Here is a 72089-nt window from a genome sequence, read left to right on the forward strand (position 1 = left end):
CATTGTTCCACCGTACCAAGTTTACTCCTAAAACCCAACTGGCAGCGATGGATAATAGAGTTCTCGTCGGCCCAAGTACTGATTTTATTAAAAAGAACCCTTCCAAGGACCTTCAGGGTGTTATCAACCAAAGATATTGGTCGATAACACCCCGGGTCCATCCTATCACCTTTTTTAAAGATGGGTACGATGGTACTATTGGACCATGTCGAGGGGATGGATTTCTTACTCAGCTTATTAAAAAGGTTACAGAGTAAGGGGGCCCAAAAACAGGTATTAGATTTTATCTGGTCAATGGACAAGCCATCTGGGCCAGGAGCCTTGTTGCTAGCACTATTGGCAATAGCTCCTCCACCTGCTCTAATGTTATAACTATGGTGCTATCGGGGAAAATATCCTCAGTTAGGTCTCCGACCACAGCATAGAGCTTAGAAAAATGATAAACTGCAATATCACAGGTGATTCATGGGTTAATCGGAGTAATATTACTACCCAGGGCTCTCAAGTTCTTTACTTCTCTCCAGAACCCTGTCGGGTCTTTTAGAGCAGCAGTTTTAGTCAGATTATCCCAGTGGCTTATTAACAACTCCTCAGATCTAGCTTTTAATGTATGTTTATATTTAAGACGTAATGATCTGACAAGGGACACGTCTCGGGGTTTAGCTTCCAGGGCCCTTCTGAGCTCTCTGTTGGCCCTCGAGCAATCGGTGTTAAACCATCTGGGATTATTTATGTTGTTCTCTCTTAGGGGTTTGGAGATTGCCCTTTTTATAACTGCACATAAATCACAGAAAGACTTGATTATATCAAGGCCACCGAATGTTAAGCAATTAGAGATCAGTAAAGGGTGATTACTAATCACATTAGCTAGAATCTCTTGATTATCAATCCCCCTCCATACAATCCTAAGCCTATCTGTAGATACGGTAATATTTGAGGCCCCAACCTCATGTGGGCCTACAGGTTTTTTAATGGATTTGAAATGAATTACTATTGGCAAGTAGTCACTATATAAATTACTAACAACCTCAGATTTAAATAACACATCACTGAGGAGGGAAGAGGTGAACACATAGTCAATAGTTGTTGAGCTACCGCGGCCAATGTAAGTAGGGACCGGTGCCTTTTCCTCAGCAATTCCACTGTAGCCCCATTACATCATCTAAATCCCTGCTACATAATAGATCCAATAATTCAATTCCTCTTCTACAGGGCGGGGATATAGAATGAATGTGAGCATTAAAATCTCCGCCTACACAAATGCCATCAAATTGGCCATACTTTTCTCCATTCGCAATATCATCAATAAAATTAAACAATTCTATAAAAGTAGGGTTAGGGTGGTTAACGAAATCATTATTATAAAAATTTATAAAACAAATCTTTAACCTTGCAACATATTTCACAGCTTTCAAATGTTTACTAACCACATACAGCGGTTCAATTTTCACGTCCTTGGAGATTTTAGCCCAGATAGATAGACCACCACTGGGTCGCCCCATGGAAGGGGATGGTACAGTGAGGTTATGACAAAAAAAGCCCTCCAATAATTGAATACATGTACACCATGTTTCTTGCAACATTACCACATCAAAATTACTTATCCAAGTAACCCATTCCTTAATTTTCATCTTGCCTAGAAGTCCAGCGATGTTCCAACTAATGATACTCAAAGTATCAGTCGGTGAGATGGTAGAGGAAAAAGGAAGGGCGATGGGAAGATCGGGGCATATTACATGTGGAGGTACTAATCTGCCTGGGCATGGCTTGTGGCTACATGCAAAATTTGCCTTTTCTAGAGGGACAGTACTAGTAACCTCATCAGATATATTAAAAAATGTTGGTGGTAGTCAATCTAGACTTCCTAAATCAGATAGGGCAGAAAATCTATTAGATAGGGGAAAGATAGTAGGGGCCGTTTGGAATGGTCTATGAGGGGGCCTATAGAAATAACCCAGTGGAAGAAGGGATATTACAGTAGACAGACTGACATGAGTGTTATGATTGTCCATAAAAAATCTAACTGAGTTTGGGTGTCTAAAATTAATGACTATACAGTCCCCACTAATATTTTTATGTTGTGGACCCACCCAACTCACCCGACGGGCTGATATAATCTCATTTGAGATGTCCCATCTTGCCCCTTTGTGTTTGGTCAACCAATCGATGCATTTGTTGTGTAATTGTACCCATGATTCCCTCTGACCTTCTTTAAGGGCAGGGGCGCCTGCTAAAACTAAAACGTATGGGCAGGCTTCTGGGGGTAAGTGAAGTGGCGGCCCCTGATTATTAGTGGATCTATTTCTTACAGGTGCACCTCCACTATTACTTACGCCATCCAATGTGATGCCTGTCCTGGCTAGTGGGGTAGCAATAGCCTTAGCATTTAGACACAGTTTTGCCCGTTGCTGTTCCTGCTACTTTAGAGGGTTCATAAGTTGGACCAATGTTCCGTACGAGTGGGGTATTGGCTGGGCTGCTGGCTGAGCTACTGTTAGAGGGAACAATTTTAGAGATAGTTGGGCCTTTGATGTTACTAGACCCAGAGTCAGAGTCAGCAGTAACAGCCAGACCACCCTCCCTCAGGCCGTTACATAGTAAATCCAAGTCCTTCATAAATTTCTCCCCCTGAAGAGCATCTAAACTAATAATGCCTTTCCTTTTAGTTTCCTCTTTTTTTACAAGGTTTTCGATTTTATCTAATCTCTTAAAAATAGTATTAAATTGTTTTGCTATTTGGATTTCAACTTGTTTAAAAATGGTGTCTACGATGGTCTCGATCAGGTTGCCATTGGGTTTAGGTAGGGTATTTCGATCGGGGAACTCAGTCTGTGTACAGACAGAATTTTAAATTCCCTCGGGGGGGCACCAAAGAATCCCCACGGGTGCCTTTGTCCAAAGCTGAAGGCTGTGGTCTACAGGCAGGGGCAGGGAGTCTCTCGGTGCCTTTGTCCAATGGTAATAGTGGGGGCGATAGATCCTCGGTGTCAATTGGTGTTACTATTTCACAATATTTGTCTTTATTCCACATGCTCTGTGGGGTGGGTTGATTTCTACAGCGGCTTAATTGTTTCCTTTTATTTGCAGTACTTTTGGCAGGGCCTCTTTTGCGCTTTTCCCCTGCTGGTTTATTAGTAGATGACGTTATGTCTGTTTCAAGTTCCACTAAAGAGTAAATGACAGGAACAATCGGCAAACTGGTGGCTCCAATAGTATTGGCTGATGTGTCGACTTGAACAGTTGGTTTTATAACAGTTACAGTAGGGGAAAGTGGGGTGTCGTGATTAAAGGTAGCCCTTGGGGATTGAAGGCATAGAGGAATAGTAGTAGATAACCCGGTGGACATCCTTCTTTCAGTGTCTGCTATCTCATTGGTGACCATGGTGAGAGCATTGGCCAATAGTTTATCAATTGATATGGGCAACTCAATAGAGACGGCGGGGGCTACAGGTGCAATCGTGTTCATACGTTTCCCCATAGTATGCTTAAATACCTTCGCAGCCTGATGTGGAATAAGGAGTGGCCCGCCCAACCGCTGATTACCACTGAGGGCCACAGAGGGCCCGTCCTTTGCCCGGGCTTTCCCCGCGCGCGACTCGTGGGGCGAGTGGGCGGTCTCTCCTTTATTCTCGCCTCCGGGCGCTCACTGCGCATTACGGGCGCGCCACCCCAGAGGCTGCTGGGGGCTGTGGTCTGCAGGCAGGGGCAGGGAGTCTCTCGGTGCTCCCGCTCTGCCTGTTGCTGCTGCTGCCGCAGTTTCCCTCACGGCTCTCTGCCCAATGGCACCACCACCGACCTGTGGTCAGTCTATTTGCGTGCTCCCACAAGGATATATGGTTTGGGATGTCCATTCTACAACTCAACAAAATCTCTGTTTTCTGATTCCCCTTTTCTCAAGTGTCAGAAACCGGGAATCAGGATTTCGAAAATTATCCTTCTGTGTGGCTGAGGACATCTGCTGCCTTCCTGCCTGTTACCCTATTTTCAGATACGTAGTGGTCTTTTATGACCAGTTCCTTATATTTACTTTAGACTTCAAGTGGAAAAGATGAGGTTCCTGTCTCTACTGTTGAATTATTTGCATTGTCCTTTGGTACTCAAATGGAAGTAAATCCCTTTTGATGTAGCGCTTAAAGGTTTTGAAATTTGTAGGGGTGCATTATACTCACCGTTAGCTGGCACCTGCATATAATCAATGTATACCTAGATGTGTCATGTGAAATGTATTAAGAAATGTATCAGCTATATCGCAACATAGAAATGTTTGAGATGTGAAATGTAATGTGAATGTATTCAGTAAAAGGTATGACGATCAGTTTTCGTTCAATGCAATGTACTAGGTTAAACATGTGACATGATTTAGAATTGTTCGTGTCGGTCGCTTACTCATGTATATGAAAGTAAAAGCACTAATGCTTAGAATGTGATTTAATAGTGTGTTTAACCGAGTAGAGGCCTGAATGTCCATATATATTGTTGAGAAGATAGGCCTGGTATTTTCTTATGTTAGCCGAATGCGGTAGGCCGCAATGATTTATTCTAGTAGATGTTTTGGGCTGCAGTAAATTGTAAAGTTAAAAGATGCGAAGTATTTCTCCATCCCATGATCTCACCACAGGTGCAAGGACAGTTTGTTTGTTAGTAGAAAAGGTCTTTGTCTAAGAATTGAATTATGGAGGAAGCCAGACATGGGAGTACTTTGGAATGTGCCAATCGCAACTCCTAGCGCGGACGGTGTCTGGGACTCAAGGCCAAGCTGATGGACGAGGGAATGGACAGCGCTGAATGGAAAAGTACTGGAAGAAGACCTGGTCGAGGAGGTGTGTCGGAGGGCGTATCCTATGTTTTGGGGTTTCGTACTAGGGACAGTGCCCAGAGGGTTGAGAGCAGAGTAGAGAGAGCAGAGGAGCAGAGAGAAGAGGTGGGCGAGAAGCTAGAAGGAACATGGTAGATCAAGCTCTCTAAGTGAAGACTTCTTAGGGAGTTTCACTTCTGACACCTTTTCGCGATTTCTTGGGTCTTAAGGAAATGCTAAGTAGGGATGTCATCTAGCATAGAGTAGGGACAGAGATGCTCAGGATTAAGGATTCCTAATATCGTCATCGGCTTGAATGTTATCTACCTCATGCTTTTAGAATTTGTACTCTTGATAATCTTTAGTCGAATGCGGATTCTTCGTAGAGTAGCATTTGTGTTAGTGCCTATTTACCTGTTGTGCTTGGTACTGAGGTGCCTATATCTGCAGATGTTTATGTTGATAATAAAATCCCGAGAGCAATAGAAATTGAGTTTGAGTCCTTAATTATGTCAAATTGTGGAAGATACTCTCTGATAATTGTGTTTGCTCCCTCTACGCTATTGGGCAAGTAAAAAGGTTCAGTCGACCTGAGTGGGTTCTTGTAGATTAATGAAAACAAGAAATTGGGCTGGAGCACTTTCTAGGGAGGGGAGGTAAAGGGACCCGCACCAATCTATGTTGGGTCCAGTGGAAAGATTTTCATGATGGGGAAAAATTATTCTCTCTGTGGAAACAGTGCTTAATTTGAGCCGGAGCTTTCCGGTGCTGAGCACCGGCACTTAATTGGTTTCCGGTGCTCGGCACCAGCACCTAATTGTCAACACCACATTTAGGGCAGTCTGCCACAAGGTGGCACTGCTCATGTAATTTAGAGATGAGCAGTATAACAGTTGTTTAGGAAAACAATCTACATTACAAAAATTACTAATACCTGCCTCCCCAGACATTCCTTTAGCTTTGGGGACCTGGAATAATCGGAACTGTCGCATTTACAAGTGAGAAAGATGGTTAGGAGTTGTTTTGGCAGTGATGACAGGGGCGATGGGTGGTACAAGCTGCAGTGGCCTCCTGGTCAGAGCCCTGGCACTTAATATTTTACAAATTAGGCACTGTGTGGAAATAACGTGTCATTGCACTAAAATGATGGCTTTTCAGCATGCCTAACTTTATAAAACTATTAGAGGCTTTTCTGCTTTGGCAATTGTATATAATGTAAATTCCAGTAAATAGGAAATCTGCACCCATACTAGTAGGTAGACCTATGATTTTCTCTCCCAGTTACTTCTTTTCAATTGTAGAGCTAATTATTTACCCACCCTTCTACCTTGTTCTTGCACCATGAAGCAATATTAATCTAAGACAAATAGTTTATGTAGCATGTTATGTAATAACAGTAGAAAGCCATGCATTCTGAACAGCATCTTGGTCTCAAACACCGTGGTGCTGGAAGAGTACAAAATGCAATTGACTATCAACAAACATCCATCAAGAGCATTCATAAAACTAATTAACATACAATGAAAAAGATGTTTTGCAGATACAGTTGTAATTTGTTTTCCTAGGGTCATATGTAATAAAAATGAAACCGTGAAATCGGAGTGTCCAGAAAGCTATTACAAATCAAAAATCTCGGGTGGGTATGGGAAATCCCAGCTGCTCACAGGAGGTATATGGCTCTGGTATTATTACAGGCGAAAAGGCTGGTGACATGTTGTTGGGGCAGAGGAAGGTTGCCTATATATAAGTAATGGCATGACTCGGATTTGCATAAAGGTAATTTTGCTCATTGCGATATAGCAAATGCCAAGGGATACCTGGAGTCCACTTAAGACTTTCTTATTGAATACATTCTCACAAGCTGAGCGTAGATCACTTAGATGGAGCCTCCCTAGGGTTCGTTGGACACTCCGAGGGGACTAGCGAGACCAGATGCTATAGGCAACTTTGGATATTCTGGCCAGGGGAAGAAGAATATAATGTCTTTCTATACATATCTTGTGCTATAGGTTACTGACATCACTCCCCGACAGTCAGGATATGGAAGTTGACAAGTATTATAGCTAAGAAGTACAGAGCAGTCTTAGAAATTGTTTATTATCCAACACAGAATTCCACTGTATCACAAGATTATTTCATTGCACTATTCTTCGAGAAGAGGAAGTGCCTGTGGGTAACAGTGACTTGCAGCAACCAACACCTGTACAACGCCAAAAGTTACATGAAGCTTTCAGGTCACGGTGTGCATAGAGATTACAGCCCACAATTAAAAGGGTTCATAATATGCATCTGTTCACCAAATAGTAGTACAGGATAGACCGCAAAATAAAAGCGGTATTTAAGAATATGATTCAGCTTTTCAAATTTGTCTTTTTCTCGGTTTCTTTACTTCTTTGTTTTTCTATCCACTTAATTTCTGCCAGTCTACAAGTTCTTTAAGTAACATGCCCATTTATACTGTCAGTAACGCCTTATCTGGCATGATCTAGCCACAGATTACTTACCTTTGAATTTCCCAGGCATCAGACTGGATCCGGAAGATTTTACTCTGAGCAACACCCTTGAGCGCAGTTATGTGGCGTCGGTGGGTCCATGAGACTTCATCAGCATCGTCTCGGCTGTTGTGACATACGCATCACCTATTATAGGAGCCACCTTGGTGCGCATACTTCATGGCTCCAAGCTCCTGGCATGGAAAGTTGAGAAAGTAACTGAAGTGCATGGACATCGTTTTTTTTATTTTTTATCAACTAGGGCCCTGAAATGGAACAGCCCAGAACATAGAAACCTGTGAGCAGTGTGGGGAAGGATGGGCAGATCGGTACAGAATCTGCAGCTAGAGCAGGTCTCTAAAAGATAAGGCAGTAACTTGTCCATCTGATAGACACATATAGCCGCAGATTGCTTACTTTTGAATAGATACCCAAACAATACCATCCCCAGAGGAGGGACTGCAGACAAGTTTAGACAGACCAGCAAGTACTGCAGGACAGAGCAGCCAAAAAGGCTGCCCCTGAGAACTTGCCTGTCCAGGCAGTAGTGCTTGGTGAATGTGTGCAGTGATGCCCATGATTACAGCCTGACAATTGTTGAGTGTAGGAAACTGACCTTTTTAACATGGTTACCCCCAGGATAGCAGGACCCCATTACACTTTCAGTCATGTTACATCAGATAACCAAGTCCCCAGTACGAGTGTTCATTCACTAAACTATACTATTGCTTCCACAATTGTCACCACTTTAGCTCACATATGAGTCCCTAGTAAACGTTATACCCCTGTACCAAGGGCCTTATGCCTGAAAAGGGACCCCAAGGGTTGCAGCACGAATTGTGCCATCCTAAGGGAGCCCTCACCAGGCATAAGGACACTGCCACTGCAGCCTGTGTCATGGTGCAGAGAAAAGTGAAGAGTTGACATGGCACACATCCCTGTAAAAACTAGTGAGAATAGGAGTTGTGTCTGCTCTCAGCCAATGCCACCCCTAAGGTGTCCTGAGCTGAAGTGTACCCCCTGGTTCAAATTCCTCCATCTTGTTTTGAGTGTAAGTACTATTCTAGGGTTAGGGTGTGTCCACTTCCCAAAGTAAGAGGTTATAGAGAGGGTGTTGGCTACGATCTGTCACTCCCCTGTAACGCCCTTAAATTCAGTATTTAGGGGTCACCCCTGAACCCAAGCACTCAGACCCTGAAGACCCAAGAAGAAATAGACATGGAAGAGCAGCAAAAGCAGAGAGGAATGAAGAGAACCCCTGACTTGGCCCCAGCCCCTCCAGCTGTCTGCAGACCTCATTGAAAACTGCAACAAAGTCGACTTGTCCTGCAGTCCAACAACCTCATGACATCAAAAGACACACCTGCACCCATCAGCCTGGGCCTTGGTGAAGTGGACCAAAGATATACTCATCTCTCCGAGCATCGCAACTTACCTCTCCAGCTGTTGGTTTCCTTCAACCGCCCTCCTGGTCTGAGCCGGCAGCCCTTTTCCGATTTGACCTTTCTCCATTGATTTGTATTGGGTACATGATACTGTGTTTGCACCCTGCCCCTGTCCGCCGCTGTTTTGCTGGTGCTTCACTGTTGTTGCTATTTTGGACTGGTCTCCCAAGCTGCAGTTACTCACCTGTAAGCAGCCTCTGTTCAATATCACCATTATCCATTGATTTGTACTGGGCGTCCAATGTCGTGTTTGCATCCTGCACCAGGCCACCCCTGTGCTGCTGGTGGTGCACTGTTGGTGCTGTTTTATATCTTGCCTAGAGCTTGCTTTAACTCCCGAAGACTGGATCTGTAAGTAAATGTTATCTACCAGTTTGCTGAATGTTTTCTTCCTCCAATAGGATAACATTGTCAAGCTCAAGGATTGCACTCAGCGTCTACTTTTTGTATTGAGAAATATTTCTATTGAAAAACCTGGTTATATTTATCTAAGTATTTTTATAAATTGGCATCAGATTTAATTATTGACTGCGTGTCTCATGTATTGCCTCTGTGAGTACACTGCCCTCTGATAAGCCTAATTACTCGCCCACACTACCACCAAATTGTTAGCTACTTTAACCTCCTTTTCTATACCACACAACCCTTCACTCGTAAGTACCCCACAAAGAGTTGGTCGTTCACCTGGAACTCTTTTGTGTGGTTAAGGTAGAATGACAAAACTCTTTTTGGGTCCAGACGAGGGAGTCGCTCCTATTCTTTAGAGGGGTGTGGAGGAGAGTGGAAAGTGGGAAAGGTGAAAGATTGCCCAACATGAAATGGTGTTGCCATATTCAGTAAGAAAGAGGCTCTATTGCGAAGCACCAACTTATCAGGAAAGATGGCTGGGTAAAGAGGCTTAGATGACAGAGCCTGCATTTGTAACACCCTCCTGGCAGAAGCTATTGCCATTATACAACAAGTTATTTACCTCGGTAACAATGTATCTGGTAAAGACCTATGTTAGTTGTAGATTCCTTACGTTAGAAATTCCCCCAGGAGTCTGTCATTGGCATCGTGGCCGATGGAATGACGTTGCAGGACTACATAGATGCCGTCCATGTGCGCTGACATCAGTTCTTAACACGACTTTCCATGCCAGAAGCACAGAGCTGTGAAAGACACTGATCACTGGTAAGTCAAATCTAGAGCCCTTTAGGGGAGGCCCTAGCCCTAGAAATCAGTTTGCAGAGCCAGGGGAGGGGGGCAGTAAGGAATCTACAATTAACAAATGTCTCTACCAGATACAACTAACATACGTCTTTAACAGATACATCGTTACCAAAGGTAAGTAATTCAGTCATCTGATAGAGACAGTTAATTGTAGACTCCTTACCTTAGAATAGATACCCCAGCAATACCATCCCCCGAGGAGGGTCTGCAAACCAAGATCAAACCAGAAAGTCCTGGAGGACCGAACTGGGAAAGTACCCATCCCTCCGTCAGTAATGTCTGGTAAACTTGTGCAGGGATACCCACATTGCTGCCTGACAGATGTCAAGGACTAGAACTCCATGTGTTAGTGCAGTGGTTGCCGCCGTTTCTCTAGTTGAATGAACACACAACATGACAGGAGGCTCATTTGCATCAAAATATGCTATGCTTTGGTTAAACAGGACAACCCATCGTGTGATGGTTCATTTTTGAACAGCCCGACCTTTCCTGGCACCAATATAGCCAATGAAGAGTTGATCCTACACCCAGAAGTCTTTTGAGCTATTAAGATAAAAAGACAATGCTTGTTTTGGGTCCAGATGGTGGAGTCTCTCCTCCTCCTTGGAGGGATGTGGGGATGGTTAAAAAGTGGGCAGTGTGATAAATTGTCACACATGAAAAGGCATGACGACCTTAGGAAGGAATGAAGGCTTGGTCCGAAGTACCACTTCATCCAGATAGAAACGGGGGGCTTACAAGATAAAGCCTGCAGCTCACTCACCCTGCGAGCAGAGGTGATGGCAAAAAGAAAGGCAGTTTTGAGAGTCAGCAACCTGAGGGGACAGTTATGAAGAGGCTCGGAGGGAGCACACATAAGAAAGGTAAGAACAAGATTTAAGTGACATCGGGGAATTACAAAAGGAGATGAGTAAGGCACTTAAAGAATCTGTTAATCATGGGAGACATGAATAAAGGAGGCTGATTCAGCAGCCGAAGAAAAGCAGAGATGGCTGCAGGATATCCTTTAAGACTTCCCAAGGCAGTTTCCTGCTGAGCCAAAGAAAATAAGTCATTCGCACAACTTGAGACAGCTCATTCCAGCCTCAAACGTTAGTATTTCCTCTGCTGACATATTTCTAGCACAGGCATATAAAGAAGGCTTTGTCAGCCTTAGAGACCGTCAAAGTCGTTGATTAATTAGAAGGAGCTCCATAATGTCGTCCACATTACTACCATGGTGACAAATGATATCTACGCACAAGAGTCCACTATAAGGTACCGAGGACATTGAGATGCTATGAACTTCTTTTAACCCCTTCAACGCCACGCCCTTTCCCCCTCCTGTGCCGGGCGTTGCACTAGTGGGTGGGGTTCATGACGAGATAGTCTCGTCATGGGCACAGCGCAACCGTGCTCCATGACAAGACTATCGCGTTATGGGCACTGAAGAGGTTAATGACTAGCAAAATGATTAAATGTGAGTTTGACTTACCATGTAAATACATCAATCAAGCAGAAGGCTGATGACGTTTCTTTTTTTTTTTTGTGCGTCTCAGCAATGCAGGGAAGTTCTCTTCTGCAACACTGCCACCGCTGGTCAATCAGTATATTCTGCAGATGGAAAAGTCCACCGTTAGTCTATTATTAGAACATGACATTTTCCATACTAATGCAATGGAACAAACAACTGATTTTTATAAAGCGTTACTAAGAAGAATTATGGCTTATGTAATATTGTGAAAATCCAGACCTCTCTATAAATTAAAATCTCAGTTGCTGTTTTCAGCCTAGCATACATCTCTCAATCCTATGCCTTATTGTATCCACTCGCTACCAAACTCTAGCACCTATAGTTGGACACGGATAAAAAGATCAGGTTGCCAGAATGCAACAGCGTACCATTTTCACTGCAATTCTTTTAGGTTATGGTACACCAATAGCAATTAATTCATCTGATAAGCTGGGGTAGGAAGGCTTAGGATATCGTTAAAGGGAATAATAAAAGGTATGAATTACAGATTCTAACTTCTTCATTTTAGCACATCCCAGCCAGTGAAACAATAGTCAAGTTGAGAATATTATGATCAAACACACCTTCAAAAAAGTGTACATCTCAAATAATGCCTATTTTATCATCCCACCATCTTAGTCTTCTGCTGGGCATCCTGTCTACTCTGCTTCCCATTTGAACACTATGATAATGACATCCTACTGCTTGCTAGATAGTGGATAGACCTCATGTCAGATGACATACTTCTGTAGCTTTATGATGTCAGGGCTCCATTGGACCAATTGCTCTGAGTGAAGATGACACTCTGGAGGATTATGCATCAGCAAATATGCACTAGGGTACTACATGTAATTATGACTGAAATGCAAGTAGGCGCTGTAATGGTAAAGCACTCAGAGCCACTGAAAGCATTGAGCTACTTCTGAAATTGCGATGAAGTTGTGAGAATTGTGTTTCACAAAAAAACATCCATCTTGAGTATCAGAGTCACACGTGGAGAGTGCAGAGAAACATGTTAAATGAGCTTCCCTCCAGGAAAAAATACCTCATTCGCTCAATTTAAGACAGCTTATTCCAGCCTCAAAAGTTAGTATTTCCTCTGATGACATATTTCTAGCACAGGCATATAAGGAAGGATTTGTCAGCCTTAGAGACCGTCAAAGTCGTTGATTAATTAGAAGGAGCTCCATAATGACATCCACATTACTACCATGGTGACCGAAATTATATCTACTCAGAAGAGTCCACTATAAGGTACCGAGGACATTGAGATGATATGAACTTCTTTTAATGACTAGCAAAAGGATTACATGTGAGGTTGACTTACCATATAAATACATCAATCAAGCAGAAGGCTGATGACGTTTCTTTTTTTTTTGTGCGTCTCAGCAATGCAGGGAAGTTCTCTTCTGCAACACTGCCACCGCTGGTCAATCAGTATATTCTGCAGATGGAAAAGTCCACCGTTAGTCTATTATTAGAACATGACATTTTCCATACTAATGCAATGGAACAAACAACTGATTTTTATAAAGCGTTACTAAGAAGAATTATGGCTTAAGTAATATTGTGAAAATCCAGACCTCTATAAATTAAAATCTCAGTTGCTGTTTTCAGCCTAGCATACATCTCTCAATCCTATGCCTTATTGTATCCACTCGATACCAAACTCTAGCACCTATAGTTGGACACGGATAAAAAGATCAGGTTGCCAGAATGCAACAGCGTACCATTTTCACTGCAATTCTTTTAAGTTATGGTACACCAATAGCAATTTATTCATCTGATAAGCTGGGGTAGGAAGGCTTAGGATATCGTTAAAGGGAATAATAAAAGGTATGAATTACAGATTCTAACTTCTTCATTTTAGCACATCCCAGCCAGTGAAACAATAGTCAAGTTGAGAATATTATGATCAAACACACCTTCAAAAAAGTGTACATCTCAAATAATGCCTATTTTATCAACCCACCATCTTAGTCTTCTGCTGGGCATCCTGTCTACTCTGCTTCCCATTTGAACACTATGATAATGACATCCTACTGCTTGCTAGATAGTGGATAGACCTCATGTCAGATGACATACTTCTGTAGCTTTATGATGTCAGGGCTCCATTGGACCAATTGCTCTGAGTGAAGATGACACTCTGGAGGATTATGCATCAGCAAATATGCACTAGGGTACTACATGTAATTATGACTGAAATGCAAGTAGGCGCTGTAATGGTAAAGCACTCAGAGCCACTGAAAGCATTGAGCTACTTCTGAAATTGCGATGGAGTTGTGAGAATTGTGTCTCACAAAAAAACATCCATCTTGAGTATCAGAGTCACACGTGGAGAGTGCAGAGAAACATGTTAAATGAGCTTCCCTCCAGGAAAAAATACCTCATTCGCTCAATTTAAGACAGCTTATTCCAGCCTCAAAAGTTAGTATTTCCTCGGATGACATATTTCTAGCACAGGCATATAAAGAAGGATTTGTCAGCCTTAGAGACCGTCAAAGTCGTTGATTAATTAGAAGGAGCTCCATAATGACATCCACATTACTACCATGGTGACAGAAATTTTATCTACGCAGAAGAGTCCACTATAAGGTACCGAGGACATTGAGATGCTATGAACTTCTTTTAATGACTAGCAAAATGATTAAATGTGAGGTTGACTTACCATATAAATACATCAATCAAGCAGAAGGCTGATGACGTTTCTTTTTTTTTTTTTTGTGCGTCTCAGCAATGCAGGGAAGTTCTCTTCTGCAACACTGCCACCGCTGGTCAATCAGTATATTCTGCAGATGGAAAAGTCCACCGTTAGTCTATTATTAGAACATGACATTTTCCATACTAATGCAATGGAACAAACAACTGATTTTTATAAAGCGTTACTAAGAAGAATTATGGCTTATGTAATATTGTGAAAATCCAGACCTCTCTATAAATTAAAATCTCAGTTGCTGTTTTCAGCCTAGCATACATCTCTCAATCCTATGCCTTATTGTATCCACTCGCTACCAAACTCTAGCACCTATAGTTGGACATGGATAAAAAGATCAGGTTGCCAGAATGCAACAGCGTACCATTTTCACTGCAATTCTTTTAAGTTATGGTACACCAATAGCAATTTATTCATCTGATAAGCTGGGGTAGGAAGGCTTAGGATATCGTTAAAGGGAATAATAAAAGGTATGAATTACAGATTCTAACTTCTTCATTTTAGCACATCCCAGCCAGTGAAACAATAGTCAAGTTGAGAATATTATGATCAAACACACCTTCAAAAAAGTGTACATCTCAAATAATGCCTATTTTATCATCCCACCATCTTAGTCTTCTGCTGGGCATCCTGTCTACTCTGCTTCCCATTTGAACACTATGATAATGACATCCTACTGCTTGCTAGATAGTGGATAGACCTCATGTCAGATGACATACTTCTGTAGCTTTATGATGTCAGGGCTCCATTGGACCAATTGCTCTGAGTGAAGATGACACTCTGGAGGATTATGCATCAGCAAATATGCACTAGGGTACTACATGTAATTATGACTGAAATGCAAGTAGGCGCTGTAATGGTAAAGCACTCAGAGCCACTGAAAGCATTGAGCTACTTCTGAAATTGCGATGGAGTTGTGAGAATTATGTCTCACAAAAAAACATCCATCTTGAGTATCAGAGTCACACGTGGAGAGTGCAGAGAAACATGTTAAATGAGCTTCCCTCCAGGAAAAAATACCTCATTCGCTCAATTTAAGACAGCTTATTCCAGCCTCAAAAGTTAGTATTTCCTCGGATGACATATTTCTAGCACAGGCATATAAAGAAGGATTTGTCAGCCTTAGAGACCGTCAAAGTCGTTGATTAATTAGAAGGAGCTCCATAATGACATCCACATTACTACCATGGTGACAGAAATTTTATCTACGCAGAAGAGTCCACTATAAGGTACCGAGGACATTGAGATGCTATGAACTTCTTTTAATGACTAGCAAAATGATTAAATGTGAGGTTGACTTACCATATAAATACATCAATCAAGCAGAAGGCTGATGACGTTTCTTTTTTTTTTTTTTGTGCGTCTCAGCAATGCAGGGAAGTTCTCTTCTGCAACACTGCCACCGCTGGTCAATCAGTATATTCTGCAGATGGAAAAGTCCACCGTTAGTCTATTATTAGAACATGACATTTTCCATACTAATGCAATGGAACAAACAACTGATTTTTATAAAGCGTTACTAAGAAGAATTATGGCTTATGTAATATTGTGAAAATCCAGACCTCTCTATAAATTAAAATCTCAGTTGCTGTTTTCAGCCTAGCATACATCTCTCAATCCTATGCCTTATTGTATCCACTCGCTACCAAACTCTAGCACCTATAGTTGGACATGGATAAAAAGATCAGGTTGCCAGAATGCAACAGCGTACCATTTTCACTGCAATTCTTTTAAGTTATGGTACACCAATAGCAATTTATTCATCTGATAAGCTGGGGTAGGAAGGCTTAGGATATCGTTAAAGGGAATAATAAAAGGTATGAATTACAGATTCTAACTTCTTCATTTTAGCACATCCCAGCCAGTGAAACAATAGTCAAGTTGAGAATATTATGATCAAACACACCTTCAAAAAAGTGTACATCTCAAATAATGCCTATTTTATCAACCCACCATCTTAGTCTTCTGCTGGGCATCCTGTCTACTCTGCTTCCCATTTGAACACTATGATAATGACATCCTACTGCTTGCTAGATAGTGGATAGACCTCATGTCAGATGACATACTTCTGTAGCTTTATGATGTCAGGGCTCCATTGGACCAATTGCTCTGAGTGAAGATGACACTCTGGAGGATTATGCATCAGCAAATATGCACTAGGGTACTACATGTAATTATGACTGAAATGCAAGTAGGCGCTGTAATGGTAAAGCACTCAGAGCCACTGAAAGCATTGAGCTACTTCTGAAATTGCGATGGAGTTGTGAGAATTGTGTCTCACAAAAAAACATCCATCTTGAGTATCAGAGTCACACGTGGAGAGTGCAGAGAAACATGTTAAATGAGCTTCCCTCCAGGAAAAAATACCTCATTCGCTCAATTTAAGACAGCTTATTCCAGCCTCAAAAGTTAGTATTTCCTCTGATGACATATTTCTAGCACAGGCATATAAAGAAGGATTTGTCAGCCTTAGAGACCGTCAAAGTCGTTGATTAATTAGAAGGAGCTCCATAATGACATCCACATTACTACCATGGTGACAGAAATTTTATCTACGCAGAAGAGTCCACTATAAGGTACCGAGGACATTGAGATGCTATGAACTTCTTTTAATGACTAGCAAAAGGATTACATGTGAGGTTGACTTACCATATAAATACATCAATCAAGCAGAAGGCTGATGACGTTTCTTTTTTTTTTGTGCGTCTCAGCAATGCAGGGAAGTTCTCTTCTGCAACACTGCCACCGCTGGTCAATCAGTATATTCTGCAGATGGAAAAGTCCACCGTTAGTCTATTATTAGAACATGACATTTTCCATACTAATGCAATGGAACAAACAACTGATTTTTATAAAGCGTTACTAAGAAGAATTATGGCTTATGTAATATTGTGAAAATCCAGACCTCTCTATAAATTAAAATCTCAGTTGCTGTTTTCAGCCTAGCATACATCTCTCAATCCTATGCCTTATTGTATCCACTCGCTACCAAACTCTAGCACCTATAGTTGGACATGGATAAAAAGATCAGGTTGCCAGAATGCAACAGCGTACCATTTTCACTGCAATTCTTTTAAGTTATGGTACACCAATAGCAATTTATTCATCTGATAAGCTGGGGTAGGAAGGCTTAGGATATCGTTAAAGGGAATAATAAAAGGTATGAATTACAGATTCTAACTTCTTCATTTTAGCACATCCCAGCCAGTGAAACAATAGTCAAGTTGAGAATATTATGATCAAACACACCTTCAAAAAAGTGTACATCTCAAATAATGCCTATTTTATCATCCCACCATCTTAGTCTTCTGCTGGGCATCCTGTCTACTCTGCTTCCCATTTGAACACTATGATAATGACATCCTACTGCTTGCTAGATAGTGGATAGACCTCATGTCAGATGACATACTTCTGTAGCTTTATGATGTCAGGGCTCCATTGGACCAATTGCTCTGAGTGAAGATGACACTCTGGAGGATTATGCATCAGCAAATATGCACTAGGGTACTACATGTAATTATGACTGAAATGCAAGTAGGCGCTGTAATGGTAAAGCACTCAGAGCCACTGAAAGCATTGAGCTACTTCTGAAATTGCGATGGAGTTGTGAGAATTATGTCTCACAAAAAAACATCCATCTTGAGTATCAGAGTCACACGTGGAGAGTGCAGAGAAACATGTTAAATGAGCTTCCCTCCAGGAAAAAATACCTCATTCGCTCAATTTAAGACAGCTTATTCCAGCCTCAAAAGTTAGTATTTCCTCGGATGACATATTTCTAGCACAGGCATATAAAGAAGGATTTGTCAGCCTTAGAGACCGTCAAAGTCGTTGATTAATTAGAAGGAGCTCCATAATGACATCCACATTACTACCATGGTGACAGAAATTTTATCTACGCAGAAGAGTCCACTATAAGGTACCGAGGACATTGAGATGCTATGAACTTCTTTTAATGACTAGCAAAATGATTAAATGTGAGGTTGACTTACCATATAAATACATCAATCAAGCAGAAGGCTGATGACGTTTCTTTTTTTTTTTTTTGTGCGTCTCAGCAATGCAGGGAAGTTCTCTTCTGCAACACTGCCACCGCTGGTCAATCAGTATATTCTGCAGATGGAAAAGTCCACCGTTAGTCTATTATTAGAACATGACATTTTCCATACTAGTGCAATGGAACAAACAACTGATTTTTATAAAGCGTTACTAAGAAGAATTATGGCTTATGTAATATTGTGAAAATCCAGACCTCTATAAATTAAAATCTCAGTTGCTGTTTTCAGCCTAGCATACATCTCTCAATCCTATGCCTTATTGTATCCACTCGATACCAAACTCTAGCACCTATAGTTGGACACGGATAAAAAGATCAGGTTGCCAGAATGCAACAGCGTACCATTTTCACTGCAATTCTTTTAAGTTATGGTACACCAATAGCAATTTATTCATCTGATAAGCTGGGGTAGGAAGGCTTAGGATATCGTTAAAGGGAATAATAAAAGGTATGAATTACAGATTCTAACTTCTTCATTTTAGCACATCCCAGCCAGTGAAACAATAGTCAAGTTGAGAATATTATGATCAAACACCTTCAAAAAAGTGTACATCTCAAATAATGCCTATTTTATCAACCCACCATCTTAGTCTTCTGCTGGGCATCCTGTCTACTCTGCTTCCCATTTGAACACTATGATAATGACATCCTACTGCTTGCTAGATAGTGGATAGACCTCATGTCAGATGACATACTTCTGTAGCTTTATGATGTCAGGGCTCCATTGGACCAATTGCTCTGAGTGAAGATGACACTCTGGAGGATTATGCATCAGCAAATATGCACTAGGGTACTACATGTAATTATGACTGAAATGCAAGTAGGCGCTGTAATGGTAAAGCACTCAGAGCCACTGAAAGCATTGAGCTACTTCTGAAATTGCGATGGAGTTGTGAGAATTGTGTCTCACAAAAAAACATCCATCTTGAGTATCAGAGTCACACGTGGAGAGTGCAGAGAAACATGTTAAATGAGCTTCCCTCCAGGAAAAAATACCTCATTCGCTCAATTTAAGACAGCTTATTCCAGCCTCAAAAGTTAGTATTTCCTCTGATGACATATTTCTAGCACAGGCATATAAAGAAGGATTTGTCAGCCTTAGAGACCGTCAAAGTCGTTGATTAATTAGAAGGAGCTCCATAATGACATCCACATTACTACCATGGTGACAGAAATTTTATCTACGCAGAAGAGTCCACTATAAGGTACCGAGGACATTGAGATGCTATGAACTTCTTTTAATGACTAGCAAAATGATTAAATGTGAGGTTGACTTACCATATAAATACATCAATCAAGCAGAAGGCTGATGACGTTTCTTTTTTGTTTTTTTTTGTGCGTCTCAGCAATGCAGGGAAGTTCTCTTCTGCAACACTGCCACCGCTGGTCAATCAGTATATTCTGCAGATGGAAAAGTCCACCGTTAGTCTATTATTAGAACATGACATTTTCCATACTAATGCAATGGAACAAACAACTGATTTTTATAAAGCGTTACTAAGAAGAATTATGGCTTATGTAATATTGTGAAAATCCAGACCTCTCTATAAATTAAAATCTCAGTTGCTGTTTTCAGCCTAGCATACATCTCTCAATCCTATGCCTTATTGTATCCACTCGCTACCAAACTCTAGCACCTATAGTTGGACATGGATAAAAAGATCAGGTTGCCAGAATGCAACAGCGTACCATTTTCACTGCAATTCTTTTAAGTTATGGTACACCAATAGCAATTTATTCATCTGATAAGCTGGGGTAGGAAGGCTTAGGATATCGTTAAAGGGAATAATAAAAGGTATGAATTACAGATTCTAACTTCTTCATTTTAGCACATCCCAGCCAGTGAAACAATAGTCAAGTTGAGAATATTATGATCAAACACACCTTCAAAAAAGTGTACATCTCAAATAATGCCTATTTTATCATCCCACCATCTTAGTCTTCTGCTGGGCATCCTGTCTACTCTGCTTCCCATTTGAACACTATGATAATGACATCCTACTGCTTGCTAGATAGTGGATAGACCTCATGTCAGATGACATACTTCTGTAGCTTTATGATGTCAGGGCTCCATTGGACCAATTGCTCTGAGTGAAGATGACACTCTGGAGGATTATGCATCAGCAAATATGCACTAGGGTACTACATGTAATTATGACTGAAATGCAAGTAGGCGCTGTAATGGTAAAGCACTCAGAGCCACTGAAAGCATTGAGCTACTTCTGAAATTGCGATGGAGTTGTGAGAATTATGTCTCACAAAAAAACATCCATCTTGAGTATCAGAGTCACACGTGGAGAGTGCAGAGAAACATGTTAAATGAGCTTCCCTCCAGGAAAAAATACCTCATTCGCTCAATTTAAGACAGCTTATTCCAGCCTCAAAAGTTAGTATTTCCTCGGATGACATATTTCTAGCACAGGCATATAAAGAAGGATTTGTCAGCCTTAGAGACCGTCAAAGTCGTTGATTAATTAGAAGGAGCTCCATAATGACATCCACATTACTACCATGGTGACAGAAATTTTATCTACGCAGAAGAGTCCACTATAAGGTACCGAGGACATTGAGATGCTATGAACTTCTTTTAATGACTAGCAAAATGATTAAATGTGAGGTTGACTTACCATATAAATACATCAATCAAGCAGAAGGCTGATGACGTTTCTTTTTTTTTTTTTTGTGCGTCTCAGCAATGCAGGGAAGTTCTCTTCTGCAACACTGCCACCGCTGGTCAATCAGTATATTCTGCAGATGGAAAAGTCCACCGTTAGTCTATTATTAGAACATGACATTTTCCATACTAGTGCAATGGAACAAACAACTGATTTTTATAAAGCGTTACTAAGAAGAATTATGGCTTATGTAATATTGTGAAAATCCAGACCTCTATAAATTAAAATCTCAGTTGCTGTTTTCAGCCTAGCATACATCTCTCAATCCTATGCCTTATTGTATCCACTCGATACCAAACTCTAGCACCTATAGTTGGACACGGATAAAAAGATCAGGTTGCCAGAATGCAACAGCGTACCATTTTCACTGCAATTCTTTTAAGTTATGGTACACCAATAGCAATTTATTCATCTGATAAGCTGGGGTAGGAAGGCTTAGGATATCGTTAAAGGGAATAATAAAAGGTATGAATTACAGATTCTAACTTCTTCATTTTAGCACATCCCAGCCAGTGAAACAATAGTCAAGTTGAGAATATTATGATCAAACACCTTCAAAAAAGTGTACATCTCAAATAATGCCTATTTTATCAACCCACCATCTTAGTCTTCTGCTGGGCATCCTGTCTACTCTGCTTCCCATTTGAACACTATGATAATGACATCCTACTGCTTGCTAGATAGTGGATAGACCTCATGTCAGATGACATACTTCTGTAGCTTTATGATGTCAGGGCTCCATTGGACCAATTGCTCTGAGTGAAGATGACACTCTGGAGGATTATGCATCAGCAAATATGCACTAGGGTACTACATGTAATTATGACTGAAATGCAAGTAGGCGCTGTAATGGTAAAGCACTCAGAGCCACTGAAAGCATTGAGCTACTTCTGAAATTGCGATGGAGTTGTGAGAATTGTGTCTCACAAAAAAACATCCATCTTGAGTATCAGAGTCACACGTGGAGAGTGCAGAGAAACATGTTAAATGAGCTTCCCTCCAGGAAAAAATACCTCATTCGCTCAATTTAAGACAGCTTATTCCAGCCTCAAAAGTTAGTATTTCCTCTGATGACATATTTCTAGCACAGGCATATAAAGAAGGATTTGTCAGCCTTAGAGACCGTCAAAGTCGTTGATTAATTAGAAGGAGCTCCATAATGACATCCACATTACTACCATGGTGACAGAAATTTTATCTACGCAGAAGAGTCCACTATAAGGTACCGAGGACATTGAGATGCTATGAACTTCTTTTAATGACTAGCAAAATGATTAAATGTGAGGTTGACTTACCATATAAATACATCAATCAAGCAGAAGGCTGATGACGTTTCTTTTTTGTTTTTTTTTGTGCGTCTCAGCAATGCAGGGAAGTTCTCTTCTGCAACACTGCCACCGCTGGTCAATCAGTATATTCTGCAGATGGAAAAGTCCACCGTTAGTCTATTATTAGAACATGACATTTTCCATACTAATGCAATGGAACAAACAACTGATTTTTATAAAGCGTTACTAAGAAGAATTATGGCTTATGTAATATTGTGAAAATCCAGACCTCTCTATAAATTAAAATCTCAGTTGCTGTTTTCAGCCTAGCATACATCTCTCAATCCTATGCCTTATTGTATCCACTCGCTACCAAACTCTAGCACCTATAGTTGGACATGGATAAAAAGATCAGGTTGCCAGAATGCAACAGCGTACCATTTTCACTGCAATTCTTTTAAGTTATGGTACACCAATAGCAATTTATTCATCTGATAAGCTGGGGTAGGAAGGCTTAGGATATCGTTAAAGGGAATAATAAAAGGTATGAATTACAGATTCTAACTTCTTCATTTTAGCACATCCCAGCCAGTGAAACAATAGTCAAGTTGAGAATATTATGATCAAACACACCTTCAAAAAAGTGTACATCTCAAATAATGCCTATTTTATCATCCCACCATCTTAGTCTTCTGCTGGGCATCCTGTCTACTCTGCTTCCCATTTGAACACTATGATAATGACATCCTACTGCTTGCTAGATAGTGGATAGACCTCATGTCAGATGACATACTTCTGTAGCTTTATGATGTCAGGGCTCCATTGGACCAATTGCTCTGAGTGAAGATGACACTCTGGAGGATTATGCATCAGCAAATATGCACTAGGGTACTACATGTAATTATGACTGAAATGCAAGTAGGCGCTGTAATGGTAAAGCACTCAGAGCCACTGAAAGCATTGAGCTACTTCTGAAATTGCGATGGAGTTGTGAGAATTGTGTCTCACAAAAAAACATCCATCTTGAGTATCAGAGTCACACGTGGAGAGTGCAGAGAAACATGTTAAATGAGCTTCCCTCCAGGAAAAAATACCTCATTCGCTCAATTTAAGACAGCTTATTCCAGCCTCAAAAGTTAGTATTTCCTCTGATGACATATTTCTAGCACAGGCATATAAAGAAGGATTTGTCAGCCTTAGAGACCGTCAAAGTCGTTGATTAATTAGAAGGAGCTCCATAATGACATCCACATTACTACCATGGTGACAGAAATTTTATCTACGCAGAAGAGTCCACTATAAGGTACCGAGGACATTGAGATGCTATGAACTTCTTTTAATGACTAGCAAAATGATTAAATGTGATGTTGACTTACCATATAAATACATCAATCAAGCAAAAGGCTGATGACGTTGCTTTCTTTTTTTGTTTGTGCGTCTCAGCAATGCAGGGAAGTTCTCTTCTGCAACACTGCCACCGCTGGTCAATCAGTATATTCTGCAGATGGAAAAGTCCACCGTTAGTCTATTATTAGAACATGACATTTTCCATACTAATGCAATGGAACAAACAACTGATTTTTATAAAGCGTTACTAAGAAGAATTATGGCTTATGTAATATTGTGAAAATCCAGACCTCTATAAATTAAAATCTCAGTTGCTGTTTTCAGCCTAGCATACATCTCTCAATCCTATGCCTTATTGTATCCACTCGATACCAAACTCTAGCACCTATAGTTGGACACGGATAAAAAGATCAGGTTGCCAGAATGCAACAGCGTACCATTTTCACTGCAATTCTTTTAAGTTATGGTACACCAATAGCAATTTATTCATCTGATAAGCTGGGGTAGGAAGGCTTAGGATATCGTTAAAGGGAATAATAAAAGGTATGAATTACAGATTCTAACTTCTTCATTTTAGCACATCCCAGCCAGTGAAACAATAGTCAAGTTGAGAATATTATGATCAAACACACCTTCAAAAAAGTGTACATCTCAAATAATGCCTATTTTATCAACCCACCATCTTAGTCTTCTGCTGGGCATCCTGTCTACTCTGCTTCCCATTTGAACACTATGATAATGACATCCTACTGCTTGCTAGATAGTGGATAGACCTCATGTCAGATGACATACTTCTGTAGCTTTATGATGTCAGGGCTCCATTGGACCAATTGCTCTGAGTGAAGATGACACTCTGGAGGATTATGCATCAGCAAATATGCACTAGGGTACTACATGTAATTATGACTGAAATGCAAGTAGGCGCTGTAATGGTAAAGCACTCAGAGCCACTGAAAGCATTGAGCTACTTCTGAAATTGCGATGAAGTTGTGAGAATTGTGTCTCACAAAAAAACATCCATCTTGAGTATCAGAGTCACACGTGGAGAGTGCAGAGAAACATGTTAAATGAGCTTCCCTCCAGGAAAAAATACCTCATTCGCTCAATTTAAGACAGCTTATTCCAGCCTCAAAAGTTAGTATTTCCTCTGATGACATATTTCTAGCACAGGCATATGAGGAAGGATTTGTCAGCCTTAGAGACCGTCAAAGTCGTTGATTAATTAGAAGGAGCTCCATAATGACATCCACATTACTACCATGGTGACCGAAATTATATCTACTCAGAAGAGTCCACTATAAGGTACCGAGGACATTGAGATGCTATGAACTTCTTTTAATGACTAGCAAAAGGATTACATGCGAGGTTGACTTACCATATAAATACATCAATCAAGCAGAAGGCTGATGACGTTTCTTTTTTTTGTGTGCGTCTCAGCAATGCAGGGAAGTTCTCTTCTGCAACACTGCCACCGCTGGTCAATCAGTATATTTTGCAGATGGAAAAGTCCACCGTTAGTCTATTATTAGAACATGACATTTTCCATACTAATGCAATGGAACAAACAACTGATTTTTATAAAGCGTTACTAAGAAGAATTATGGCTTATGTAATATTGTGAAAATCCAGACCTCTATAAATTAAAATCTCAGTTGCTGTTTTCAGCCTAGCATACATCTCTCAATCCTATGCCTTATTGTATCCACTCGATACCAAACTCTAGCACCTATAGTTGGACACGGATAAAAAGATCAGGTTGCCAGAATGCAACAGCGTACCATTTTCACTGCAATTCTTTTAAGTTATGGTACACCAATAGCAATTTATTCATCTGATAAGCTGGGGTAGGAAGGCTTAGGATATCGTTAAAGGGAATAATAAAAGGTATGAATTACAGATTCTAACTTCTTCATTTTAGCACATCCCAGCCAGTGAAACAATAGTCAAGTTGAGAATATTATGATCAAACACACCTTCAAAAAAGTGTACATCTCAAATAATGCCTATTTTATCAACCCACCATCTTAGTCTTCTGCTGGGCATCCTGTCTACTCTGCTTCCCATTTGAACACTATGATAATGACATCCTACTGCTTGCTAGATAGTGGATAGACCTCATGTCAGATGACATACTTCTGTAGCTTTATGATGTCAGGGCTCCATTGGACCAATTGCTCTGAGTGAAGATGACACTCTGGAGGATTATGCATCAGCAAATATGCACTAGGGTACTACATGTAATTATGACTGAAATGCAAGTAGGCGCTGTAATGGTAAAGCACTCAGAGCCACTGAAAGCATTGAGCTACTTCTGAAATTGCGATGAAGTTGTGAGAATTGTGTCTCACAAAAAAACATCCATCTTGAGTATCAGAGTCACACGTGGAGAGTGCAGAGAAACATGTTAAATGAGCTTCCCTCCAGGAAAAAATACCTCATTCGCTCAATTTAAGACAGCTTATTCCAGCCTCAAAAGTTAGTATTTCCTCTGATGACATATTTCTAGCACAGGCATATAAGGAAGGATTTGTCAGCCTTAGAGACCGTCAAAGTCGTTGATTAATTAGAAGGAGCTCCATAATGACATCCACATTACTACCATGGTGACCGAAATTATATCTACTCAGAAGAGTCCACTATAAGGTACCGAGGACATTGAGATGCTATGAACTTCTTTTAATGACTAGCAAAAGGATTACATGCGAGGTTGACTTACCATATAAATACATCAATCAAGCAGAAGGCTGATGACGTTTCTTTTTTTTGTGTGCGTCTCAGCAATGCAGGGAAGTTCTCTTCTGCAACACTGCCACCGCTGGTCAATCAGTATATTCTGCAGATGGAAAAGTCCACCGTTAGTCTATTATTAGAACATGACATTTTCCATACTAATGCAATGGAACAAACAACTGATTTTTATAAAGCGTTACTAAGAAGAATTATGGCTTATGTAATATTGTGAAAATCCAGACCTCTATAAATTAAAATCTCAGTTGCTGTTTTCAGCCTAGCATACATCTCTCAATCCTATGCCTTATTGTATCCACTCGATACCAAACTCTAGCACCTATAGTTGGACACGGATAAAAAGATCAGGTTGCCAGAATGCAACAGCGTACCATTTTCACTGCAATTCTTTTAAGTTATGGTACACCAATAGCAATTTATTCATCTGATAAGCTGGGGTAGGAAGGCTTAGGATATCGTTAAAGGGAATAATAAAAGGTATGAATTACAGATTCTAACTTCTTCATTTTAGCACATCCCAGCCAGTGAAACAATAGTCAAGTTGAGAATATTATGATCAAACACACCTTCAAAAAAGTGTACATCTCAAATAATGCCTATTTTATCATCCCACCATCTTAGTCTTCTGCTGGGCATCCTGTCTACTCTGCTTCCCATTTGAACACTATGATAATGACATCCTACTGCTTGCTAGATAGTGGATAGACCTCATGTCAGATGACATACTTCTGTAGCTTTATGATGTCAGGGCTCCATTGGACCAATTGCTCTGAGTGAAGATGACACTCTGGAGGATTATGCATCAGCAAATATGCACTAGGGTACTACATGTAATTATGACTGAAATGCAAGTAGGCGCTGTAATGGTAAAGCACTCAGAGCCACTGAAAGCATTGAGCTACTTCTGAAATTGCGATGGAGTTGTGAGAATTGTGTCTCACAAAAAAACATCCATCTTGAGTATCAGAGTCACACGTGGAGAGTGCAGAGAAACATGTTAAATGAGCTTCCCTCCAGGAAAAAATACCTCATTCGCTCAATTTAAGACAGCTTATTCCAGCCTCAAAAGTTAGTATTTCCTCTGATGACATATTTCTAGCACAGGCATATAAAGAAGGATTTGTCAGCCTTAGAGACCGTCAAAGTCGTTGATTAATTAGAAGGAGCTCCATAATGACATCCACATTACTACCATGGTGACCGAAATTATATCTACTCAGAAGAGTCCACTATAAGGTACCGAGGACATTGAGATGCTATGAACTTCTTTTAATGACTAGCAAAATGATTAAATGTGATGTTGACTTACCATATAAATACATCAATCAAGCAAAAGGCTGATGACGTTGCTTTCTTTTTTTGTTTGTGCGTCTCAGCAATGCAGGGAAGTTCTCTTCTGCAACACTGCCACCGCTGGTCAATCAGTATATTCTGCAGATGGAAAAGTCCACCGTTAGTCTATTATTAGAACATGACATTTTCCATACTAATGCAATGGAACAAACAACTGATTTTTATAAAGCGTTACTAAGAAGAATTATGGCTTATGTAATATTGTGAAAATCCAGACCTCTATAAATTAAAATCTCAGTTGCTGTTTTCAGCCTAGCATACATCTCTCAATCCTATGCCTTATTGTATCCACTCGATACCAAACTCTAGCACCTATAGTTGGACACGGATAAAAAGATCAGGTTGCCAGAATGCAACAGCGTACCATTTTCACTGCAATTCTTTTAAGTTATGGTACACCAATAGCAATTTATTCATCTGATAAGCTGGGGTAGGAAGGCTTAGGATATCGTTAAAGGGAATAATAAAAGGTATGAATTACAGATTCTAACTTCTTCATTTTAGCACATCCCAGCCAGTGAAACAATAGTCAAGTTGAGAATATTATGATCAAACACACCTTCAAAAAAGTGTACATCTCAAATAATGCCTATTTTATCAACCCACCATCTTAGTCTTCTGCTGGGCATCCTGTCTACTCTGCTTCCCATTTGAACACTATGATAATGACATCCTACTGCTTGCTAGATAGTGGATAGACCTCATGTCAGATGACATACTTCTGTAGCTTTATGATGTCAGGGCTCCATTGGACCAATTGCTCTGAGTGAAGATGACACTCTGGAGGATTATGCATCAGCAAATATGCACTAGGGTACTACATGTAATTATGACTGAAATGCAAGTAGGCGCTGTAATGGTAAAGCACTCAGAGCCACTGAAAGCATTGAGCTACTTCTGAAATTGCGATGAAGTTGTGAGAATTGTGTCTCACAAAAAAACATCCATCTTGAGTATCAGAGTCACACGTGGAGAGTGCAGAGAAACATGTTAAATGAGCTTCCCTCCAGGAAAAAATACCTCATTCGCTCAATTTAAGACAGCTTATTCCAGCCTCAAAAGTTAGTATTTCCTCTGATGACATATTTCTAGCACAGGCATATAAGGAAGGATTTGTCAGCCTTAGAGACCGTCAAAGTCGTTGATTAATTAGAAGGAGCTCCATAATGACATCCACATTACTACCATGGTGACCGAAATTATATCTACTCAGAAGAGTCCACTATAAGGTACCGAGGACATTGAGATGCTATGAACTTCTTTTAATGACTAGCAAAAGGATTAAATGTGAGGTTGACTTACCATATAAATTCATCAATCAAGCAAAAGGCTGATGACGTTGCTTTCTTTTTTTTTTTGTGCGTCTCAGCAATGCAGGGAAGTTCTCTTCTGCAACACTGCCACCGCTGGTCAATCAGTATATTCTGCAGATGGAAAAGTCCGCCGTTAGTCTATTATTAGAACATGACATTTTCCATACTAATGCAATGGAACAAACAACTGATTTTTATAAAGCGTTACTAAGAAGAATTATGGCTTATGTAATATTGTGAAAATCCAGACCTCTCTATAAATTAAAATCTCAGTTGCTGTTTTCAGCCTAGCATACATCTCTCAATCCTATGCCTTATTGTATCCACTTGCTACCAAACTCTAGCACCTATAGTTGGACATGGATAAAAAGATCAGGTTGCCAGAATGCAACAGCGTACCATTTTCACTGCAATTCTTTTAAGTTATGGTACACCAATAGCAATTTATTCATCTGATAAGCTGGGGTAGGAAGGCTTAGGATATCGTTAAAGGGAATAATAAAAGGTATGAATTACAAATTCTAACTTCTTCATTTTAGCACATCCCAGCCAGTGAAACAATAGTCAAGTTGAGAATATTATGATCAAACACACCTTCAAAAAAGTGTACATCTCAAATAATGCCTATTTTATCATCCCACCATCTTAGTCTTCTGCTGGGCATCCTGTCTACTCTGCTTCCCATTTGAACACTATGATAATGACATCCTACTGCTTGCTAGATAGTGGATAGACCTCATGTCAGATGACATACTTCTGTAGCTTTATGATGTCAGGGCTCCATTGGACCAATTGCTCTGAGTGAAGATGACACTCTGGAGGATTATGCATCAGCAAATATGCACTAGGGTACTACATGTAATTATGACTGAAATGCAAGTAGGCGCTGTAATGGTAAAGCACTCAGAGCCACTGAAAGCATTGAGCTACTTCTGAAATTGCGATGGAGTTGTGAGAATTGTGTCTCACAAAAAAACATCCATCTTGAGTATCAGAGTCACACGTGGAGAGTGCAGAGAAACATGTTAAATGAGCTTCCCTCCAGGAAAAAATACCTCATTCGCTCAATTTAAGACAGCTTATTCCAGCCTCAAAAGTTAGTATTTCCTCTGATGACTTATTTCTAGCACAGGCATATAAAGAAGGATTTGTCAGCCTTAGAGACCGTCAAAGTCGTTGATTAATTAGAAGGAGCTCCATAATGACATCCACATTACTACCATGGTGACAGAAATTATATCTACTCAGAAGATTCCACTATAAGGTACCGAGGACATTGAGATGCTATGAACTTCTTTTAATGACTAGCAAAAGGATTACATGTGAGGTTGACTTACCATATAAATACATCAATCAAGCAGAAGGCTGATGACGTTTCTTTTTTTTTGTGCGTCTCAGCAATGCAGGGAAGTTCTCTTCTGCAACACTGCCACCGCTGGTCAATCAGTATATTCTGCAGATGGAAAAGTCCACCGTTAGTCTATTATTAGAACATGACATTTTCCATACTAATGCAAGGGAACAAACAACTGATTTTTATAAAGCGTTACTAAGAAGAATTATGGCTTATGTAATATTGTGAAAATCCAGACCTCTCTATAAATTAAAATCTCAGTTGCTGTTTTCAGCCTAGCATACATCTCTCAATCCTATGCCTTATTGTATCCACTCGCTACCAAACTCTAGCACCTATAGTTGGACATGGATAAAAAGATCAGGTTGCCAGAATGCAACAGCGTACCATTTTCACTGCAATTCTTTTAAGTTATGGTACACCAATAGCAATTTATTCATCTGATAAGCTGGGGTAGGAAGGCTTAGGATATCGTTAAAGGGAATAATAAAAGGTATGAATTACAAATTCTAACTTCTTCATTTTAGCACATCCCAGCCAGTGAAACAATAGTCAAGTTGAGAATATTATGATCAAACACACCTTCAAAAAAGTGTACATCTCAAATAATGCCTATTTTATCATCCCACCATCTTAGTCTTCTGCTGGGCATCCTGTCTACTCTGCTTCCCATTTGAACACTATGATAATGACATCCTACTGCTTGCTAGATAGTGGATAGACCTCATGTCAGAAGACATACTTCTGTAGCTTTATGATGTCAGGGCTCCATTGGACCAATTGCTCTGAGTGAAGATGACACTCGAGGATTATGCATCAGCAAATATGCACTACGGTACTACATGTAATTATGACTGAAATGCAAGTAGGCGCTGTAATGGTAAAGCACTCAGAGCCACTGAAAGCATTGAGCTACTTCTGAAATTGCGATGGAGTTGTGAGAATTGTGTCTCACAAAAAAACATCCATCTTGAGTATCAGAGTCACACGTGGAGAGTGCAGAGAAACATGTTAAATGAGCTTCCCTCCAGGAAAAAATACCTCATTCGCTCAATTTAAGACAGCTTATTCCAGCCTCAAAAGTTAGTATTTCCTCTGATGACATATTTCTAGCACAGGCATATAAAGAAGGATTTGTCAGCCTTAGAGACCGTCAAAGTCGTTGATTAATTAGAAGGAGCTCCATAATGACATCCACATTACTACCATGGTGACAGAAATTTTATCTACGCAGAAGAGTCCACTATAAGGTACCGAGGACATTGAGATGCTATGAACTTCTTTTAATGACTAGCAAAATGATTAAATGTGAGGTTGACTTACCATATAAATACATCAATCAAGCAGAAGGCTGATGACGTTTCTTTTTTTTTTTTTTGTGCGTCTCAGCAATGCAGGGAAGTTCTCTTCTGCAACACTGCCACCGCTGGTCAATCAGTATATTCTGCAGATGGAAAAGTCCACCGTTAGTCTATTATTAGAACATGACATTTTCCATACTAATGCAATGGAACAAACAACTGATTTTTATAAAGCGTTACTAAGAAGAATTATGGCTTATGTAATATTGTGAAAATCCAGACCTCTCTATAAATTAAAATCTCAGTTGCTGTTTTCAGCCTAGCATACATCTCTCAATCCTATGCCTTATTGTATCCACTCGCTACCAAACTCTAGCACCTATAGTTGGACATGGATAAAAAGATCAGGTTGCCAGAATGCAACAGCGTACCATTTTCACTGCAATTCTTTTAAGTTATGGTACACCAATAGCAATTTATTCATCTGATAAGCTGGGGTAGGAAGGCTTAGGATATCGTTAAAGGGAATAATAAAAGGTATGAATTACAGATTCTAACTTCTTCATTTTAGCACATCCCAGCCAGTGAAACAATAGTCAAGTTAAGAATATTATGATCAAACACACCTTCAAAAAAGTGTACATCTCAAATAATGCCTATTTTATCATCCCACCATCTTAGTCTTCTGCTGGGCATCCTGTCTACTCTGCTTCCCATTTGAACACTATGATAATGACATCCTACTGCTTGCTAGATAGTGGATAGACCTCATGTCAGATGACATACTTCTGTAGCTTTATGATGTCAGGGCTCCATTGGACCAATTGCTCTGAGTGAAGATGACACTCTGGAGGATTATGCATCAGCAAATATGCACTAGGGTACTACATGTAATTATGACTGAAATGCAAGTAGGCGCTGTAATGGTAAAGCACTCAGAGCCACTGAAAGCATTGAGCTACTTCTGAAATTGCGATGGAGTTGTGAGAATTGTGTCTCACAAAAAAACATCCATCTTGAGTAGCAGAGTCACACAGGGAGAGTGCAGAGAAACATGTTAAATGAGCTTCCCTCCAGGAAAAAATACCTCATTCGCTCAATTTAAGACAGCTTATTCCAGCCTCAAAAGTTAGTATTTCCTCTGATGACTTATTTCTAGCACAGGCATATAAAGAAGGATTTGTCAGCCTTAGAGACCGTCAAAGTCGTTGATTAATTAGAAGGAGCTCCATAATGACATCCACATTACTACCATGGTGACAGAAATTTTATCTACGCAGAAGAGTCCACTATAAGGTACCGAGGACATTGAGATGCTATGAACTTCTTTTAATGACTAGCAAAATGATTAAATGTGAGGTTGACTTACCATATAAATTCATCAATCAAGCAGAAGGCTGATGACGTTTCTTTTTTTTTTTTTTGTGCGTCTCAGCAATGCAGGGAAGTTCTCTTCTGCAACACTGCCACCGCTGGTCAATCAGTATATTCTGCAGATGGAAAAGTCCACCGTTAGTCTATTATTAGAACATGACATTTTCCATACTAATGCAATGGAACAAACAACTGATTTTTATAAAGCGTTACTAAGAAGAATTATGGCTTATGTAATATTGTGAAAATCCAGACCTCTCTATAAATTAAAATCTCAGTTGCTGTTTTCAGCCTAGCATACATCTCTCAATCCTATGCCTTATTGTATCCACTCGCTACCAAACTCTAGCACCTATAGTTGGACATGGATAAAAAGATCAGGTTGCCAGAATGCAACAGCGTACCATTTTCACTGCAATTCTTTTAAGTTATGGTACACCAATAGCAATTTATTCATCTGATAAGCTGGGGTAGGAAGGCTTAGGATATCGTTAAAGGGAATAATAAAAGGTATGAATTACAGATTCTAACTTCTTCATTTTAGCACATCCCAGCCAGTGAAACAATAGTCAAGTTGAGAATATTATGATCAAACACACCTTCAAAAAAGTGTACATCTCAAATAATGCCTATTTTATCATCCCACCATCTTAGTCTTCTGCTGGGCATCCTGTCTACTCTGCTTCCCATTTGAACACTATGATAATGACATCCTACTGCTTGCTAGATAGTGGATAGACCTCATGTCAGATGACATACTTCTGTAGCTTTATGATGTCAGGGCTCCATTGGACCAATTGCTCTGAGTGAAGATGACACTCTGGAGGATTATGCATCAGCAAATATGCACTAGGGTACTACATGTAATTATGACTGAAATGCAAGTAGGCGCTGTAATGGTAAAGCACTCAGAGCCACTGAAAGCATTGAGCTACTTCTGAAATTGCGATGAAGTTGTGAGAATTGTGTCTCACAAAAAAACATCCATCTTGAGTATCAGAGTCACACGTGGAGAGTGCAGAGAAACATGTTAAATGAGCTTCCCTCCAGGAAAAAATACCTCATTCGCTCAATTTAAGACAGCTTATTCCAGCCTCAAAAGTTAGTATTTCCTCTGATGACATATTTCTAGCACAGGCATATAAAGAAGGATTTGTCAGCCTTAGAGACCGTCAAAGTCGTTGATTAATTAGAAGGAGCTCCATAATGACATCCACATTACTACCATGGTGACAGAAATTTTATCTACGCAGAAGAGTCCACTATAAGGTACCGAGGACATTGAGATGCTATGAACTTCTTTTAATGACTAGCAAAATGATTAAATGTGAGGTTGACTTACCATATAAATACATCAATCAAGCAGAAGGCTGATGACGTTTCTTTTTTTTTTTTTTGTGCGTCTCAGCAATGCAGGGAAGTTCTCTTCTGCAACACTGCCACCGCTGGTCAATCAGTATATTCTGCAGATGGAAAAGTCCACCGTTAGTCTATTATTAGAACATGACATTTTCCATACTAATGCAATGGAACAAACAACTGATTTTTATAAAGCGTTACTAAGAAGAATTATGGCTTATGTAATATTGTGAAAATCCAGACCTCTCTATAAATTAAAATCTCAGTTGCTGTTTTCAGCCTAGCATACATCTCTCAATCCTATGCCTTATTGTATCCACTCGCTACCAAACTCTAGCACCTATAGTTGGACATGGATAAAAAGATCAGGTTGCCAGAATGCAACAGCGTACCATTTTCACTGCAATTCTTTTAAGTTATGGTACACCAATAGCAATTTATTCATCTGATAAGCTGGGGTAGGAAGGCTTAGGATATCGTTAAAGGGAATAATAAAAGGTATGAATTACAGATTCTAACTTCTTCATTTTAGCACATCCCAGCCAGTGAAACAATAGTCAAGTTGAGAATATTATGATCAAACACACCTTAAAAAAAGTGTACATCTCAAATAATGCCTATTTTATCATCCCACCATCTTAGTCTTCTGCTGGGCATCCTGTCTACTCTGCTTCCCATTTGAACACTATGATAATGACATCCTACTGCTTGCTAGATAGTGGATAGACCTCATGTCAGATGACATACTTCTGTAGCTTTATGATGGCAGGGCTCCATTGGACCAATTGCTCTGAGTGAAGATGACACTCTGGAGGATTATGCATCAGCAAATATGCACTAGGGTACTACATGTAATTATGACTGAAATGCAAGTAGGCGCTGTAATGGTAAAGCACTCAGAGCCACTGAAAGCATTGAGCTACTTCTGAAATTGCGATGGAGTTGTGAGAATTGTGTCTCACAAAAAAACATCCATCTTGAGTATCAGAGTCACACGTGGAGAGTGCAGAGAAACATGTTAAATGAGCTTCCCTCCAGGAAAAAATACCTCATTCGCTCAATTTAAGACAGCTTATTCCAGCCTCAAAAGTTAGTATTTCCTCTGATGACATATTTCTAGCACAGGCATATAAAGAAGGATTTGTCAGCCTTAGAGACCGTCAAAGTCGTTGATTAATTAGAAGGAGCTCCATAATGACATCCACATTACTACCATGGTGACAGAAATTTTATCTACGCAGAAGAGTCCACTATAAGGTACCGAGGACATTGAGATGCTATGAACTTCTTTTAATGACTAGCAAAATGATTAAATGTGATGTTGACTTACCATATAAATACATCAATCAAGCAAAAGGCTGATGACGTTGCTTTCTTTTTTTGTTTGTGCGTCTCAGCAATGCAGGGAAGTTCTCTTCTGCAACACTGCCACCGCTGGTCAATCAGTATATTCTGCAGATGGAAAAGTCCACCGTTAGTCTATTATTAGAACATGACATTTTCCATACTAGTGCAATGGAACAAACAACTGATCTTTATAAAGCGTTACTAAGAAGAATTATGGCTTATGTAATATTGTGAAAATCCAGACCTCTATAAATTAAAATCTCAGTTGCTGTTTTCAGCCTAGCATACATCTCTCAATCCTATGCCTTATTGTATCCACTCGATACCAAACTCTAGCACCTATAGTTGGACACGGATAAAAAGATCAGGTTGCCAGAATGCAACAGCGTACCATTTTCACTGCAATTCTTTTAAGTTATGGTACACCAATAGCAATTTATTCATCTGATAAGCTGGGGTAGGAAGGCTTAGGATATCGTTAAAGGGAATAATAAAAGGTATGAATTACAGATTCTAACTTCTTCATTTTAGCACATCCCAGCCAGTGAAACAATAGTCAAGTTGAGAATATTATGATCAAACACCTTCAAAAAAGTGTACATCTCAAATAATGCCTATTTTATCAACCCACCATCTTAGTCTTCTGCTGGGCATCCTGTCTACTCTGCTTCCCATTTGAACACTATGATAATGACATCCTACTGCTTGCTAGATAGTGGATAGACCTCATGTCAGATGACATACTTCTGTAGCTTTATGATGTCAGGGCTCCATTGGACCAATTGCTCTGAGTGAAGATGACACTCTGGAGGATTATGCATCAGCAAATATGCACTAGGGTACTACATGTAATTATGACTGAAATGCAAGTAGGCGCTGTAATGGTAAAGCACTCAGAGCCACTGAAAGCATTGAGCTACTTCTGAAATTGCGATGGAGTTGTGAGAATTGTGTCTCACAAAAAAACATCCATCTTGAGTATCAGAGTCACACGTGGAGAGTGCAGAGAAACATGTTAAATGAGCTTCCCTCCAGGAAAAAATACCTCATTCGCTCAATTTAAGACAGCTTATTCCAGCCTCAAAAGTTAGTATTTCCTCTGATGACATATTTCTAGCACAGGCATATAAAGAAGGATTTGTCAGCCTTAGAGACCGTCAAAGTCGTTGATTAATTAGAAGGAGCTCCATAATGACATCCACATTACTACCATGGTGACAGAAATTTTATCTACGCAGAAGAGTCCACTATAAGGTACCGAGGACATTGAGATGCTATGAACTTCTTTTAATGACTAGCAAAATGATCAAATGTGAGGTTGACTTACCATATAAATACATCAATCAAGCAGAAGGCTGATGACGTTTCTTTTTTGTTTTTTTTTGTGCGTCTCAGCAATGCAGGGAAGTTCTCTTCTGCAACACTGCCACCGCTGGTCAATCAGTATATTCTGCAGATGGAAAAGTCCACCGTTAGTCTATTATTAGAACATGACATTTTCCATACTAATGCAATGGAACAAACAACTGATTTTTATAAAGCGTTACTAAGAAGAATTATGGCTTATGTAATATTGTGAAAATCCAGACCTCTCTATAAATTAAAATCTCAGTTGCTGTTTTCAGCCTAGCATACATCTCTCAATCCTATGCCTTATTGTATCCACTCGCTACCAAACTCTAGCACCTATAGTTGGACATGGATAAAAAGATCAGGTTGCCAGAATGCAACAGCGTACCATTTTCACTGCAATTCTTTTAAGTTATGGTACACCAATAGCAATTTATTCATCTGATAAGCTGGGGTAGGAAGGCTTAGGATATCGTTAAAGGGAATAATAAAAGGTATGAATTACAGATTCTAACTTCTTCATTTTAGCACATCCCAGCCAGTGAAACAATAGTCAAGTTGAGAATATTATGATCAAACACACCTTCAAAAAAGTGTACATCTCAAATAATGCCTATTTTATCATCCCACCATCTTAGTCTTCTGCTGGGCATCCTGTCTACTCTGCTTCCCATTTGAACACTATGATAATGACATCCTACTGCTTGCTAGATAGTGGATAGACCTCATGTCAGATGACATACTTCTGTAGCTTTATGATGTCAGGGCTCCATTGGACCAATTGCTCTGAGTGAAGATGACACTCTGGAGGATTATGCATCAGCAAATATGCACTAGGGTACTACATGTAATTATGACTGAAATGCAAGTAGGCGCTGTAATGGTAAAGCACTCAGAGCCACTGAAAGCATTGAGCTACTTCTGAAATTGCGATGAAGTTGTGAGAATTGTGTCTCACAAAAAAACATCCATCTTGAGTATCAGAGTCACACGTGGAGAGTGCAGAGAAACATGTTAAATGAGCTTCCCTCCAGGAAAAAATACCTCATTCGCTCAATTTAAGACAGCTTATTCCAGCCTCAAAAGTTAGTATTTCCTCTGATGACATATTTCTAGCACAGGCATATAAGGAAGGATTTGTCAGCCTTAGAGACCGTCAAAGTCGTTGATTAATTAGAAGGAGCTCCATAATGACATCCACATTACTACCATGGTGACCGAAATTATATCTACTCAGAAGAGTCCACTATAAGGTACCGAGGACATTGAGATGCTATGAACTTCTTTTAATGACTAGCAAAAGGATTACATGCGAGGTTGACTTACCATATAAATACATCAATCAAGCAGAAGGCTGATGACGTTTCTTTTTTTTGTGTGCGTCTCAGCAATGCAGGGAAGTTCTCTTCTGCAACACTGCCACCGCTGGTCAATCAGTATATTCTGCAGATGGAAAAGTCCACCGTTAGTCTATTATTAGAACATGACATTTTCCATACTAATGCAATGGAACAAACAACTGATTTTTATAAAGCGTTACTAAGAAGAATTATGGCTTATGTAATATTGTGAAAATCCAGACCTCTATAAATTAAAATCTCAGTTGCTGTTTTCAGCCTAGCATACATCTCTCAATCCTATGCCTTATTGTATCCACTCGATACCAAACTCTAGCACCTATAGTTGGACACGGATAAAAAGATCAGGTTGCCAGAATGCAACAGCGTACCATTTTCACTGCAATTCTTTTAAGTTATGGTACACCAATAGCAATTTATTCATCTGATAAGCTGGGGTAGGAAGGCTTAGGATATCGTTAAAGGGAATAATAAAAGGTATGAATTACAGATTCTAACTTCTTCATTTTAGCACATCCCAGCCAGTGAAACAATAGTCAAGTTGAGAATATTATGATCAAACACACCTTCAAAAAAGTGTACATCTCAAATAATGCCTATTTTATCAACCCACCATCTTAGTCTTCTGCTGGGCATCCTGTCTACTCTGCTTCCCATTTGAACACTATGATAATGACATCCTACTGCTTGCTAGATAGTGGATAGACCTCATGTCAGATGACATACTTCTGTAGCTTTATGATGTCAGGGCTCCATTGGACCAATTGCTCTGAGTGAAGATGACACTCTGGAGGATTATGCATCAGCAAATATGCACTAGGGTACTACATGTAATTATGACTGAAATGCAAGTAGGCGCTGTAATGGTAAAGCACTCAGAGCCACTGAAAGCATTGAGCTACTTCTGAAATTGCGATGAAGTTGTGAGAATTGTGTCTCACAAAAAAACATCCATCTTGAGTATCAGAGTCACACGTGGAGAGTGCAGAGAAACATGTTAAATGAGCTTCCCTCCAGGAAAAAATACCTCATTCGCTCAATTTAAGACAGCTTATTCCAGCCTCAAAAGTTAGTATTTCCTCTGATGACATATTTCTAGCACAGGCATATAAGGAAGGATTTGTCAGCCTTAGAGACCGTCAAAGTCGTTGATTAATTAGAAGGAGCTCCATAATGACATCCACATTACTACCATGGTGACCGAAATTATATCTACTCAGAAGAGTCCACTATAAGGTACCGAGGACATTGAGATGCTATGAACTTCTTTTAATGACTAGCAAAAGGATTACATGCGAGGTTGACTTACCATATAAATACATCAATCAAGCAGAAGGCTGATGACGTTTCTTTTTTTTGTGTGCGTCTCAGCAATGCAGGGAAGTTCTCTTCTGCAACACTGCCACCGCTGGTCAATCAGTATATTCTGCAGATGGAAAAGTCCACCGTTAGTCTATTATTAGAACATGACATTTTCCATACTAATGCAATGGAACAAACAACTGATTTTTATAAAGCGTTACTAAGAAGAATTATGGCTTATGTAATATTGTGAAAATCCAGACCTCTATAAATTAAAATCTCAGTTGCTGTTTTCAGCCTAGCATACATCTCTCAATCCTATGCCTTATTGTATCCACTCGATACCAAACTCTAGCACCTATAGTTGGACACGGATAAAAAGATCAGGTTGCCAGAATGCAACAGCGTACCATTTTCACTGCAATTCTTTTAAGTTATGGTACACCAATAGCAATTTATTCATCTGATAAGCTGGGGTAGGAAGGCTTAGGATATCGTTAAAGGGAATAATAAAAGGTATGAATTACAGATTCTAACTTCTTCATTTTAGCACATCCCAGCCAGTGAAACAATAGTCAAGTTGAGAATATTATGATCAAACACACCTTCAAAAAAGTGTACATCTCAAATAATGCCTATTTTATCAACCCACCATCTTAGTCTTCTGCTGGGCATCCTGTCTACTCTGCTTCCCATTTGAACACTATGATAATGACATCCTACTGCTTGCTAGATAGTGGATAGACCTCATGTCAGATGACATACTTCTGTAGCTTTATGATGTCAGGGCTCCATTGGACCAATTGCTCTGAGTGAAGATGACACTCTGGAGGATTATGCATCAGCAAATATGCACTAGGGTACTACATGTAATTATGACTGAAATGCAAGTAGGCGCTGTAATGGTAAAGCACTCAGAGCCACTGAAAGCATTGAGCTACTTCTGAAATTGCGATGAAGTTGTGAGAATTGTGTCTCACAAAAAAACATCCATCTTGAGTATCAGAGTCACACGTGGAGAGTGCAGAGAAACATGTTAAATGAGCTTCCCTCCAGGAAAAAATACCTCATTCGCTCAATTTAAGACAGCTTATTCCAGCCTCAAAAGTTAGTATTTCCTCTGATGACATATTTCTAGCACAGGCATATAAAGAAGGATTTGTCAGCCTTAGAGACCGTCAAAGTCGTTGATTAATTAGAAGGAGCTCCATAATGACATCCACATTACTACCATGGTGACAGAAATTTTATCTACGCAGAAGAGTCCACTATAAGGTACCGAGGACATTGAGATGCTATGAACTTCTTTTAATGACTAGCAAAATGATTAAATGTGAGGTTGACTTACCATATAAATTCATCAATCAAGCAAAAGGCTGATGACGTTGCTTTCTTTTTTTTTTTGTGCGTCTCAGCAATGCAGGGAAGTTCTCTTCTGCAACACTGCCACCGCTGGTCAATCAGTATATTCTGCAGATGGAAAAGTCCACCGTTAGTCTATTATTAGAACATGACATTTTCCATACTAATGCAATGGAACAAACAACTGATTTTTATAAAGCGTTACTAAGAAGAATTATGGCTTATGTAATATTGTGAAAATCCAGACCTCTCTATAAATTAAAATCTCAGTTGCTGTTTTCAGCCTAGCATACATCTCTCAATCCTATGCCTTATTGTATCCACTTGCTACCAAACTCTAGCACCTATAGTTGGACATGGATAAAAAGATCAGGTTGCCAGAATGCAACAGCGTACCATTTTCACTGCAATTCTTTTAAGTTATGGTACACCAATAGCAATTTATTCATCTGATAAGCTGGGGTAGGAAGGCTTAGGATATCGTTAAAGGGAATAATAAAAGGTATGAATTACAAATTCTAACTTCTTCATTTTAGCACATCCCAGCCAGTGAAACAATAGTCAAGTTGAGAATATTATGATCAAACACACCTTCAAAAAAGTGTACATCTCAAATAATGCCTATTTTATCATCCCACCATCTTAGTCTTCTGCTGGGCATCCTGTCTACTCTGCTTCCCATTTGAACACTATGATAATGACATCCTACTGCTTGCTAGATAGTGGATAGACCTCATGTCAGATGACATACTTCTGTAGCTTTATGATGTCAGGGCTCCATTGGACCAATTGCTCTGAGTGAAGATGACACTCTGGAGGATTATGCATCAGCAAATATGCACTAGGGTACTACATGTAATTATGACTGAAATGCAAGTAGGCGCTGTAATGGTAAAGCACTCAGAGCCACTGAAAGCATTGAGCTACTTCTGAAATTGCGATGGAGTTGTGAGAATTGTGTCTCACAAAAAAACATCCATCTTGAGTATCAGAGTCACACGTGGAGAGTGCAGAGAAACATGTTAAATGAGCTTCCCTCCAGGAAAAAATACCTCATTCGCTCAATTTAAGACAGCTTATTCCAGCCTCAAAAGTTAGTATTTCCTCTGATGACTTATTTCTAGCACAGGCATATAAAGAAGGATTTGTCAGCCTTAGAGACCGTCAAAGTCGTTGATTAATTAGAAGGAGCTCCATAATGACATCCACATTACTACCATGGTGACAGAAATTATATCTACTCAGAAGATTCCACTATAAGGTACCGAGGACATTGAGATGCTATGAACTTCTTTTAATGACTAGCAAAAGGATTACATGTGAGGTTGACTTACCATATAAATACATCAATCAAGCAGAAGGCTGATGACGTTTCTTTTTTTTTGTGCGTCTCAGCAATGCAGGGAAGTTCTCTTCTGCAACACTGCCACCGCTGGTCAATCAGTATATTCTGCAGATGGAAAAGTCCACCGTTAGTCTATTATTAGAACATGACATTTTCCATACTAATGCAAGGGAACAAACAACTGATTTTTATAAAGCGTTACTAAGAAGAATTATGGCTTATGTAATATTGTGAAAATCCAGACCTCTCTATAAATTAAAATCTCAGTTGCTGTTTTCAGCCTAGCATACATCTCTCAATCCTATGCCTTATTGTATCCACTCGCTACCAAACTCTAGCACCTATAGTTGGACATGGATAAAAAGATCAGGTTGCCAGAATGCAACAGCGTACCATTTTCACTGCAATTCTTTTAAGTTATGGTACACCAATAGCAATTTATTCATCTGATAAGCTGGGGTAGGAAGGCTTAGGATATCGTTAAAGGGAATAATAAAAGGTATGAATTACAAATTCTAACTTCTTCATTTTAGCACATCCCAGCCAGTGAAACAATAGTCAAGTTGAGAATATTATGATCAAACACACCTTCAAAAAAGTGTACATCTCAAATAATGCCTATTTTATCATCCCACCATCTTAGTCTTCTGCTGGGCATCCTGTCTACTCTGCTTCCCATTTGAACACTATGATAATGACATCCTACTGCTTGCTAGATAGTGGATAGACCTCATGTCAGAAGACATACTTCTGTAGCTTTATGATGTCAGGGCTCCATTGGACCAATTGCTCTGAGTGAAGATGACACTCGAGGATTATGCATCAGCAAATATGCACTACGGTACTACATGTAATTATGACTGAAATGCAAGTAGGCGCTGTAATGGTAAAGCACTCAGAGCCACTGAAAGCATTGAGCTACTTCTGAAATTGCGATGGAGTTGTGAGAATTGTGTCTCACAAAAAAACATCCATCTTGAGTATCAGAGTCACACGTGGAGAGTGCAGAGAAACATGTTAAATGAGCTTCCCTCCAGGAAAAAATACCTCATTCGCTCAATTTAAGACAGCTTATTCCAGCCTCAAAAGTTAGTATTTCCTCTGATGACATATTTCTAGCACAGGCATATAAAGAAGGATTTGTCAGCCTTAGAGACCGTCAAAGTCGTTGATTAATTAGAAGGAGCTCCATAATGACATCCACATTACTACCATGGTGACAGAAATTTTATCTACGCAGAAGAGTCCACTATAAGGTACCGAGGACATTGAGATGCTATGAACTTCTTTTAATGACTAGCAAAATGATTAAATGTGAGGTTGACTTACCATATAAATACATCAATCAAGCAGAAGGCTGATGACGTTTCTTTTTTTTTTTTTTGTGCGTCTCAGCAATGCAGGGAAGTTCTCTTCTGCAACACTGCCACCGCTGGTCAATCAGTATATTCTGCAGATGGAAAAGTCCACCGTTAGTCTATTATTAGAACATGACATTTTCCATACTAATGCAATGGAACAAACAACTGATTTTTTTTATAAAGCGTTACTAAGAAGAATTATGGCTTATGTAATATTGTGAAAATCCAGACCTCTCTATAAATTAAAATCTCAGTTGCTGTTTTCAGCCTAGCATACATCTCTCAATCCTATGCCTTATTGTATCCACTCGCTACCAAACTCTAGCACCTATAGTTGGACATGGATAAAAAGATCAGGTTGCCAGAATGCAACAGCGTACCATTTTCACTGCAATTCTTTTAAGTTATGGTACACCAATAGCAATTTATTCATCTGATAAGCTGGGGTAGGAAGGCTTAGGATATCGTTAAAGGGAATAATAAAAGGTATGAATTACAAATTCTAACTTCTTCATTTTAGCACATCCCAGCCAGTGAAACAATAGTCAAGTTGAGAATATTATGATCAAACACACCTTCAAAAAAGTGTACATCCCAAATAATGCCTATTTTATCATCCCACCATCTTAGTCTTCTGCTGGGCATCCTGTCTACTCTGCTTCCCATTTGAACACTATGATAATGACATCCTACTGCTTGCTAGATAGTGGATAGACCTCATGTCAGAAGACATACTTCTGTAGCTTTATGATGTCAGGGCTCCATTGGACCAATTGCTCTGAGTGAAGATGACACTCTAGGATTATGCATCAGCAAATATGCACTACGGTACTACATGTAATTATGACTGAAATGCAAGTAGGCGCTGTAATGGTAAAGCACTCAGAGCCACTGAAAGCATTGAGCTACTTCTGAAATTGCGATGGAGTTGTGAGAATTGTGTCTCACAAAAAAACATCCATCTTGAGTAGCAGAGTCACACAGGGAGAGTGCAGAGAAACATGTTAAATGAGCTTCCCTCCAGGAAAAAATACCTCATTCGCTCAATTTAAGACAGCTTATTCCAGCCTCAAAAGTTAGTATTTCCTCTGATGACTTATTTCTAGCACAGGCATATAAAGAAGGATTTGTCAGCCTTAGAGACCGTCAAAGTCGTTGATTAATTAGAAGGAGCTCCATAATGACATCCACATTACTACCATGGTGACAGAAATTTTATCTACGCAGAAGAGTCCACTATAAGGTACCGAGGACATTGAGATGCTATGAACTTCTTTTAATGACTAGCAAAATGATTAAATGTGAGGTTGACTTACCATATAAATTCATCAATCAAGCAGAAGGCTGATGACGTTTCTTTTTTTTTTTTTTGTGCGTCTCAGCAATGCAGGGAAGTTCTCTTCTGCAACACTGCCACCGCTGGTCAATCAGTATATTCTGCAGATGGAAAAGTCCACCGTTAGTCTATTATTAGAACATGACATTTTCCATACTAATGCAATGGAACAAACAACTGATTTTTATAAAGCGTTACTAAGAAGAATTATGGCTTATGTAATATTGTGAAAATCCAGACCTCTCTATAAATTAAAATCTCAGTTGCTGTTTTCAGCCTAGCATACATCTCTCAATCCTATGCCTTATTGTATCCACTCGCTACCAAACTCTAGCACCTATAGTTGGACATGGATAAAAAGATCAGGTTGCCAGAATGCAACAGCGTACCATTTTCACTGCAATTCTTTTAAGTTATGGTACACCAATAGCAATTTATTCATCTGATAAGCTGGGGTAGGAAGGCTTAGGATATCGTTAAAGGGAATAATAAAAGGTATGAATTACAGATTCTAACTTCTTCATTTTAGCACATCCCAGCCAGTGAAACAATAGTCAAGTTGAGAATATTATGATCAAACACACCTTCAAAAAAGTGTACATCTCAAATAATGCCTATTTTATCATCCCACCATCTTAGTCTTCTGCTGGGCATCCTGTCTACTCTGCTTCCCATTTGAACACTATGATAATGACATCCTACTGCTTGCTAGATAGTGGATAGACCTCATGTCAGATGACATACTTCTGTAGCTTTATGATGTCAGGGCTCCATTGGACCAATTGCTCTGAGTGAAGATGACACTCTGGAGGATTATGCATCAGCAAATATGCACTAGGGTACTACATGTAATTATGACTGAAATGCAAGTAGGCGCTGTAATGGTAAAGCACTCAGAGCCACTGAAAGCATTGAGCTACTTCTGAAATTGCGATGGAGTTGTGAGAATTGTGTCTCACAAAAAAACATCCATCTTGAGTATCAGAGTCACACGTGGAGAGTGCAGAGAAACATGTTAAATGAGCTTCCCTCCAGGAAAAAATACCTCATTCACTCAATTTAAGACAGCTTATTCCAGCCTCAAAAGTTAGTATTTCCTCTGATGACATATTTCTAGCACAGGCATATAAAGAAGGATTTGTCAGCCTTAGAGACCGTCAAAGTCGTTGATTAATTAGAAGGAGCTCCATAATGACATCCACATTACTACCATGGTGACAGAAATTTTATCTACGCAGAAGAGTCCACTATAAGGTACCGAGGACATTGAGATGCTATGAACTTCTTTTAATGACTAGCAAAATGATTAAATGTGATGTTGACTTACCATATAAATACATCAATCAAGCAAAAGGCTGATGACGTTGCTTTCTTTTTTTGTTTGTGCGTCTCAGCAATGCAGGGAAGTTCTCTTCTGCAACACTGCCACCGCTGGTCAATCAGTATATTCTGCAGATGGAAAAGTCCACCGTTAGTCTATTATTAGAACATGACATTTTCCATACTAATGCAATGGAACAAACAACTGATTTTTATAAAGCGTTACTAAGAAGAATTATGGCTTATGTAATATTGTGAAAATCCAGACCTCTATAAATTAAAATCTCAGTTGCTGTTTTCAGCCTAGCATACATCTCTCAATCCTATGCCTTATTGTATCCACTCGCTACTAAACTCTAGCACCTATAGTTGGACATGGATAAAAAGATCAGGTTGCCAGAATGCAACAGCGTACCATTTTCACTGCAATTCTTTTAAGTTATGGTACACCAATAGCAATTTATTCATCTGATAAGCTGGGGTAGGAAGGCTTAGGATATCGTTAAAGGGAATAATAAAAGGTATGAATTACAGATTCTAACTTCTTCATTTTAGCACATCCCAGCCAGTGAAACAATAGTCAAGTTGAGAATATTATGATCAAACACACCTTCAAAAAAGTGTACATCTCAAATAATGCCTATTTTATCATCCCACCATCTTAGTCTTCTGCTGGGCATCCTGTCTACTCTGCTTCCCATTTGAACACTATGATAATGACATCCTACTGCTTGCTAGATAGTGGATAGACCTCATGTCAGATGACATACTTCTGTAGCTTTATGATGTCAGGGCTCCATTGGACCAATTGCTCTGAGTGAAGATGACACTCTGGAGGATTATGCATCAGCAAATATGCACTAGGGTACTACATGTAATTATGACTGAAATGCAAGTAGGCGCTGTAATGGTAAAGCACTCAGAGCCACTGAAAGCATTGAGCTACTTCTGAAATTGCGATGGAGTTGTGAGAATTGTGTCTCACAAAAAAACATCCATCTTGAGTATCAGAGTCACACGTGGAGAGTGCAGAGAAACATGTTAAATGAGCTTCCCTCCAGGAAAAAATACCTCATTCGCTCAATTTAAGACAGCTTATTCCAGCCTCAAAAGTTAGTATTTCCTCTGATGACATATTTCTAGCACAGGCATATAAAGAAGGATTTGTCAGCCTTAGAGACCGTCAAAGTCGTTGATTAATTAGAAGGAGCTCCATAATGACATCCACATTACTACCATGGTGACAGAAATTTTATCTACGCAGAAGAGTCCACTATAAGGTACCGAGGACATTGAGATGCTATGAACTTCTTTTAATGACTAGCAAAATGATTAAATGTGATGTTGACTTACCATATAAATACATCAATCAAGCAAAAGGCTGATGACGTTGCTTTCTTTTTTTGTTTGTGCGTCTCAGCAATGCAGGGAAGTTCTCTTCTGCAACACTGCCACCGCTGGTCAATCAGTATATTCTGCAGATGGAAAAGTCCACCGTTAGTCTATTATTAGAACATGACATTTTCCATACTAATGCAATGGAACAAACAACTGATTTTTATAAAGCGTTACTAAGAAGAATTATGGCTTATGTAATATTGTGAAAATCCAGACCTCTCTATAAATTAAAATCTCAGTTGCTGTTTTCAGCCTAGCATACATCTCTCAATCCTATGCCTTATTGTATCCACTTGCTACCAAACTCTAGCACCTATAGTTGGACATGGATAAAAAGATCAGGTTGCCAGAATGCAACAGCGTACCATTTTCACTGCAATTCTTTTAAGTTATGGTACACCAATAGCAATTTATTCATCTGATAAGCTGGGGTAGGAAGGCTTAGGATATCGTTAAAGGGAATAATAAAAGGTATGAATTACAAATTCTAACTTCTTCATTTTAGCACATCCCAGCCAGTGAAACAATAGTCAAGTTGAGAATATTATGATCAAACACACCTTCAAAAAAGTGTACATCTCAAATAATGCCTATTTTATCATCCCACCATCTTAGTCTTCTGCTGGGCATCCTGTCTACTCTGCTTCCCATTTGAACACTATGATAATGACATCCTACTGCTTGCTAGATAGTGGATAGACCTCATGTCAGATGACATACTTCTGTAGCTTTATGATGTCAGGGCTCCATTGGACCAATTGCTCTGAGTGAAGATGACACTCTGGAGGATTATGCATCAGCAAATATGCACTAGGGTACTACATGTAATTATGACTGAAATGCAAGTAGGCGCTGTAATGGTAAAGCACTCAGAGCCACTGAAAGCATTGAGCTACTTCTGAAATTGCGATGGAGTTGTGAGAATTGTGTCTCACAAAAAAACATCCATCTTGAGTATCAGAGTCACACGTGGAGAGTGCAGAGAAACATGTTAAATGAGCTTCCCTCCAGGAAAAAATACCTCATTCGCTCAATTTAAGACAGCTTATTCCAGCCTCAAAAGTTAGTATTTCCTCTGATGACTTATTTCTAGCACAGGCATATAAAGAAGGATTTGTCAGCCTTAGAGACCGTCAAAGTCGTTGATTAATTAGAAGGAGCTCCATAATGACATCCACATTACTACCATGGTGACAGAAATTATATCTACTCAGAAGATTCCACTATAAGGTACCGAGGACATTGAGATGCTATGAACTTCTTTTAATGACTAGCAAAAGGATTACATGTGAGGTTGACTTACCATATAAATACATCAATCAAGCAGAAGGCTGATGACGTTTCTTTTTTTTTGTGCGTCTCAGCAATGCAGGGAAGTTCTCTTCTGCAACACTGCCACCGCTGGTCAATCAGTATATTCTGCAGATGGAAAAGTCCACCGTTAGTCTATTATTAGAACATGACATTTTCCATACTAATGCAAGGGAACAAACAACTGATTTTTATAAAGCGTTACTAAGAAGAATTATGGCTTATGTAATATTGTGAAAATCCAGACCTCTCTATAAATTAAAATCTCAGTTGCTGTTTTCAGCCTAGCATACATCTCTCAATCCTATGCCTTATTGTATCCACTCGCTACCAAACTCTAGCACCTATAGTTGGACATGGATAAAAAGATCAGGTTGCCAGAATGCAACAGCGTACCATTTTCACTGCAATTCTTTTAAGTTATGGTACACCAATAGCAATTTATTCATCTGATAAGCTGGGGTAGGAAGGCTTAGGATATCGTTAAAGGGAATAATAAAAGGTATGAATTACAAATTCTAACTTCTTCATTTTAGCACATCCCAGCCAGTGAAACAATAGTCAAGTTGAGAATATTATGATCAAACACACCTTCAAAAAAGTGTACATCTCAAATAATGCCTATTTTATCATCCCACCATCTTAGTCTTCTGCTGGGCATCCTGTCTACTCTGCTTCCCATTTGAACACTATGATAATGACATCCTACTGCTTGCTAGATAGTGGATAGACCTCATGTCAGAAGACATACTTCTGTAGCTTTATGATGTCAGGGCTCCATTGGACCAATTGCTCTGAGTGAAGATGACACTCGAGGATTATGCATCAGCAAATATGCACTACGGTACTACATGTAATTATGACTGAAATGCAAGTAGGCGCTGTAATGGTAAAGCACTCAGAGCCACTGAAAGCATTGAGCTACTTCTGAAATTGCGATGGAGTTGTGAGAATTGTGTCTCACAAAAAAACATCCATCTTGAGTATCAGAGTCACACGTGGAGAGTGCAGAGAAACATGTTAAATGAGCTTCCCTCCAGGAAAAAATACCTCATTCGCTCAATTTAAGACAGCTTATTCCAGCCTCAAAAGTTAGTATTTCCTCTGATGACATATTTCTAGCACAGGCATATAAAGAAGGATTTGTCAGCCTTAGAGACCGTCAAAGTCGTTGATTAATTAGAAGGAGCTCCATAATGACATCCACATTACTACCATGGTGACAGAAATTTTATCTACGCAGAAGAGTCCACTATAAGGTACCGAGGACATTGAGATGCTATGAACTTCTTTTAATGACTAGCAAAATGATTAAATGTGAGGTTGACTTACCATATAAATACATCAATCAAGCAGAAGGCTGATGACGTTTCTTTTTTTTTTTTTTGTGCGTCTCAGCAATGCAGGGAAGTTCTCTTCTGCAACACTGCCACCGCTGGTCAATCAGTATATTCTGCAGATGGAAAAGTCCACCGTTAGTCTATTATTAGAACATGACATTTTCCATACTAATGCAATGGAACAAACAACTGATTTTTTTTATAAAGCGTTACTAAGAAGAATTATGGCTTATGTAATATTGTGAAAATCCAGACCTCTCTATAAATTAAAATCTCAGTTGCTGTTTTCAGCCTAGCATACATCTCTCAATCCTATGCCTTATTGTATCCACTCGCTACCAAACTCTAGCACCTATAGTTGGACATGGATAAAAAGATCAGGTTGCCAGAATGCAACAGCGTACCATTTTCACTGCAATTCTTTTAAGTTATGGTACACCAATAGCAATTTATTCATCTGATAAGCTGGGGTAGGAAGGCTTAGGATATCGTTAAAGGGAATAATAAAAGGTATGAATTACAAATTCTAACTTCTTCATTTTAGCACATCCCAGCCAGTGAAACAATAGTCAAGTTGAGAATATTATGATCAAACACACCTTCAAAAAAGTGTACATCCCAAATAATGCCTATTTTATCATCCCACCATCTTAGTCTTCTGCTGGGCATCCTGTCTACTCTGCTTCCCATTTGAACACTATGATAATGACATCCTACTGCTTGCTAGATAGTGGATAGACCTCATGTCAGAAGACATACTTCTGTAGCTTTATGATGTCAGGGCTCCATTGGACCAATTGCTCTGAGTGAAGATGACACTCTAGGATTATGCATCAGCAAATATGCACTACGGTACTACATGTAATTATGACTGAAATGCAAGTAGGCGCTGTAATGGTAAAGCACTCAGAGCCACTGAAAGCATTGAGCTACTTCTGAAATTGCGATGGAGTTGTGAGAATTGTGTCTCACAAAAAAACATCCATCTTGAGTAGCAGAGTCACACAGGGAGAGTGCAGAGAAACATGTTAAATGAGCTTCCCTCCAGGAAAAAATACCTCATTCGCTCAATTTAAGACAGCTTATTCCAGCCTCAAAAGTTAGTATTTCCTCTGATGACTTATTTCTAGCACAGGCATATAAAGAAGGATTTGTCAGCCTTAGAGACCGTCAAAGTCGTTGATTAATTAGAAGGAGCTCCATAATGACATCCACATTACTACCATGGTGACAGAAATTTTATCTACGCAGAAGAGTCCACTATAAGGTACCGAGGACATTGAGATGCTATGAACTTCTTTTAATGACTAGCAAAATGATTAAATGTGAGGTTGACTTACCATATAAATTCATCAATCAAGCAGAAGGCTGATGACGTTTCTTTTTTTTTTTTTTGTGCGTCTCAGCAATGCAGGGAAGTTCTCTTCTGCAACACTGCCACCGCTGGTCAATCAGTATATTCTGCAGATGGAAAAGTCCACCGTTAGTCTATTATTAGAACATGACATTTTCCATACTAATGCAATGGAACAAACAACTGATTTTTATAAAGCGTTACTAAGAAGAATTATGGCTTATGTAATATTGTGAAAATCCAGACCTCTCTATAAATTAAAATCTCAGTTGCTGTTTTCAGCCTAGCATACATCTCTCAATCCTATGCCTTATTGTATCCACTCGCTACCAAACTCTAGCACCTATAGTTGGACATGGATAAAAAGATCAGGTTGCCAGAATGCAACAGCGTACCATTTTCACTGCAATTCTTTTAAGTTATGGTACACCAATAGCAATTTATTCATCTGATAAGCTGGGGTAGGAAGGCTTAGGATATCGTTAAAGGGAATAATAAAAGGTATGAATTACAGATTCTAACTTCTTCATTTTAGCACATCCCAGCCAGTGAAACAATAGTCAAGTTGAGAATATTATGATCAAACACACCTTCAAAAAAGTGTACATCTCAAATAATGCCTATTTTATCATCCCACCATCTTAGTCTTCTGCTGGGCATCCTGTCTACTCTGCTTCCCATTTGAACACTATGATAATGACATCCTACTGCTTGCTAGATAGTGGATAGACCTCATGTCAGATGACATACTTCTGTAGCTTTATGATGTCAGGGCTCCATTGGACCAATTGCTCTGAGTGAAGATGACACTCTGGAGGATTATGCATCAGCAAATATGCACTAGGGTACTACATGTAATTATGACTGAAATGCAAGTAGGCGCTGTAATGGTAAAGCACTCAGAGCCACTGAAAGCATTGAGCTACTTCTGAAATTGCGATGGAGTTGTGAGAATTGTGTCTCACAAAAAAACATCCATCTTGAGTATCAGAGTCACACGTGGAGAGTGCAGAGAAACATGTTAAATGAGCTTCCCTCCAGGAAAAAATACCTCATTCACTCAATTTAAGACAGCTTATTCCAGCCTCAAAAGTTAGTATTTCCTCTGATGACATATTTCTAGCACAGGCATATAAAGAAGGATTTGTCAGCCTTAGAGACCGTCAAAGTCGTTGATTAATTAGAAGGAGCTCCATAATGACATCCACATTACTACCATGGTGACAGAAATTTTATCTACGCAGAAGAGTCCACTATAAGGTACCGAGGACATTGAGATGCTATGAACTTCTTTTAATGACTAGCAAAATGATTAAATGTGATGTTGACTTACCATATAAATACATCAATCAAGCAAAAGGCTGATGACGTTGCTTTCTTTTTTTGTTTGTGCGTCTCAGCAATGCAGGGAAGTTCTCTTCTGCAACACTGCCACCGCTGGTCAATCAGTATATTCTGCAGATGGAAAAGTCCACCGTTAGTCTATTATTAGAACATGACATTTTCCATACTAATGCAATGGAACAAACAACTGATTTTTATAAAGCGTTACTAAGAAGAATTATGGCTTATGTAATATTGTGAAAATCCAGACCTCTATAAATTAAAATCTCAGTTGCTGTTTTCAGCCTAGCATACATCTCTCAATCCTATGCCTTATTGTATCCACTCGCTACTAAACTCTAGCACCTATAGTTGGACATGGATAAAAAGATCAGGTTGCCAGAATGCAACAGCGTACCATTTTCACTGCAATTCTTTTAAGTTATGGTACACCAATAGCAATTTATTCATCTGATAAGCTGGGGTAGGAAGGCTTAGGATATCGTTAAAGGGAATAATAAAAGGTATGAATTACAGATTCTAACTTCTTCATTTTAGCACATCCCAGCCAGTGAAACAATAGTCAAGTTGAGAATATTATGATCAAACACACCTTCAAAAAAGTGTACATCTCAAATAATGCCTATTTTATCATCCCACCATCTTAGTCTTCTGCTGGGCATCCTGTCTACTCTGCTTCCCATTTGAACACTATGATAATGACATCCTACTGCTTGCTAGATAGTGGATAGACCTCATGTCAGATGACATACTTCTGTAGCTTTATGATGTCAGGGCTCCATTGGACCAATTGCTCTGAGTGAAGATGACACTCTGGAGGATTATGCATCAGCAAATATGCACTAGGGTACTACATGTAATTATGACTGAAATGCAAGTAGGCGCTGTAATGGTAAAGCACTCAGAGCCACTGAAAGCATTGAGCTACTTCTGAAATTGCGATGGAGTTGTGAGAATTGTGTCTCACAAAAAAACATCCATCTTGAGTATCAGAGTCACACGTGGAGAGTGCAGAGAAACATGTTAAATGAGCTTCCCTCCAGGAAAAAATACCTCATTCGCTCAATTTAAGACAGCTTATTCCAGCCTCAAAAGTTAGTATTTCCTCTGATGACATATTTCTAGCACAGGCATATAAAGAAGGATTTGTCAGCCTTAGAGACCGTCAAAGTCGTTGATTAATTAGAAGGAGCTCCATAATGACATCCACATTACTACCATGGTGACAGAAATTTTATCTACGCAGAAGAGTCCACTATAAGGTACCGAGGACATTGAGATGCTATGAACTTCTTTTAATGACTAGCAAAATGATTAAATGTGATGTTGACTTACCATATAAATACATCAATCAAGCAAAAGGCTGATGACGTTGCTTTCTTTTTTTGTTTGTGCGTCTCAGCAATGCAGGGAAGTTCTCTTCTGCAACACTGCCACCGCTGGTCAATCAGTATATTCTGCAGATGGAAAAGTCCACCGTTAGTCTATTATTAGAACATGACATTTTCCATACTAATGCAATGGAACAAACAACTGATTTTTATAAAGCGTTACTAAGAAGAATTATGGCTTATGTAATATTGTGAAAATCCAGACCTCTCTATAAATTAAAATCTCAGTTGCTGTTTTCAGCCTAGCATACATCTCTCAATCCTATGCCTTATTGTATCCACTCGCTACCAAACTCTAGCACCTATAGTTGGACATGGATAAAAAGATCAGGTTGCCAGAATGCAACAGCGTACCATTTTCACTGCAATTCTTTTAAGTTATGGTACACCAATAGCAATTTATTCATCTGATAAGCTGGGGTAGGAAGGCTTAGGATATCGTTAAAGGGAATAATAAAAGGTATGAATTACAGATTCTAACTTCTTCATTTTAGCACATCCCAGCCAGTGAAACAATAGTCAAGTTGAGAATATTATGATCAAACACACCTTCAAAAAAGTGTACATCTCAAATAATGCCTATTTTATCATCCCACCATCTTAGTCTTCTGCTGGGCATCCTGTCTACTCTGCTTCCCATTTGAACACTATGATAATGACATCCTACTGCTTGCTAGATAGTGGATAGACCTCATGTCAGATGACATACTTCTGTAGCTTTATGATGTCAGGGCTCCATTGGACCAATTGCTCTGAGTGAAGATGACACTCTGGAGGATTATGCATCAGCAAATATGCACTAGGGTACTACATGTAATTATGACAGAAATGCAAGTAGGCGCTGTAATGGTAAAGCACTCAGAGCCACTGAAAGCATTGAGCTACTTCTGAAATTGCGATGAAGTTGTGAGAATTGTGTCTCACAAAAAAACATCCATCTTGAGTATCAGAGTCACACGTGGAGAGTGCAGAGAAACAAGTTAAATGAGCTTCCCTCCAGGAAAAAATACCTCATTCGCTCAATTTAAGACAGCTTATTCCAGCCTCAAAAGTTAGTATTTCCTCTGATGACATATTTCTAGCACAGGCATATAAAGAAGGATTTGTCAGCCTTAGAGACCGTCAAAGTCGTTGATTAATTAGAAGGAGCTCCATAATGACATCCACATTACTACCATGGTGACAGAAATTTTATCTACGCAGAAGAGTCCACTATAAGGTACCGAGGACATTGAGATGCTATGAACTTCTTTTAATGACTAGCAAAAGGATTACATGTGAGGTTGACTTACCATATAAATACATCAATCAAGCAGAAGGCTGATGACGTTGCTTTCTTTTTTTGTTTGTGCGTCTCAGCAATGCAGGGAAGTTCTCTTCTGCAACACTGCCACCGCTGGTCAATCAGTATATTCTGCAGATGGAAAAGTCCACCGTTAGTCTATTATTAGAACATGACATTTTCCATACTAATGCAATGGAACAAACAACTGATTTTTATAAAGCGTTACTAAGAAGAATTATGGCTTATGTAATATTGTGAAAATCCAGACCTCTCTATAAATTAAAATCTCAGTTGCTGTTTTCAGCCTAGCATACATCTCTCAATCCTATGCCTTATTGTATCCACTCGCTACTAAACTCTAGCACCTATAGTTGGACATGGATAAAAAGATCAGGTTGCCAGAATGCAACAGCGTACCATTTTCACTGCAATTCTTTTAAGTTATGGTACACCAATAGCAATTTATTCATCTGATAAGCTGGGGTAGGAAGGCTTAGGATATCGTTAAAGGGAATAATAAAAGGTATGAATTACAGATTCTAACTTCTTCATTTTAGCACATCCCAGCCAGTGAAACAATAGTCAAGTTGAGAATATTATGATCAAACACACCTTCAAAAAAGTGTACATCTCAAATAATGCCTATTTTATCATCCCACCATCTTAGTCTTCTGCTGGGCATCCTGTCTACTCTGCTTCCCATTTGAACACTATGATAATGACATCCTACTGCTTGCTAGATAGTGGATAGACCTCATGTCAGATGACATACTTCTGTAGCTTTATGATGTCAGGGCTCCATTGGACCAATTGCTCTGAGTGAAGATGACACTCTGGAGGATTATGCATCAGCAAATATGCACTAGGGTACTACATGTAATTATGACTGAAATGCAAGTAGGCGCTGTAATGGTAAAGCACTCAGAGCCACTGAAAGCATTGAGCTACTTCTGAAATTGCGATGAAGTTGTGAGAATTGTGTCTCACAAAAAAACATCCATCTTGAGTATCAGAGTCACACGTGGAGAGTGCAGAGAAACATGTTAAATGAGCTTCCCTCCAGGAAAAAATACCTCATTCGCTCAATTTAAGACAGCTTATTCCAGCCTCAAAAGTTAGTATTTCCTCTGATGACATATTTCTAGCACAGGCATATAAAGAAGGATTTGTCAGCCTTAGAGACCGTCAAAGTCGTTGATTAATTAGAAGGAGCTCCATAATGACATCCACATTACTACCATGGTGACAGAAATTATATCTACGCAGAAGAGTCCACTATAAGGTACCGAGGACATTGAGATGCTATGAACTTCTTTTAATGACTAGCAAAAGGATTACATGTGAGGTTGACTTACCATATAAATACATCAATCAAGCAGAAGGCTGATGACGTTTCTTTTTTTTTTTTGTGCATCTCAGCAATGCAGGGAAGTTCTCTTCTGCAACACTGCCACCACTGGTCAATCAGTATATTCTGCAGATGGAAAAGTCCACCGTTAGTCTATTATTAGAACATGACATTTTCCATACTAATGCAATGGAACAAACAACTGATTTTTATAAAGCGTTACTAAGAAGAATTATGGCTTATGTAATATTGTGAAAATCCAGACCTCTCTATAAATTAAAATCTCAGTTGCTGTTTTCAGCCTAGCATACATCTCTCAATCCTATGCCTTATTGTATCCACTCGCTACCAAACTCTAGCACCTATAGTTGGACATGGATAAAAAGATCAGGTTGCCAGAATGCAACAGCGTACCATTTTCACTGCAATTCTTTTAAGTTATGGTACACCAATAGCAATTTATTCATCTGATAAGCTGGGGTAGGAAGGCTTAGGATATCGTTAAAGGGAATAATAAAAGGTATGAATTACAAATTCTAACTTCTTCATTTTAGCACATCCCAGCCAGTGAAACAATAGTCAAGTTGAGAATATTATGATCAAACACACCTTCAAAAAAGTGTACATCTCAAATAATGCCTATTTTATCATCCCACCATCTTAGTCTTCTGCTGGGCATCCTGTCTACTCTGCTTCCCATTTGAACACTATGATAATGACATCCTACTGCTTGCTAGATAGTGGATAGACCTCATGTCAGAAGACATACTTCTGTAGCTTTATGATGTCAGGGCTCCATTGGACCAATTGCTCTGAGTGAAGATGACACTCGAGGATTATGCATCAGCAAATATGCACTACGGTACTACATGTAATTATGACTGAAATGCAAGTAGGCGCTGTAATGGTAAAGCACTCAGAGCCACTGAAAGCATTGAGCTACTTCTGAAATTGCGATGGAGTTGTGAGAATTGTGTCTCACAAAAAAACATCCATCTTGAGTAGCAGAGTCACACAGGGAGAGTGCAGAGAAACATGTTAAATGAGCTTCCCTCCAGGAAAAAATACCTCATTCGCTCAATTTAAGACAGCTTATTCCAGCCTCAAAAGTTAGTATTTCCTCTGATGACTTATTTCTAGCACAGGCATATAAAGAAGGATTTGTCAGCCTTAGAGACCGTCAAAGTCGTTGATTAATTAGAAGGAGCTCCATAATGACATCCACATTACTACCATGGTGACAGAAATTTTATCTACGCAGAAGAGTCCACTATAAGGTACCGAGGACATTGAGATGCTATGAACTTCTTTTAATGACTAGCAAAATGATTAAATGTGAGGTTGACTTACCATATAAATTCATCAATCAAGCAGAAGGCTGATGACGTTTCTTTTTTTTTTTTTTGTGCGTCTCAGCAATGCAGGGAAGTTCTCTTCTGCAACACTGCCACCGCTGGTCAATCAGTATATTCTGCAGATGGAAAAGTCCACCGTTAGTCTATTATTAGAACATGACATTTTCCATACTAATGCAATGGAACAAACAACTGATTTTTATAAAGCGTTACTAAGAAGAATTATGGCTTATGTAATATTGTGAAAATCCAGACCTCTCTATAAATTAAAATCTCAGTTGCTGTTTTCAGCCTAGCATACATCTCTCAATCCTATGCCTTATTGTATCCACTCGCTACCAAACTCTAGCACCTATAGTTGGACATGGATAAAAAGATCAGGTTGCCAGAATGCAACAGCGTACCATTTTCACTGCAATTCTTTTAAGTTATGGTACACCAATAGCAATTTATTCATCTGATAAGCTGGGGTAGGAAGGCTTAGGATATCGTTAAAGGGAATAATAAAAGGTATGAATTACAGATTCTAACTTCTTCATTTTAGCACATCCCAGCCAGTGAAACAATAGTCAAGTTGAGAATATTATGATCAAACACACCTTCAAAAAAGTGTACATCTCAAATAATGCCTATTTTATCATCCCACCATCTTAGTCTTCTGCTGGGCATCCTGTCTACTCTGCTTCCCATTTGAACACTATGATAATGACATCCTACTGCTTGCTAGATAGTGGATAGACCTCATGTCAGATGACATACTTCTGTAGCTTTATGATGTCAGGGCTCCATTGGACCAATTGCTCTGAGTGAAGATGACACTCTGGAGGATTATGCATCAGCAAATATGCACTAGGGTACTACATGTAATTATGACTGAAATGCAAGTAGGCGCTGTAATGGTAAAGCACTCAGAGCCACTGAAAGCATTGAGCTACTTCTGAAATTGCGATGGAGTTGTGAGAATTGTGTCTCACAAAAAAACATCCATCTTGAGTATCAGAGTCACACGTGGAGAGTGCAGAGAAACATGTTAAATGAGCTTCCCTCCAGGAAAAAATACCTCATTCACTCAATTTAAGACAGCTTATTCCAGCCTCAAAAGTTAGTATTTCCTCTGATGACATATTTCTAGCACAGGCATATAAAGAAGGATTTGTCAGCCTTAGAGACCGTCAAAGTCGTTGATTAATTAGAAGGAGCTCCATAATGACATCCACATTACTACCATGGTGACAGAAATTTTATCTACGCAGAAGAGTCCACTATAAGGTACCGAGGACATTGAGATGCTATGAACTTCTTTTAATGACTAGCAAAATGATTAAATGTGATGTTGACTTACCATATAAATACATCAATCAAGCAAAAGGCTGATGACGTTGCTTTCTTTTTTTGTTTGTGCGTCTCAGCAATGCAGGGAAGTTCTCTTCTGCAACACTGCCACCGCTGGTCAATCAGTATATTCTGCAGATGGAAAAGTCCACCGTTAGTCTATTATTAGAACATGACATTTTCCATACTAATGCAATGGAACAAACAACTGATTTTTATAAAGCGTTACTAAGAAGAATTATGGCTTATGTAATATTGTGAAAATCCAGACCTCTATAAATTAAAATCTCAGTTGCTGTTTTCAGCCTAGCATACATCTCTCAATCCTATGCCTTATTGTATCCACTCGCTACTAAACTCTAGCACCTATAGTTGGACATGGATAAAAAGATCAGGTTGCCAGAATGCAACAGCGTACCATTTTCACTGCAATTCTTTTAAGTTATGGTACACCAATAGCAATTTATTCATCTGATAAGCTGGGGTAGGAAGGCTTAGGATATCGTTAAAGGGAATAATAAAAGGTATGAATTACAGATTCTAACTTCTTCATTTTAGCACATCCCAGCCAGTGAAACAATAGTCAAGTTGAGAATATTATGATCAAACACACCTTCAAAAAAGTGTACATCTCAAATAATGCCTATTTTATCATCCCACCATCTTAGTCTTCTGCTGGGCATCCTGTCTACTCTGCTTCCCATTTGAACACTATGATAATGACATCCTACTGCTTGCTAGATAGTGGATAGACCTCATGTCAGATGACATACTTCTGTAGCTTTATGATGTCAGGGCTCCATTGGACCAATTGCTCTGAGTGAAGATGACACTCTGGAGGATTATGCATCAGCAAATATGCACTAGGGTACTACATGTAATTATGACTGAAATGCAAGTAGGCGCTGTAATGGTAAAGCACTCAGAGCCACTGAAAGCATTGAGCTACTTCTGAAATTGCGATGAAGTTGTGAGAATTGTGTCTCACAAAAAAACATCCATCTTGAGTATCAGAGTCACACGTGGAGAGTGCAGAGAAACATGTTAAATGAGCTTCCCTCCAGGAAAAAATACCTCATTCACTCAATTTAAGACAGCTTATTCCAGCCTCAAAAGTTAGTATTTCCTCTGATGACATATTTCTAGCACAGGCATATAAAGAAGGATTTGTCAGCCTTAGAGACCGTCAAAGTCGTTGATTAATTAGAAGGAGCTCCATAATGACATCCACATTACTACCATGGTGACAGAAATTATATCTACGCAGAAGAGTCCACTATAAGGTACCGAGGACATTGAGATGCTATGAACTTCTTTTAATGACTAGCAAAAGGATTACATGTGAGGTTGACTTACCATATAAATACATCAATCAAGCAGAAGGCTGATGACGTTTCTTTTTTTTTTTTGTGCATCTCAGCAATGCAGGGAAGTTCTCTTCTGCAACACTGCCACCGCTGGTCAATCAGTATATTCTGCAGATGGAAAAGTCCACCGTTAGTCTATTATTAGAACATGACATTTTCCATACTAATGCAATGGAACAAACAACTGATTTTTATAAAGCGTTACTAAGAAGAATTATGGCTTATGTAATATTGTGAAAATCCAGACCTCTCTATAAATTAAAATCTCAGTTGCTGTTTTCAGCCTAGCATACATCTCTCAATCCTATGCCTTATTGTATCCACTCGCTACCAAACTCTAGCACCTATAGTTGGACATGGATAAAAAGATCAGGTTGCCAGAATGCAACAGCGTACCATTTTCACTGCAATTCTTTTAAGTTATGGTACACCAATAGCAATTTATTCATCTGATAAGCTGGGGTAGGAAGGCTTAGGATATCGTTAAAGGGAATAATAAAAGGTATGAATTACAGATTCTAACTTCTTCATTTTAGCACATCCCAGCCAGTGAAACAATAGTCAAGTTGAGAATATTATGATCAAACACACCTTCAAAAAAGTGTACATCTCAAATAATGCCTATTTTATCATCCCACCATCTTAGTCTTCTGCTGGGCATCCTGTCTACTCTGCTTCCCATTTGAACACTATGATAATGACATCCTACTGCTTGCTAGATAGTGGATAGACCTCATGTCAGATGACATACTTCTGTAGCTTTATGATGTCAGGGCTCCATTGGACCAATTGCTCTGAGTGAAGATGACACTCTGGAGGATTATGCATCAGCAAATATGCACTAGGGTACTACATGTAATTATGACTGAAATGCAAGTAGGCGCTGTAATGGTAAAGCACTCAGAGCCACTGAAAGCATTGAGCTACTTCTGAAATTGCGATGAAGTTGTGAGAATTGTGTCTCACAAAAAAACATCCATCTTGAGTATCAGAGTCACACGTGGAGAGTGCAGAGAAACATGTTAAATGAGCTTCCCTCCAGGAAAAAATACCTCATTCGCTCAATTTAAGACAGCTTATTCCAGCCTCAAAAGTTAGTATTTCCTCTGATGACATATTTCTAGCACAGGCATATAAAGAAGGATTTGTCAGCCTTAGAGACCGTCAAAGTCGTTGATTAATTAGAAGGAGCTCCATAATGACATCCACATTACTACCATGGTGACAGAAATTATATCTACGCAGAAGAGTCCACTATAAGGTACCGAGGACATTGAGATGCTATGAACTTCTTTTAATGACTAGCAAAAGGATTACATGTGAGGTTGACTTACCATATAAATACATCAATCAAGCAGAAGGCTGATGACGTTGCTTTCTTTTTTTTTTTTGTGCGTCTCAGCAATGCAGGGAAGTTCTCTTCTGCAACACTGCCACCGCTGGTCAATCAGTATATTCTGCAGATGGAAAAGTCCACCGTTAGTCTATTATTAGAACATGACATTTTCCATACTAATGCAATGGAACAAACAACTGATTTTTATAAAGCGTTACTAAGAAGAATTATGGCTTATGTAATATTGTGAAAATCCAGACCTCTATAAATTAAAATCTCAGTTGCTGTTTTCAGCCTAGCATACATCTCTCAATCCTATGCCTTATTGTATCCACTCGCTACTAAACTCTAGCACCTATAGTTGGACATGGATAAAAAGATCAGGTTGCCAGAATGCAACAGCGTACCATTTTCACTGCAATTCTTTTAAGTTATGGTACACCAATAGCAATTTATTCATCTGATAAGCTGGGGTAGGAAGGCTTAGGATATCGTTAAAGGGAATAATAAAAGGTATGAATTACAGATTCTAACTTCTTCATTTTAGCACATCCCAGCCAGTGAAACAATAGTCAAGTTGAGAATATTATGATCAAACACACCTTCAAAAAAGTGTACATCTCAAATAATGCCTATTTTATCATCCCACCATCTTAGTCTTCTGCTGGGCATCCTGTCTACTCTGCTTCCCATTTGAACACTATGATAATGACATCCTACTGCTTGCTAGATAGTGGATAGACCTCATGTCAGATGACATACTTCTGTAGCTTTATGATGTCAGGGCTCCATTGGACCAATTGCTCTGAGTGAAGATGACACTCTGGAGGATTATGCATCAGCAAATATGCACTAGGGTACTACATGTAATTATGACTGAAATGCAAGTAGGCGCTGTAATGGTAAAGCACTCAGAGCCACTGAAAGCATTGAGCTACTTCTGAAATTGCGATGAAGTTGTGAGAATTGTGTCTCACAAAAAAACATCCATCTTGAGTATCAGAGTCACACGTGGAGAGTGCAGAGAAACATGTTAAATGAGCTTCCCTCCAGGAAAAAATACCTCATTCACTCAATTTAAGACAGCTTATTCCAGCCTCAAAAGTTAGTATTTCCTCTGATGACATATTTCTAGCACAGGCATATAAAGAAGGATTTGTCAGCCTTAGAGACCGTCAAAGTCGTTGATTAATTAGAAGGAGCTCCATAATGACATCCACATTACTACCATGGTGACAGAAATTATATCTACGCAGAAGAGTCCACTATAAGGTACCGAGGACATTGAGATGCTATGAACTTCTTTTAATGACTAGCAAAAGGATTACATGTGAGGTTGACTTACCATATAAATACATCAATCAAGCAGAAGGCTGATGACGTTTCTTTTTTTTTTTTGTGCATCTCAGCAATGCAGGGAAGTTCTCTTCTGCAACACTGCCACCGCTGGTCAATCAGTATATTCTGCAGATGGAAAAGTCCACCGTTAGTCTATTATTAGAACATGACATTTTCCATACTAATGCAATGGAACAAACAACTGATTTTTATAAAGCGTTACTAAGAAGAATTATGGCTTATGTAATATTGTGAAAATCCAGACCTCTCTATAAATTAAAATCTCAGTTGCTGTTTTCAGCCTAGCATACATCTCTCAATCCTATGCCTTATTGTATCCACTCGCTACCAAACTCTAGCACCTATAGTTGGACATGGATAAAAAGATCAGGTTGCCAGAATGCAACAGCGTACCATTTTCACTGCAATTCTTTTAAGTTATGGTACACCAATAGCAATTTATTCATCTGATAAGCTGGGGTAGGAAGGCTTAGGATATCGTTAAAGGGAATAATAAAAGGTATGAATTACAGATTCTAACTTCTTCATTTTAGCACATCCCAGCCAGTGAAACAATAGTCAAGTTGAGAATATTATGATCAAACACACCTTCAAAAAAGTGTACATCTCAAATAATGCCTATTTTATCATCCCACCATCTTAGTCTTCTGCTGGGCATCCTGTCTACTCTGCTTCCCATTTGAACACTATGATAATGACATTCTACTGCTTGCTAGATAGTGGATAGACCTCATGTCAGATGACATACTTCTGTAGCTTTATGATGTCAGGGCTCCATTGGACCAATTGCTCTGAGTGAAGATGACACTCTGGAGGATTATGCATCAGCAAATATGCACTAGGGTACTACATGTAATTATGACTGAAATGCAAGTAGGCGCTGTAATGGTAAAGCACTCAGAGCCACTGAAAGCATTGAGCTACTTCTGAAATTGCGATGGAGTTGTGAGAATTGTGTCTCACAAAAAAACATCCATCTTGAGTATCAGAGTCACACGTGGAGAGTGCAGAGAAACATGTTAAATGAGCTTCCCTCCAGGAAAAAATACCTCATTCGCTCAATTTAAGACAGCTTATTCCAGCCTCAAAAGTTAGTATTTCCTCTGATGACATATTTCTAGCACAGGCATATAAAGAAGGATTTGTCAGCCTTAGAGACCGTCAAAGTCGTTGATTAATTAGAAGGAGCTCCATAATGACATCCACATTACTACCATGGTGACAGAAATTTTATCTACGCAGAAGAGTCCACTATAAGGTACCGAGGACATTGAGATGCTATGAACTTCTTTTAATGACTAGCAAAATGATTAAATGTGATGTTGACTTACCATATAAATACATCAATCAAGCAAAAGGCTGATGACGTTGCTTTCTTTTTTTGTTTGTGCGTCTCAGCAATGCAGGGAAGTTCTCTTCTGCAACACTGCCACCGCTGGTCAATCAGTATATTCTGCAGATGGAAAAGTCCACCGTTAGTCTATTATTAGAACATGACATTTTCCATACTAATGCAATGGAACAAACAACTGATTTTTATAAAGCGTTACTAAGAAGAATTATGGCTTATGTAATATTGTGAAAATCCAGACCTCTCTATAAATTAAAATCTCAGTTGCTGTTTTCAGCCTAGCATACATCTCTCAATCCTATGCCTTATTGTATCCACTCGCTACCAAACTCTAGCACCTATAGTTGGACATGGATAAAAAGATCAGGTTGCCAGAATGCAACAGCGTACCATTTTCACTGCAATTCTTTTAAGTTATGGTACACCAATAGCAATTTATTCATCTGATAAGCTGGGGTAGGAAGGCTTAGGATATCGTTAAAGGGAATAATAAAAGGTATGAATTACAGATTCTAACTTCTTCATTTTAGCACATCCCAGCCAGTGAAACAATAGTCAAGTTGAGAATATTATGATCAAACACACCTTCAAAAAAGTGTACATCTCAAATAATGCCTATTTTATCATCCCACCATCTTAGTCTTCTGCTGGGCATCCTGTCTACTCTGCTTCCCATTTGAACACTATGATAATGACATCCTACTGCTTGCTAGATAGTGGATAGACCTCATGTCAGATGACATACTTCTGTAGCTTTATGATGTCAGGGCTCCATTGGACCAATTGCTCTGAGTGAAGATGACACTCTGGAGGATTATGCATCAGCAAATATGCACTAGGGTACTACATGTAATTATGACTGAAATGCAAGTAGGCGCTGTAATGGTAAAGCACTCAGAGCCACTGAAAGCATTGAGCTACTTCTGAAATTGCGATGAAGTTGTGAGAATTGTGTCTCACAAAAAAACATCCATCTTGAGTATCAGAGTCACACGTGGAGAGTGCAGAGAAACATGTTAAATGAGCTTCCCTCCAGGAAAAAATACCTCATTCGCTCAATTTAAGACAGCTTATTCCAGCCTCAAAAGTTAGTATTTCCTCTGATGACATATTTCTAGCACAGGCATATAAAGAAGGATTTGTCAGCCTTAGAGACAGTCAAAGTCGTTGATTAATTAGAAGGAGCTCCATAATGACATCCACATTACTACCATGGTGACAGAAATTTTATCTACGCAGAAGAGTCCACTATAAGGTACCGAGGACATTGAGATGCTATGAACTTCTTTTAATGACTAGCAAAATGATTAAATGTGATGTTGACTTACCATATAAATACATCAATCAAGCAAAAGGCTGATGACGTTGCTTTCTTTTTTTGTTTGTGCGTCTCAGCAATGCAGGGAAGTTCTCTTCTGCAACACTGCCACCGCTGGTCAATCAGTATATTCTGCAGATGGAAAAGTCCACCGTTAGTCTATTATTAGAACATGACATTTTCCATACTAATGCAATGGAACAAACAACTGATTTTTATAAAGCGTTACTAAGAAGAATTATGGCTTATGTAATATTGGGAAAATCCAGACCTCTCTATAAATTAAAATCTCAGTTGCTGTTTTCAGCCTAGCATACATCTCTCAATCCTATGCCTTATTGTATCCACTCGCTACCAAACTCTAGCACCTATAGTTGGACATGGATAAAAAGATCAGGTTGCCAGAATGCAACAGCGTACCATTTTCACTGCAATTCTTTTAAGTTATGGTACACCAATAGCAATTTATTCATCTGATAAGCTGGGGTAGGAAGGCTTAGGATATCGTTAAAGGGAATAATAAAAGGTATGAATTACAGATTCTAACTTCTTCATTTTAGCACATCCCAGCCAGTGAAACAATAGTCAAGTTGAGAATATTATGATCAAACACACCTTCAAAAAAGTGTACATCTCAAATAATGCCTATTTTATCATCCCACCATCTTAGTCTTCTGCTGGGCATCCTGTCTACTCTGCTTCCCATTTGAACACTATGATAATGACATCCTACTGCTTGCTAGATAGTGGATAGACCTCATGTCAGATGACATACTTCTGTAGCTTTATGATGTCAGGGCTCCATTGGACCAATTGCTCTGAGTGAAGATGACACTCTGGAGGATTATGCATCAGCAAATATGCACTAGGGTACTACATGTAATTATGACTGAAATGCAAGTAGGCGCTGTAATGGTAAAGCACTCAGAGCCACTGAAAGCATTGAGCTACTTCTGAAATTGCGATGAAGTTGTGAGAATTGTGTCTCACAAAAAAACATCCATCTTGAGTATCAGAGTCACACGTGGAGAGTGCAGAGAAACATGTTAAATGAGCTTCCCTCCAGGAAAAAATACCTCATTCGCTCAATTTAAGACAGCTTATTCCAGCCTCAAAAGTTAGTATTTCCTCTGATGACATATTTCTAGCACAGGCATATAAAGAAGGATTTGTCAGCCTTAGAGACCGTCAAAGTCGTTGATTAATTAGAAGGAGCTCCATAATGACATCCACATTACTACCATGGTGACAGAAATTATATCTACGCAGAAGAGTCCACTATAAGGTACCGAGGACATTGAGATGCTATGAACTTCTTTTAATGACTAGCAAAATGATTAAATGTGAGGTTGACTTACCATATAAATACATCAATCAAGCAGAAGGCTGATGACGTTGCTTTCTTTTTTTTTTTTGTGCGTCTCAGCAATGCAGGGAAGTTCTCTTCTGCAACACTGCCACCGCTGGTCAATCAGTATATTCTGCAGATGGAAAAGTCCACCGTTAGTCTATTATTAGAACATGACATTTTCCATACTAATGCAATGGAACAAACAACTGATTTTTATAAAGCGTTACTAAGAAGAATTATGGCTTATGTAATATTGTGAAAATCCAGACCTCTCTATAAATTAAAATCTCAGTTGCTGTTTTCAGCCTAGCATACATCTCTCAATCCTATGCCTTATTGTATCCACTCGCTACCAAACTCTAGCACCTATAGTTGGACACGGATAAAAAGATCAGGTTGCCAGAATGCAACAGCGTACCATTTTCACTGCAATTCTTTTAGGTTATGGTACACCAATAGCAATTAATTCATCTGATAAGCTGGGGTAGGAAGGCTTAGGATATCGTTAAAGGGAATAATAAAAGGTATGAATTACAGATTCTAACTTCTTCATTTTAGCACATCCCAGCCAGTGAAACAATAGTCAAGTTGAGAATATTATGATCAAACACACCTTCAAAAAAGTGTACATCTCAAATAATGCCTATTTTATCATCCCACCATCTTAGTCTTCTGCTGGGCATCCTGTCTACTCTGCTTCCCATTTGAACACTATGATAATGACATCCTACTGCTTGCTAGATAGTGGATAGACCTCATGTCAGATGACATACTTCTGTAGCTTTATGATGTCAGGGCTCCATTGGACCAATTGCTCTGAGTGAAGATGACACTCTGGAGGATTATGCATCAGCAAATATGCACTAGGGTACTACATGTAATTATGACTGAAATGCAAGTAGGCGCTGTAATGGTAAAGCACTCAGAGCCACTGAAAGCATTGAGCTACTTCTGAAATTGCGATGAAGTTGTGAGAATTGTGTTTCACAAAAAAACATCCATCTTGAGTATCAGAGTCACACGTGGAGAGTGCAGAGAAACATGTTAAATGAGCTTCCCTCCAGGAAAAAATACCTCATTCGCTCAATTTAAGACAGCTTATTCCAGCCTCAAAAGTTAGTATTTCCTCTGATGACATATTTCTAGCACAGGCATATAAGGAAGGATTTGTCAGCCTTAGAGACCGTCAAAGTCGTTGATTAATTAGAAGGAGCTCCATAATGACATCCACATTACTACCATGGTGACCGAAATTATATCTACTCAGAAGAGTCCACTATAAGGTACCGAGGACATTGAGATGATATGAACTTCTTTTAATGACTAGCAAAAGGATTACATGTGAGGTTGACTTACCATATAAATACATCAATCAAGCAGAAGGCTGATGACGTTTCTTTTTTTTTTGTGCGTCTCAGCAATGCAGGGAAGTTCTCTTCTGCAACACTGCCACCGCTGGTCAATCAGTATATTCTGCAGATGGAAAAGTCCACCGTTAGTCTATTATTAGAACATGACATTTTCCATACTAATGCAATGGAACAAACAACTGATTTTTATAAAGCGTTACTAAGAAGAATTATGGCTTATGTAATATTGTGAAAATCCAGACCTCTATAAATTAAAATCTCAGTTGCTGTTTTCAGCCTAGCATACATCTCTCAATCCTATGCCTTATTGTATCCACTCGATACCAAACTCTAGCACCTATAGTTGGACACGGATAAAAAGATCAGGTTGCCAGAATGCAACAGCGTACCATTTTCACTGCAATTCTTTTAAGTTATGGTACACCAATAGCAATTTATTCATCTGATAAGCTGGGGTAGGAAGGCTTAGGATATCGTTAAAGGGAATAATAAAAGGTATGAATTACAGATTCTAACTTCTTCATTTTAGCACATCCCAGCCAGTGAAACAATAGTCAAGTTGAGAATATTATGATCAAACACACCTTCAAAAAAGTGTACATCTCAAATAATGCCTATTTTATCAACCCACCATCTTAGTCTTCTGCTGGGCATCCTGTCTACTCTGCTTCCCATTTGAACACTATGATAATGACATCCTACTGCTTGCTAGATAGTGGATAGACCTCATGTCAGATGACATACTTCTGTAGCTTTATGATGTCAGGGCTCCATTGGACCAATTGCTCTGAGTGAAGATGACACTCTGGAGGATTATGCATCAGCAAATATGCACTAGGGTACTACATGTAATTATGACTGAAATGCAAGTAGGCGCTGTAATGGTAAAGCACTCAGAGCCACTGAAAGCATTGAGCTACTTCTGAAATTGCGATGGAGTTGTGAGAATTGTGTCTCACAAAAAAACATCCATCTTGAGTATCAGAGTCACACGTGGAGAGTGCAGAGAAACATGTTAAATGAGCTTCCCTCCAGGAAAAAATACCTCATTCGCTCAATTTAAGACAGCTTATTCCAGCCTCAAAAGTTAGTATTTCCTCTGATGACATATTTCTAGCACAGGCATATAAAGAAGGATTTGTCAGCCTTAGAGACCGTCAAAGTCGTTGATTAATTAGAAGGAGCTCCATAATGACATCCACATTACTACCATGGTGACAGAAATTTTATCTACGCAGAAGAGTCCACTATAAGGTACCGAGGACATTGAGATGCTATGAACTTCTTTTAATGACTAGCAAAAGGATTACATGTGAGGTTGACTTACCATATAAATACATCAATCAAGCAGAAGGCTGATGACGTTTCTTTTTTGTTTGTGCGTCTCAGCAATGCAGGGAAGTTCTCTTCTGCAACACTGCCACCGCTGGTCAATCAGTATATTCTGCAGATGGAAAAGTCCACCGTTAGTCTATTATTAGAACATGACATTTTCCATACTAATGCAATGGAACAAACAACTGATTTTTATAAAGCGTTACTAAGAAGAATTATGGCTTATGTAATATTGTGAAAATCCAGACCTCTCTATAAATTAAAATCTCAGTTGCTGTTTTCAGCCTAGCATACATCTCTCAATCCTATGCCTTATTGTATCCACTCGATACCAAACTCTAGCACCTATAGTTGGACATGGATAAAAAGATCAGGTTGCCAGAATGCAACAGCGTACCATTTTCACTGCAATTCTTTTAAGTTATGGTACACCAATAGCAATTTATTCATCTGATAAGCTGGGGTAGGAAGGCTTAGGATATCGTTAAAGGGAATAATAAAAGGTATGAATTACAGATTCTAACTTCTTCATTTTAGCACATCCCAGCCAGTGAAACAATAGTCAAGTTGAGAATATTATGATCAAACACACCTTCAAAAAAGTGTACATCTCAAATAATGCCTATTTTATCATCCCACCATCTTAGTCTTCTGCTGGGCATCCTGTCTACTCTGCTTCCCATTTGAACACTATGATAATGACATCCTACTGCTTGCTAGATAGTGGATAGACCTCATGTCAGATGACATACTTCTGTAGCTTTATGATGTCAGGGCTCCATTGGACCAATTGCTCTGAGTGAAGATGACACTCTGGAGGATTATGCATCAGCAAATATGCACTAGGGTACTACATGTAATTATGACTGAAATGCAAGTAGGCGCTGTAATGGTAAAGCACTCAGAGCGACTGAAAGCATTGAGCTACTTCTGAAATTGCGATGGAGTTGTGAGAATTGTGTCTCACAAAAAAACATCCATCTTGAGTATCAGAGTCACACGTGGAGAGTGCAGAGAAACATGTTAAATGAGCTTCCCTCCAGGAAAAAATACCTCATTCGCTCAATTTAAGACAGCTTATTCCAGCCTCAAAAGTTAGTATTTCCTCTGATGACATATTTCTAGCACAGGCATATAAATAAGGATTTGTCAGCCTTAGAGACCGTCAAAGTCGTTGATTAATTAGAAGGAGCTCCATAATGACATCCACATTACTACCATGGTGACAGAAATTTTATCTACGCAGAAGAGTCCACTATAAGGTACCGAGGACATTGAGATGCTATGAACTTCTTTTAATGACTAGCAAAATGATTAAATGTGATGTTGACTTACCATATAAATACATCAATCAAGCAAAAGGCTGATGACGTTGCTTTCTTTTTTTGTTTGTGCGTCTCAGCAATGCAGGGAAGTTCTCTTCTGCAACACTGCCACCGCTGGTCAATCAGTATATTCTGCAGAT

This window comes from Triturus cristatus, chromosome 8, assembly GCF_964204655.1.
Source record: "Triturus cristatus chromosome 8, aTriCri1.1, whole genome shotgun sequence".
NCBI lineage: Eukaryota > Metazoa > Chordata > Amphibia > Caudata > Salamandridae > Triturus > Triturus cristatus.